General features: G+C 36.0%; 2 protein-coding genes across 2 annotated transcripts; one reads left to right on the forward strand and one right to left on the reverse strand.

The window, feature by feature from the left end:
• Positions 1–2,040: 2,040 nt before the first annotated feature.
• ZPBP (zona pellucida binding protein) lies at positions 2,041–29,705 on the reverse strand (the record flags this gene model as incomplete). The annotated part of the gene is made up of 8 exons (XM_082755380.1): positions 2,041–2,132; positions 7,225–7,402; positions 10,246–10,322; positions 12,958–13,176; positions 15,352–15,501; positions 20,360–20,485; positions 24,771–24,851; positions 29,624–29,705. 8 exons carry the CDS (start codon positions 29,703–29,705, stop codon positions 2,041–2,043), a joined length of 1,005 nt encoding a protein of 334 aa, XP_082611506.1.
• Positions 29,706–31,909: 2,204 nt separating this feature from the next.
• Positions 31,910–59,086, forward strand: SPMIP7 (sperm microtubule inner protein 7; the record flags this gene model as incomplete). The annotated part of the gene is made up of 9 exons (XM_082755314.1): positions 31,910–32,423; positions 38,902–38,984; positions 40,712–40,785; positions 41,443–41,581; positions 42,074–42,141; positions 43,124–43,165; positions 43,707–43,814; positions 55,612–55,719; positions 58,915–59,086. 9 exons carry the CDS (start codon positions 31,910–31,912, stop codon positions 59,036–59,038), a joined length of 1,260 nt encoding a protein of 419 aa, XP_082611440.1. The 3' UTR covers positions 59,039–59,086.
• Positions 59,087–65,168: the final 6,082 nt, after the last annotated feature.

The following is a 65,168-nucleotide window of genomic DNA, read 5'->3' on the forward strand; positions in this document are numbered from 1 at the left end:
AGGACCAAAAGATATCGTTTCTGTGCTCTGCTAAAATGCATAAATGTATGCTTAGTGAAGAAAGTCAAATTTAGTCTATATATTGCCCCAATTAAAAAGCACATCATTTTTGTTATTCTTCCTCAAAGTACAGATACAATTCTATGAATGTCTTTACTTGTTGGAATGGTTGGAGATTGCTCAAAAGCCAACCAGAGCTTTCTGTTTCTGATGTGCAATAGAAAGGTAAATATATAAAAATGTCAAAATGCTGCTTAATTTATATTTCTATTGCCTTAAAAAAGCAGCATTCATTTGAGAAGGTAGTTCTCAAATTAATTTGCTGCCCATGCTGTAGGGAGCTCCATGTGCTTTTATTACTTGTTATGTTGTGGGCTTTTTTTTATGAAAACAAAGTCCATATTTTTGCAAAGACAATACTGCATAACATGCTTTCTCTCTAGCCATTAGTAATTCAAACTAATGCTAACTAATTTAGTGCTGTCGTGATTAGGAAATTATGGAGATAACATACGGATGGATGTGCAGTGCTTCAACCTAATGTAACAACCCTTTCCATTTGTGGTCTGTTTATTTCTAATTACCAAATGAAAATAAGGAATGGGTGGCCTTCAGTCATTCTGTGGATTACAGTTAAATAGAGTTTAATTTCCTAACTAACAGCTGTTTTTTTAACGTGCTCTTTCCCAGCTATTTGTTTTCAAATGGCATTTGATAAAAATAGCTATTTTATATATTCTGCTAGTTATGCTGTTTATACTAATGTTTAAGCATTAAAGTGTCACTGTAGAATCCTATTAATTTTTTTTTTCCATTTTCCAAATGCCTTAGTTGTGTCTGTTTTATATAAAATTTACTGTAGTTCACTCGAACTGGAAAAGCAAATCATAGTCATATTAGTTACTTTAAATGTGTTGGTTTCATTTTTCACGTCCACATCAAAATATACGTGGAGCTTCACACTCTGTCACATAAACAGTTTATTAGTGAGATGCTTTACATCTTCAATATATTTATATTATATCTTTTTAGCATCTTTACATGATATGCTGTATTTAAAAATTATTTCTTAAAAGTAGCACAGAATTTTTTTAGTCCTTTTTTGAGACTACAATACCTGAAGATGTACATATTTAAACCTGTAGTTCATACTTGTTCTTGAAAACACAAATACCTGCAAATCCCATTTTTTAGATGACAAAGAGCTAAAAATGACCTACAGATCTAGCTCATTGTCAGACATAAAGGAAAACAGGTATAAATGGGATTTTTAACAGTTCTGTTACGGAATACCAATTTAAATGAAGCTACTAATGAATGACAATGACAAGAAACACATTGAGTAAACCACTTACTAATTCTTGACAGTCATGTAAAAATAATGAGTGTCATAAAAAGCATCGTGGTATTTTACATTACTGTTTGTTTTCTTCAGGTCAGAGCAAAAGTGTTACGCTCAGAGTGGTGCCCTTAAAGGCAGAACAGACGAATGACCTAAGTAAAAATTTATTTTCTTTGTGGTGAAGTTACTAAGAGGTCACTACTAGCATCAGATGGAAAGAAAGTCTGGGGGATATTTTTGCACTTGGGGCTACACCGCAACTTTCCTGACCTCAGAGTGTGAATGCACACCCTGAGCTGTTTGCTACAATCCTCCTATCCAGACTGAATGAACTGGCAGACAAAGCTACAGCACAGAAATCTTATGCTAGGCTGTGTCAAAAGGAGATGAGGCCTACCAGCAGAGCACTAACCACAAAAAATAGCTCTACCTTTTATATTTTCCTCTTGTGATTTAAATAGTTAATCATCTTTACTGGTATTAACCTGGTAGATAATTACAAAGACCTTAAAATGAAGTAGACCTAAGCGATATGACCAAAAATATTTTAACAATGTGCAGATTTATCATTATTTCCTAAAAACAAGGTGTATCCTATTGATGTAACCAAAACAAACTGTACACATGTAAAAATATTTATTAATATTACCACATTAAAATACATAAGAGCTATTGCAATACTGCCAATCCCTCAACCACTAGCACTTTGTTGCTCCATATTTCAAACTTTTGTCGCAGTGAAGACAGTGAATTCCATTACTAGGATTGTATGATCCTGGGCTGCAGATAACTATACGGACACAAAAAAAAAAAGAAGGAATTTAAATGGCATTAATACAAAATTGTTTACATCTGAAATGTTTAAGATGTATCTTTATCTATTTGAAAAAAATATTTTTCCCCAGCATTCTGCTAGTTGATAAAAGCAGAATTTGAGCTATTTGGCTGCAACTATCTTGAATCATAGGTCAATTTGGCAATGTTAGCCTTTCTTCAGGAAAGATCTTAAATGAACAGCATTAGTATTCAGTATGCAAAGGTATTTAAGACCTTCCTTCCTTTTGCAGAGTCTGTGTTTACCTGGGTATTTGGTTTTGCCTGGCTTAATAATGAATTCTTAGTCACTAATGCACAAACCTTCAGCAGGATTTTCAGTATTTGGTTTACCTTCATTTGTTGAGTCTGGCAGGATTCACTTGATCCTCAGTGGGCTGTTATTATCTTGCCTAGCATTCTTTGCCACTGTTACTGACTGGAGAGGGCTTTAGAGGTCTTACGAAATGTAAGCAAGAAAGGTTCCTTTGCAGATGACATCAACACCTTGCATCTTTAGTACATGAGTACAGGCAGACCAAGATCACTTTACAGCAAAGAGAAAGCTTTACAAGTACATGTAAGCATATTCCTCTGCTTGAGTACCAGAGAAATAACTATATGCTTTTTATTTAAGATTATAGATACACTTCTAGTAAATTCTTTGAAATTTTCAGTTTAATGGGAGCAAGGTAGAATTCTATTACAATTACTATTACTTCTATAATTTCTTAGTACTGTAATCTGCTACCTAGGGAAAAGCATGAAAAGGAGAAAGGAACCCTAGCAAGGAGGCCTGTAACTTACTTAGCCAGCTGATGAAAACTAATTGGTATACTTTCAATCTTTTTCAGTGACAAAAAACTCCTATCAGTATAACCATTGCTTTGAAAGTATGAACATCCAAGCAAAATATTTTATCTTTATAGCATAATTTATATACTTGCCAATTCACACACACTGAAAAACCCATAACATCTTAATTTGTTTTTGTATCCTATAAACTTTCTTTCTCATCTATCTGATAACTAAATATTTAATTAAATTGTCCTGGAATACTGTGGAATATTTCATATAAAAAGGGCTTTAAAAGCAGAAAAACAGTAAAATCAGGATGAAATTTTATGAAAATTTTTAAGGTGTTTGTATTCCCAGTTCTGTTCAAGACGCTTTTGCAAAGGCAGGAGACTAAATTGAATTAGTAGTCAGTAGAAACTTCTCTCTAAGTCATTGCCTCTACAAAATCACTTGTTTGGTACCTGATGAGCAAGGTTTTGATATGTTTCACCACCAGTGTGTTTTGCCAAACAGATTTCTCTAGAGATAGATACATCATCCAGTGACTAATCAGGTTAACATGTTTAATTGACTAAATCAGAATGAGATTTAGACTAGAAAAATGGTATAGAAGGTGAAGCAATATCTTGATTTAATGTCATTTTAATATAAAAGCAAATGGGAAAAAAATGAATGATTACATAATGTTGTATAAAAGAATGTTAGAGTGAAGCATGGGGAAGAAAGTGAAAGCAAGATCTAATACAGGAGATTTGGACTGGTAGATGATGCAGTTAAGTGTTACGGTTATGTTTAGTGCATAAATTCTATGATGGCAGTGTAAAATAAATGATGCATTGTGCACAGAGCACTACGTATGGAGGAACCAGGCCTAGTAAAGCATGACATGAAATTAGGTATTATAAAAATAATAGAGGCTACAGAACAGTGAAACTAAAATCCAGTTATTTTGATGTATCAGAACTTGAGTAGGTTTTTCCTTATGAATCCTACAGAGGATATACATTTTTTATTTTTTTTTTTTTTTATTTCTCCATGTTCATGAGCCTTTGCCATAACATTTCCAATTCTGTCACATCCATATTGAGACCAGGAGACTAGAAACATCTGTTTTCATATTCCAAAATAGAATTAGCATATGAAAGGGTAACACAGTTATCTGAGGTTTTCAATGTATCTGTGGTCGTAAAATATCACTGGTGCTAACCTATGACTGGTAAGTAAGAAAGTATTATAAAATTGTCAGAAAAGGGAAAAAGAATCATTGAAACTATAGAGCAGCTGATCAGACTTAAACATGATAATAATGCGGTAATAAACTGCAGAAAACTATGATTTGAATGAAAATTTAAAAAAAAAAAAAAAAAAGGAGTATTGAATGATGCTTAAAAGGAAAATAAGAGTTGGAGAGGAACTGGTAAAGGGATTACTCATTAGCTTGCTCTTAAGACAAATTCTACTATTTTTTTCACTAAAAAGATTGTCAGAAGTTCTTTGGACCAAATAAAAGCACTGATGATGTAAAAGGCACTAGGAAGAGCTCGTCTGAAATACCCTGTTAAATTCTAGTCATCCCTGTGCAAGAAAATTAAACTTAAAACAGGGCATGGGAGATGGTTTGTCAAATTCAGATTCTTATGAAAGCAGATAGAAAGTGGTTGCCATGTTCCAATTATAAAATAAGGGAAGAAAAAAAAAAATCTGTGTAAGCTAAAGGGCAGTCTCTACATCAGAGCAAATGAATATAAACTTTCCATGAATTTCGATTAAAAGCTGAATCTTCTTAACTACAAAACAAGAGTAACAACAGATATTAAAGCCCCCAAAATGTTCTAAAATAGATCTTAAAATGTTTTAACTGGATTACATGAGCTGGTCCCTGCAACAACACAGGAAATTACTGGATAACCTAAGAAGTTGAACTCTGCTGTTTTTTCATGGAAATGCATTTATCAAAATGTTTCCATGAGTAAGTGCATGTATTAGAAAAAGCTCTCCCACTATGAAAAATAACAGGAAAATATTTTTTTTTCTCTTTTTTTTTGTAACGTATTTAGGGATTGTAGCAAATCACAATTGATTATGAATCCATTTCATATTGCTGAAAAAAAGAGCCAGTCGCAATGAGTAGTACTAGCCGTGTACGTAAGGTACACACTCTCCCATGTTAGCATGTCTTTGGAAAACTACTCATGAAGTCTGGGGTATAGGAAAGAAACGTAGAGAACCTGTAGAGGTCATAATCCAAAATATGACCCAAGAGACTGAACTGAGTTCAATGAAGACAGTGTCAGAAGAAGAAAACAGTCAGTCTTCTAAGGATGTACAAAAGCTGTTGCAAAGATAGAGTTGACAGAATTGTTTCCAGATTCACTGAGACATAACAAGAAGCAGCAGGTATAAACTATATCAAGGGAAATTACAAACATTCCTGAGAGAAAAGCTTTCCAGTAGTGATGATTTTGAGTACTGAGTTGTATGTCCTTTGGAGTCTGTGAAGTCTGTCCTCTGAGGTTTTCAAGATCATGCAGGACACATCTGTCAGGAATAATCGAAGCTGGTATCTTGCTTTGAGGTAGAATGATAGACTGATAGACTAGCAGAGGACCCTTTCATTTATAGTGCCTATGATAGGGTGTTTTGGATTCTGGGAAAGGAAAAGATTAATTTTACCAAGAGGCCAACAAAGGAAAAGAATGTATGTTTGAGCACGCTGGTAGACTGACATCTGCAACTACGTGAAGTAGTATATAGACATGTTTCAGGACTGGCTTTTTCAGATTCTTGGGTACCTCAGATGTGAAATCTTGCCTCTGTATCAGCCAAAGATACGTCTGTTATGATCCCAGCTGAACAGGAATCAGCTTCTTGGGCTAAAATTGGTGTAGAGCTATGTAATATTTCTGTCTAGTGCAGGGAGGTATAAAAAAGGATGTCAGCTAGGAAAACACTATTATTTTTCACTGCTAGTGTTAAATGGCCATCAGAGATAAGACAAAAATTCCGTTTTGAGGAAAAAGAAATATAAATTAGTTTAGTATGGACTAAAGAAAGAATGGACTTAGAAAGACCAAAACAAAACTGCAGTCTGTACATAACAAATCATCCTAAAAAGAAGATATGCTTTTCTAAAATTGAAATCAATGATGCCTTGTACAACAGGACCTTGTATTGCAATAAATGTACAAAATTGATATATATCTTGTATCTTGCCCTTCCATATATATGTATAATTATTATTTTTTTTCTGGAAGAAATGGATTACAAATTTTTCTTTCTCATGGAGACAACAAACTGGAGAAAAACAATAGCACACAGAAGCATTTCCCATATCCTGCAATTTTAGAATTGTCTCCTTCTGTTTTCTAATTTCTTCCATGTTCTTAATATTTCTTTTTAAAGTGTAGTCCGTGCCATAAACTGTCTTTGATATGTAATCCAGTGTTTCTTTCACCATTTTTAGCTCTGGAGGGAATTATTCCTGTCAAAAGCTTGACAACAGATTTATTCTCTACAAGTCTGTCTTCTGATGTTCCTTTGAGACTTCAGTCTCAATATCTGGGAATCATATGAATAACCTTTTGCCAGGGGAAATGTAATCTGGCAAAGCCACTTTTCAGAACTATGATCCTCAGCATCTAGGATAAAGGTTTATCACTTGTTTTAATTTGAGGACTCCTATGAATAAAATCAACAGAATTCAATCAATCCTTCCTTTTCTTTATACCAAATGAATCACAAATATTTACTAATTTATTATTCTTTTATTCTCACTTTATTCTCACCGAGATCTCCACATCTCAGATCTGGAACAAAGCATTTAAGTTTGTTATTACATAAAAGCATTAACTAAGATTCCTGCTTTTATAAATATAAGGAAAAATATAATTGTCTTCTTTGCCTGACCTGAACAGCAGTACTTGAAACATATCTTATAAGATTGCAGATTTTCTATGTTAACTCAAAAAAGAAAAAAGAAAAAGACCACTGGTATCTAGGTCTGAAATTAATTTGATTAATTTTAATTTATGTCAGTCCACAGAAACTGTGAGTCTGTCTTAAAGTCTAAATTAACAAGATTTTACAAATGTTCTACCCAGGTACCAACCTGACCCCGTACTGGCTACCTTGACAGACTTGTCAGGATCACAGCCCAAAACAGTTGGGCAGAACAATTTTATAAAATTACATAGCAAAATATTCTGTTCAATCAGAGCAAAAAGCAATGTAACTGTATTTAATGCTTGTGTGATAATGAATTTGTCACTTACCACAACACTCTGGACAGCCTGGATGTCTTAGAGCATTCATTCCATATCCTGGATAGCAGCGATCAATCCACACCATTTGCAGAGTACCTTCAATGTAGTATATTTCAGGCAACGGTTCAGCAGTCTTCTTCCTAACTTCTACTTCTTGCTTAAAAAATCTCTCTATGAGGTATTTTGCCTAAATTGAAACAAATAATATTTTTTTTCAGAGTTTTTGATGCAAAGAGGCAAGAATAGAAATAAAGACTGAAGAACATGGGTATGATTTAGGATTTAAAGGACATATTACTATGTTACTTTGTTTGTAGCAGGTAGGTGGAATGGTAAGAGAATAATCTGATATTCTTGAATACATTGTTTTTAATTTAGATAAACGTTGATCAATTAATGCAATATCTGTGAAAGTTTTCATGATTGTATAAATACAACTTTTAAAGCTAATCCATGGCAATTTTGCCAGTATTAAACATCTGTAGCTCAGCATCAATTGTTTTGCAGCTTTCCCTCCTACACAGGTACTATTATTTAGGTCCAATTAGATTTCATACTTTCTAACCATATTAGATATCTCTCTTAAATTAAAAAAAAATATAAATAAATAAATCTCCTGCAACAAAGTTAGATAAAGAGATTATTAAACCAATCAAACATAATCATACAAGAATAATGCTGTTACTCAAAAAGATTTGCACAAATAGGATCCTATATAGCATAAATATTTGTTTCAATCAGTGCAGAACCAGCAGCACAGAATTGCAGAAATATTAGGATACAAGAGAACTCTGCTCTGTCTCATCTACTCCAACTCCCTAGCCAAAAGCAATGTGTATTTTTAAGAAATCCTTATTTTCTCTGATTTTTTTTATTCTTTTTTTACTTTCTTATTAGGTGCATGACATTAGAATATCAGAGATTTTAGTTCATAGTATTTAAACTAAAAATGTGAAATTTAAACTGAATAAATGATATAAAATCTGTAACAAAAAAAAGACTGATTAGCAACCTGACAAAGTCTAGGAGTAAGAAATCTCAATACTTTATGTCCAGACAGCGATTCATTTGTATACAGGGATTAATCATATATATAGAAAGCTAAACAGAAAAATGAAAAAAGCGTTATTAGGCTTGCAAAGTTCTGTACACACAGATTACAAAAAAAAAAAAAAAAAAAAAGGCAAAACCAGATTTATTTATACACTCTTATTTTGATCTTCTTGTCTGCATGAAAAAGATTAGCTTTGACCATGATCTTTCCCCACAGATTCATTTTTTTTCTTTCTAGTGGAAAAAGCTGCTTAATGAGGACTGCATATTTTAGCCTCCCTTGCCTCTCCAGTGGAATTCCAAAGGATGATTTTCATGCATGTTTCTTGACAATGGGGAGGAAGAGGGAGATGCTTCAGACCAATGTTCAAATCAACACTATACTGAATAGAGGGAGCACCTATAATTGGCATACTGTGAAGGATTTGCTTAGAAGAAGGCCTCAGAAAAACACTCTTCTAGATTGCCTTGAGCTCTCCTTTATATGTCCCTACAGCACTTTAATCCAGGTTGTAGGTGAATATACCCATGTACCACAAAATTTTCTTCAAAATGTGGGAAAATAAAAAAGCTCTTTTATCCACTCGATCATTTCTTTAAAAACATGACCTATCAGGCCCTAAATCCATAAATAGTAGGGGACTTTATCAGCATGTTTGCATGTTTCTGACATGAAACCTGTGTCAGCTTTCTATGGAAGAGTGTTAGGGAACAGCTAAATATGGAGACAAGACAGGAAAATGACTGACAGTACAAAGATGCAGCAGCCAAATAGTGCCACAAAGGCTCAATGTGACAGCATCATTGTTCATCTCCAGTGTTCCAACAGGTTCCTCACAGCAGTTTCCTAACAACTCATCTCTCCTCTCCAAGATATCTTCAGCAAACATACACCTGGCCCTTCTTGCCAACTCCTTTCTCTTTACTTATCATAGAACCATAGAATGGTTTGGGTTGGAAGGGCCCTTAAAGATCACCCAGTTCCAACTCACTCGCCATGGGCAGGGACACGTCCCACCAGTCCAGGTTGCACAAAGCCACAACCAGCCTGGTCTTCAGCACCTACGGGGATGGGGCATTCATCCCCAGTTTCTCAGGGCATCCTGTTCCAGTATCTCAACTCCCTTTGAGTGAAGAGTTTCTTCCTTATATCTACTCTAAACCTACCCTTTTTTAATTTAAAGCCATTCCCCCTTGTCCTATCACTACACTCCCTGACACAGAGTCCCTCCCCAGCTTTCCTGTAGGCCCCTTCAGGTACTGGAAGACTGCTATGGCGTCTCTCTGGAGCCTTCTCTTCCCCAGGCTGAACAACCCCAACCCCAACTTTCTTAGCCTGTCTTCATAGGAGTGGTGCTTCCTTCCCCTCCTATGGCAGAAGGCATATCTTCCTCCTGTACTTCCCTTTCTCTTTTTCCTTTCTCCATTAAGAACCTCTGAATTAACAGTTGTTAACCTAGTAAGCAAAAGACTGACTTCTGTTTCTCTGCTGGAAGAGACAAAATCGTGAAGAAAAAAAAAAAAATCTTCAAGCAGCTAAAATTTTACCGGATTATTGATAAGATCACTTTGAAATTATGGAAAGGCACTCCATTACAAACAGCATGTTTAGTGTTTATAAGACAGCATATGTTCAAAGATTCCTGATTGTCTTGCTACTTTTCATACTCTTTAACAGACTTGATACAGAGCAATAGTGTGATCTGCCTTAGCCATAAGGGCAACAGGATATTGACAATTTTAACCAAATTTGTATTTTAGTGGATAAATTTAGTGGATAAATTTATGTTTTAGTGGATATAAATTTAATTTATATCCAAATTATATTTAGATATCCAAATTATATTTATATTATATAAAGAAAATTGATTTCTCTATTAAAGTATACTTCATATTTTATGTTGATATTATACTTACTATTAAGCTTATTATTAGCTTATTATGTTAGTTGCCATTTTATTGCTCCATCTACTGTACCTTGTTTAATCTATGAGATGCATCACAAGCACTTTGCTGACATAGTCTGTTGTCTTCTTCTCTGTCTAAGCAAGTAACTGTAACAAAATACAATTTATTTACAGAAGAACAGTCAATGAAATCAAAATTTTTTTATTTACTGGTTTAAGATTCTAGTCATTTCTGATGCAAGAATGTTGAAATTTCTTCCACATTTCAGATGTCTGACTTGCAACATTTTAGAGAAACCACAGTCTTTCCTCTTCCAGACATTATCAATATGTCTACATGTATGTCTAGTTTTTCATATACTTAAATATTTCACAGGAACTGTCATTTATTTGTGAATTGTGATGGTAAGGAAATGTGTAATCCTAGATGCTTCCCAGATTTATAGGTATCTGAATCCTTTCAGAAGAAGTAATCTACTTCTTCCCTAATTACTTAGCTATTATTATGCATTTATGAAGACAAGTTTTGAAACAGTCAGGCAGGAATCCTAACTGTTCAAGCTTCTGACTGTCCAAGCAATTGACTTGAGTTTTCTTTCAAGACCAACTACAGCAATATCTAGTATTTTAAAGATTCCCCCCACTGGTCTCCTCCCCTGCACAAATCTTAGTTCTGTATCTTCACCCCCTCAGCCCTTTCCATCCTCACAGGAAGCCCTATGGGACATTGAACAGAAGGAAAATTTGAAGTATGGACTGAATTAAAACTGTAGTTATATTTTAGTAACCCATTTGCATGGTTCCACATTCCTTGTCAACTGACTACTACTAACGTTACAGTGAAGGCCCAATAAATAGTTTAGAAGCTGCTGGCCTACTCTTCAGAACTCACATTAAATTAATTTGCCATAGTAAGTAGAAAATTATCTGTTAACATGTTAATTTCACTCCTTATATTATAAGCTTTACCTACTTCTGTCACAGAGGTAATTCTGAATGCCAAAAGCTGCTTAGAAATCAAAAAGTGCTAATAGCTCAAGCTAATAACGAATGTGTAGTTTACCACTGGGTTGTATCAAAGTTTAAATCCACCGGAATCTCTAACTGGAGAATTTCTCCTCCTTGATTGTAGAAATGTTTCAAACTATTGCTCAAACATTCTATAAAGCTTGCATATTGTTTAAATCTCACTTATGTCATCTCAATAAATAATTAACCTAAACTAGCTACAGTCTTCACATGTCAGTGCTATTTACTACAAATACAGTCTTCAGACAAACAGCTAACAGTTTCATTACTTTCGTAACTAGTTATATTTAATTTTTGAGAAAATTTAAATTGTAAAATGCAAAGTGGAAAACATGCAATTGGTATTCTTTTTCAGAAAGGTATCTTCTCAAACTGAATGTCTTGATACATAGTGACTAATCTAATTCAATAAATGGAAAGAATGAAAAAATAGCCTTTTTAGAGTTGAAATAATTAGAAAGAGTAAGCTCACAACATTTTTACATATGCGATCTTACATATATGCAGCTCAGCAATGACCAACTGCATCTCTTTAGGTTTTAGAGATCTCTTTTAATAACATAAAGTAAATCAAATGATCTACACTTATATAGGGGCTGCATCACATGTTCTTTCAGACCTCATTCACAGCATAAAGGAGCTGAGACTTTCTTTTCACATGGTTTCAGTGTTCAGAAGGAATATTCTGAAAACACGCCTCTATTAAAAAAAAAGTTTATATTAATATGAAAATGTATTTTTAATACCTGAACTTTATGCAGTGATAAGTAACTAAGAAACTGTAAGGTCATTTATGTATAAAGACACTCAAATATCAGTTATACCATTTTATTATTACGGTATATAAGGACACTCAGTAAGAAGCCTTAAATATTCCAGAATTCAGTGACATCTGCCCTCCTCAGCTCGGTGGGGGGGGGGAGGTGGGGGGGGAGCACTCTGTTGTGGAGTGTAGCAACAGCACAAGAAGCAATTACCACCTCCAGTGGTGAGGCACTGGAGCAGGTTGCCCAGAGAAGCTGTGGATGCCCCATCCCTGGAGGTGTTCAAGGCCAGGCTGGATGGGGCTTTAGGCAACCTGATCTGGTGGGAGGTGCCCCTGCCCACAGTGGGGGCAGGAAAGGGATCTTTCAAATCTTTTTCAACCCAAACCATTCAGTGATTCTGATTCTAAGCCACCTAATTATTTGCTTTGAATAGGAAGGAAACTGAAAATACCAAAGTCAACCCAGTATACATGTATTTGACAACTTAATCTCATCTGGGTCTCCTTTACACTCCTGCTGTTCTTTAAAGAACACTAAATTTTGCACTTGTATTATTGCCACTTAAAGAAGGAAAGGTACTGAGATTCATCTCATTTAACCCCACAGCACATTCATGGAGGGATTTATATACCTATAATAGGTGCCTAGAGGAAGGTCATCTAGGGAGTTATGGAATACACTGTAGCACTTTTCTTCCCATGTTAGTGCGCATTAAGGAACATGATAAAGTTTTATGATAAAAAATAAAAAACATATTGATCTATCCAGAGCCATAAAAAGTTCTGAAGCTCTTATGAAATAATGTAAAGGACACATTTTTGAGTACATAACTATCTTTTTGCTATTGACATCGATTTCACATGCAATACTTTGAACAATCAAAAAACTTTAATTTTAAATACTTACAATGCTTTCGGCATACAAGCAGTAAAGTCCACTAGCTATAAAAAAAATAACCATTATTTAAAAGCAAGGCAGATTTTTACCTGAAAATGTAAAGAACATTTCATTCTGTAGACCTCCTCTCTGCATTTTTACATGATGGCATTCTGACTTAATTAAGATAACCTCACAAGAAAGTTCAGCAACAAGCTTGTTTAGTATCTGAATCAAGGCCTTCTCAAAAGAAATATTATGGAAACTATTGCAGGGGGCTGCGTGATACCGTACTGTCAATTCATAGTAATACTGAGGATCAGAGTAAGCTGCAGGAAAAAAAAAAATACAAAAGATGATGAAGAAAATGTATGAAGTAAGAAGAAAAAAAAAAAAAAGTAATTTATATACTTGAAAATAAAATTATTAATTGAAATCCTTAATTTATAAGCAAAACCTACTTTGAACCCCCACAGATTTTTTAATGATACATAAAATATACTGGGCTACTTAGAAATGCTTGACAGAGTTATACAAATCCACATTCTTAATTATATCCATAGGTAAGTCTTGCTGTTTATTGCTGTATTTTTTTTTTTTTTTACACCAACAGGAAACTACAGTAGAGGCATCGAGAATATGAAAGTTAAGGTTAAGAAGCATATTACAAAATACCCTGTAGTTTGTGGTGCAGTATTTCATCTTATCCTTTATCATCAGTTATAGTAGTGTATCTAACATTACTTAGCTATCACGTAAGTATATTAAAAAGAGTAAAAAATGAACAGAAATTCCTTCTCTATCATTGTAAGTACCTGAACAAGCTACCATACACGTATGAAATTTACTTTTCAGGAAGAATCACTTATTTCAACTTTATTGTGAAGCTAAATGCATACCCGGACATCTTTTACAAATATATCGATGTACCATAAAATGCATATTTTTTTTTCATGGTAACCACTCTATTTACATAAAGCTTAAGACCAACAGAACAAAATGCTAAGTTATTAAATTAAAAACAGGAGTGAAAGAATGAAGAAGAGAGGTCAAGGTGTGGGTAGAATAGAAATAAGAAAGCAGGGAGAGGTGCAAGGAAGAAAGAATGGAGGAAGAGAAAACAAACCAGCCGAAAGAAAAGAGAAAATCACAGGATGGCTTGGATTGGAAGGGATCTTAAAGATCATCTAGTTCCAACCCCAAAGCCATGGGCAGGGACGCCACCCACCATACCAGGTTGCCCAAAGCCCCATCCAACCCGGCCTTGAATACTTCCAGGAATGGGGCATCCACAGCCTCTCTTGACAACCTGTTCCAGTGCCTCATCATCCTCGTCATGAAGAATTCCTTCCTTACATCTAATATGTATCTCCCCTCTTTTAGTTAAAAGTCATTACTCCTTCTCCTATCGTTACACTCCCTGACAAAGAGTCCCTCCCCAGCTTTCCTACAGAACCCCTTCGAATACTAGGATAGCTGCAGAACATGCAATTAAGACAGCTCAGAAGATCCTCCACCTTGCTTTTGAGTCCTCCTTTTCCTTTCCTTTGCTGCTGCATGTTCTAGATCTTTTTGTATTTGTATGAAACTTGAGTTTTGTATGCTAATATTTAGATTGGATCCCTACTGAAAAATGTAAGACTGCATTAAGTAAACTTTTCCATCAAAACTCCTTCAAATAAATTTCTTCCTATCCAATTCTGTCAAGCAAACTAATTGCTAAAAGTCATAGGTATTCTACATTAAGGCTACTGAGGTCAAACTCAAATTAATTTACATTGGAGGTTAATTTAGGTTATTGTGCTCTACCAAGCCTTTAAATGAGCACTGGTATGCATTTCAAATTTAAGATCAGACACCGTTCTGTTTAAGGCCATAGGAACTCTTGCCTACATCTCTACAAGAATAAATTTCTATACTTTAGGGAAGAAAGAGAGAACTAGTAATGAATGACATTGCCTTTATAATAGTTCGCTTTCACTTCATCAAAGACTTTACCTCCTGACAGACAACTATGTAATCAGAACAAGAAAGAATGAGCTATGAATATTATATAATTAAATGATACATACTTTATATTTTAAAAACACAATCGGGTAATAATTAAGGCATTAATCTGGTGTGAAATAAATCCATATGACTGTGCTACAGTTAATCTCCTAAAGAATAATTCAATTTAAAATCATAGTATTTTTACGTTGTTAAGGATTTCTGCCTATTCAATTTGTTGCGTTTCATTATGTTTTATGTTTTTTTTTAAAAAAGAACTGTGTTCATACATTTCTCAGTACACCACTGAGCTTCATCTAAGGCTCTGTAAATGCTGTTAAATGAACTGCCTGGTAGCAAATGCTAATAAAAACAGTTTATCCAAAGAAACTGAATGTATTTACCTCCCCAAGTTAAGTTCCAAGTAAGTACTACTTACTAATAAATAGCAACACATGTTTTAAAATAAAATCTTTTTGAACATAAGAGCACACTTACCGAGGTTGATAACTTACCGTAAATAACATATTTTAATAAGAGTTTTTTATCAGGTTGTGTTGCTGTTAACTTATAATGAAGAGTACAATTGTAAACTCCACTCAGATGAGATTTGAAGTGTCTCAATATTAAAGTTCCAGTTGGTGATATTTGCACACTGCTATTTTCTAGTAAACACAGTAATAAAATAACTTTAGCTGTCATGATGAGAAAATACATAAAGAAACAGTCCAAATGGTTATTTACTCTTAAACTGTATATTAATATGGATTTAGCTGAAGGCATAGGAATCAGAAACTGAAGTTTAGAGGGTGTCAATCAGTTCAGCTTTACACAAATATTCCTTATTGCTAATGTGTTTTTAAGTTTTGGTTCATGAAGCAATCCTAGAAACCTGCTTTTTTTTGACCTACATCTATTATAGTCTCTCCAGTATCCACTTCCAAGAGCAAAAAACTCCCATAATAATAATAATAATAATAATAATAATAATAATAATAATAATAATAATAATAAAAGTGATCAAATAAAGGTGTTTATGTTGTCATTTGTTTGTTTACTTTAGTAATTTTACCTTTATATAGTTAGAGAGTAGTAGCCTCTCAGTCTTCAGTCTCAACCAATCAACTAATTACCAGCTGGCAATGTTTAGCATGCATTAAACTTGAAAGTACATAAGCAGGACAAGAAGTTCAAGTTAAACGAGTAGTGTATGACAGACATTCCAAAAAAAACACATCATATTTGTATGCCAAAATTAGAACTGTGTATGCTTAAGATTGTAAAGTAATCCTTCTGTATGGTAAGATAATTACTGTTATAGTAGCCTAAGTCTTAACACCACTCCTTAGCTCAAGACAGAGAAGAAGTGGAATCCTACTTTAAAGGACATATTATAAACATGGCTCTTATAATTAAGTTTTTTTAAGGAAAAAGAAAATAAATATTTGAGGTCAGACTTTGGGCACTGATGTTGAGTCCTATGTAGTCGTCGTTGTAGGTTACATGATGAGAGCTGATGAGCCCTTTCCTGACTTAAGAGCCCTCAGGTAGTGCCAATACAGATAAGGGTTCCTCAAATAGTAGGATGCAGCCTATCTTGCTGGCAGTTGTCAAAGTAAACCTTGGGATTAGAGCAGATTAGAATAGATTTAAAGGTAAAATACTCACTTTGATAAAATATTTTGATAATGGATTTTTTGTTCTATTTTTGGAGTAAAACAAACAAACTAACTAAAAAGCTATATTTAGTATCCTAAGCAACTTAGACATTTATCTAGTGCATGGAATTAGTGTGGTATGAAAAACGTATTTTTATACTGAAAAAAATCAATGCTAAGGACTTGAGATCTATACTACAGACATCTTAGTTTTTTTGCTTCAGATCAGTCCTAGTCTGGTTTTACAAACTGACCACTCATTATCACTCAAAGCAAACCTTTCCAATTAGCTTCATCCAAAAGGAATACAGTCTGTGCAATCAACAACCAGTCCACAATCCAAACAAAATGTAAGAGGGTAGGGTCAAGCAATTCACTTCAAAGCCACATTTCTATTCAAACTAACATGTTAGTGTGGATGCACACTGATTTTCCTGGGATGAAACATTAAGAAAGGGACTGAGGTGAGAGAAAAAAAAAAAAAAAAAAAAAAAAGCAACCCGGATTGAACTGCATCTTTTTACACACTTGGCAGCAGGCTGTGGGACCACTTTGTTTCTCAAGAACCTATTTAAGCTTTTAATCAACTTAGTTTTGCCACATATATAACTATATTTAAAATAAAATTTAAGCACTGGTAAAAAAAAAAGAGTACTATTAAAAAGACTGGAAGTGCAAATTCTTTGACAAGAAAGGTTTGGGATTCTATATTAGATTTTCACACTAATGGGACACTGTCTTTCATTTGTGGGGGTGATGAAGAGGTTTTTAATCCTCTGATGAATTACTCGGGATGTAGTTGATGTGTCTCTAAACTAGGATAACATTTGCTACTGTAGGCTGAAATAGATAACAGATTAATATGGTCAGAAAACCATCACAGATTTAAGAACTGTAGTTCTAACTATTGGCATGTTCATCTGCCCTGTGTGGACCAAAAGCAACATCACCTGGAGAGCAGGAGCACTTTTAAGATATATCACAGTTTTGCTATATTTAAAAAATCTATTACTAAATTAAAAAGACAACAAGAAGTCCACAAAAGACAAAGTTTGGAAATGCAGTGAAGAGATTTGGTCACAAGTATTTTTTTGAAAATGCGTCAGCAGAAATAGTAAAGACTTCTTAGAAGTCATGGATTTTATTTTAGAATTTTATTGTACCTTGAACAATGGATGCTTCACATAACAGAAAAAAAAATAAATATTAATCATTCATTATTTTAATTGTATGTCTATGTGTAAAGGATCTCCTATTGGATCACAAAATCAAAAGCCTGTGTTGGTTTTGTTTTTGTTGTTTTTGCTTTTGTGTTTTTGTGTGTGTATGTGGGGCGGTGTTTCCTAGTGTTAAAAAAGAAACCGCAGTTAAAATTCCTTGCTTCATGAGATTACCTGGATGAAAACTGCCTACTCAGATGAGTAGTCTAGACAGGACTCAACAGTCTCTCAGGAAGCATGCAGAAGTTATCAAAATATCATGAATATACAGATATGCACATCTGCTAAAAGCATCTTTGTTCTCCTGATTCTCCTTCCTTCCCTCTCCTCAGAACTGCTAGATATATGAACAGTAGGTTTTAGAAAATCTCGTAATTGACAGGCTGAGTGTGGGTATTTAATTTTTAAGTTGCTTTTGAGGTTCTCTGTTTTACAAAACCATAGTATACACTTTTTTTTTTTTTTTTTTTTTGCCTGTCAAAGGACATAGTCGCAGTCTTCCCAAACTTCTTTGAGTACATTAGGTAGCAATGTGTATAAAAAACTGTCCTTTAAGTCCTTTAAGTCCAAATTCCTAGGTTCATTTTCACAAAACTAGAACAAGCTTTCAATGACAATTTGCATTAGCAAATAGTCTAAGAATGAGATGCTTTCTCATCTTTTCTGTTCTATTTAATTGTTCAGGACACCACCAAAAGTGATGTTTTATGCAGTGAAACTTGAGGATGCAGAACATAAGAAGCAATTATTTTTAATCTTTTTCATCCATTTAAAGTGTATTTTGAAATACTCTTATTGTCAGACAGACCAACAGCTGATGTTTAAATACTTCAAAGTACAATTTCCAAATCTTAATAGAGAGGAGTCACTATACTAACTGAAGAAAATGGCTTGTTAATTTTAAAGTTGTAATGATTTTAAATTACACATCATGTAGTATTTAATTTTTCATTACTGTTTCAACAATACATAACTAGACTAGAACTATCTGTGATCAAAGTGACTTGTTCAAAAAATAGAACTGTTTGTTAATGACAACAGAAAGAAAAGAGTGTTTACTGCTGTTTGTGAGTTTTTTATTGTAGTCATGATATTCGATTTATATAGTCAGAAAAACTTTTGGGGCACAAAACACCTTCTTAGGGTGTGTGTCGAGGGCTTGTCTGTCTGAAAAAGGATCTGATTTTTCTACCTATGACTGTTAGCACAATGAAAAATAGGCTCTCTACCTGTAGACTTTATGCTTAAATAATTGCATTTATTTTGAAGTGTTCCAAAAAGCATAATTTTGTTAGTCTTTCCTAAGACTGGATTCACTATTCCACTTTCCTACTGAAAGGATTCTTCTCTGTGAACACACTGAAAAATTATGAAATAAAATATCATGCAATTTTTATGAATCCTAATTTCCTACTATTATGGAGATACATGAAAATACACAAAAAACAAGGATAGAGTTCTGATAGACACCAATATAGACTAACAAGAAAGCAAATAGGATTTGGTAGCACTGCCATTGTAAAAGAGTAAATAGTTCATAACCTAAACAATAAACTAAGATAGGAAATTAAACAGATTTATAAATTCATCGTAATGTACAATATACTTTAAAAATACAAGTATGGAAATAGTACTAAAAAACAAATGAGATATATACGGAAGTAAATAAAAAACATAACTCAAAGCAGGTCATGACCTCTAAGGAATCATTATGTGAGAAAAGTAGTAAATGTACAAGTAGCCCAGCACATTTCATGGAGAGATTAGTAGTTTTCATGCTATAGTAGCAGATTAGGACAATGACTTCATTAGATGCATCAGCAAGAGTATAATCAGCAGTTTAAACTAAGTGATTATTCTCTCCCTACTCAGCACTTATTTGGGCACTACTGAACACTGTATCTTGTTTGGACTCCTCAAGACAAGACAGATACTAACAAAGTGGAGCAAGTCAAGCAGAAAGCCTGGGACATTGTTAAGGAGTTAGAGGACAAGACACAGAGAAAACTGGGATTTTTATCCTAGAGAAGTGTAAGGAGGGAATTGCAGTGCTTCACCACCTAAGGGGAGTTACAAGAAGAATAAACTGTACCTTTTAAGAAGTACATCCCAAAAGGGTAAGTAGTAATGATGACAACTTGCAATACAGGAAATTATGAGTGAAAATAAGAAAAAAATGGAACAAGTTGCACAGAAAGGAAAAAAAAAAAAATCTCCATGGATAGAGGTCAAGGCCATAAGCAACTTCATATCTGAAGGCAGCCTGTCATTGAGCAGGAGGTCGGGCTCAATCTCACAGGCCATGACCCTATTACTCTGTCCTTACAGAACACTCTCAGCTGTCTCTCAAGGCAGCAAAGAATGTCACCCTCAGCATCTGTTGTATCCAGCATGCCCTGCTCTGCCTTGTACTCTTTAGAGAAGGCAACATCTTCTACAGAGATCTGCAGATCTGTTTTATTTTGGTTATCCTGAATTCTTAAAATAGAAAGTTAATGTATCTGATACACATACAAGCACCAAGTATCCTCAGTTAGTTGTTCTCCATTTACATTCCCACCTTTGTAGACAACATGCTTCTTTTAAGGTGAAGAGGAGGAGAAGACAGAGGGTGCAGGGGGCCATGTAAGAACATAAATCCTTACCCGAAGAAAGATAACCACCTGGTCCATTCCACCGGAATATCGGATCAATCAATTCTGAGTTTCTCAAATGATTTGTAACACATAAAATACGTGGACTGTTGTGATCCAGCTTGACATAAACCTTCACTGAAAGAAGTTTATTATCATTAGGATCAGACATTTACCAATGCTGTCCTAACATTGAGCTATACATTTTTAACACAGTAGTTCACAGATGATCTTGAATGGAGTTCTAATTTTGGCACTGATCCTGTTATATCTACATCAAAATAATACATAAAAATAGAGAGCATTTTTTTTCTCTGGACAATAACATTAAGAGAATTCTTTCTAGCTCTAGGTTTATATGGTTGTGTAAACAAGAACCACAGTGCACTGTAACATCCTCCTGAGTGGAGTATGTCTCTTAGTATGCTCTTATATGCATGGGCTTCTGCAGTTTACTGTCTCACTTGGTATCTAACACACACATGAAGAGAGTAGAGATGCACCATGTTAATCTAGAACGCTCAGACTTGGAAGCTCGCTGTTTACTTTCTATTCTCAATTGGCGTTTACCAATGCACTACATACCTAAATATAAATATATATGTTTATATTAAAAAAAAAAAAGAAAGAAAAAAAAAGGTTTTAGTGCTGTACCTCAATAAATGGTGAGGTATTTTTCAATTCAGAGATGATGATTTAAGAAGCAAACTGAGTAAAGTAAGGATGTACTTAGTCTTTTGTCCCAGTAAAGCAGGTGTGCACGTCACATGAGATTTGCAGTGTACACGTGCTTCCAGATCTTTAATTGCTTCTAAAAATGTCAAGATCAGTGTGGTCATAATCACTCCCATAATATACATGATTTCAGTGTACAATTTGTTTTATATCCCTTCCTAATGACATTTTGCAAAGCACTTGTGTTCTTCAGAAGCATGGGATGCTAGATTATGGTATTCTGAAGTTGAACGTATCAGGCTATCCTAAAGCCATTGAAAAGCTACAATTAATATAAAACCACCACCATTATTGCACTGTGGTTTAGAGAATCTGACTAATAAGTGAAACAGAATCAAATAAACAAATTACTATTTATTTTACCACTGACTATTTCAGATTCCCCGCAGGTGGAAAGCAGTTTAGCTAGTTGTTGCAGGAAGGGATTAACATTCAGAATAACAGTTTCCACTTTTTCTTTATGGCAAGTGGCAGCAATGGTACCAGTTTTCTCTCCCCTTCAAGTATGGTCGTTTCCTTTCATTAAAGAACGAAAAGCCACTTATATTCACAACATTAAGCTGCTTAAACAGAATACAGACTTAGATATTAACATTTAATATAGAAAAAATAAATTCAGAATTTTGATAGTCTTAAGAACAGAAGGTATGTCCATCCCAGCTAATAATTCACTTGTTACAGTAGCTTCTGTTGCAGAAAACAGAAGAATATCTTTTTAATTTCCAATAACATATCATGGAAATAAATGTCATTTACAGGTGCAATTTCAGTTTTTAACCCAGAAGCATATAAATTAATATGAACTCTACATATCTATGCAATTGCAGGTGTGCTGACCATTTTTCATTGTAAATCCTTAATACTTTTTCTCAAAATTTACTAACATACTGGTTTTAATAATAGTCCACTGCAGAAAAATTATATAGATTGCATATCTCTCCCACCTTGTATTTTGTTTTTTATTTCCTCATGTTCATTTTGCTTTGTCTTATAGCAATCTACAACATATTTATATATCCATAATAAAAAGTAACAAAATTGCGGTGTCTTTGTTACTGTGACTTGCCAAATGGTAAATTTTTCCCATTTTCCCACCACTGTAAATTTCCATGACACCTTTGTAAACATTTGTTGTAGGAACAATATAGAAGTATGGAATCTGCTAGAGTACAATGACTGATAAAATCTCTACCAGGTATAAATTTACTCTTCTTGCTTTTAAAATAAAATCTTATACATGTAATTAAAGTTCTTTTTTTTTTTTTTTTTTTTTTTTTTCTTAATTCCTCGAATTCTTTCTGTTATAAAAATAGAAATAAATCACTTGAGAAACTGATCCAAAAAAGAACATTTATGCCAGGTATTTCAACAGTTCAGGATTGGAATAGTGTAGCACTGTATTTAAGCACATTTTGGTAGTCAAAACTCAAAGTACTAGATAATGCCAAGCATCTCACAACAACACTGGAGCCAAGTCACATGTACTCACAATGGGTATCAAAGGGAAGGTGTAAACGGTCTTTATTAATACAAAATGGTTTAGAAACAGAGTTGAGAAAAACATTTTAATTGTGCTTCCTAGCTTTCAAATTTCCCTTTTGCAGTCACATTATGCCAAGTTTACAGACCTCAGTCAGAATCAGAAGACAGAAAAACTAGACAAAAAGGATGAAACCTTCAGACCACTCAAAAAAAACTATTTAATATTAATCTTTAAATAATTTCGTAATGGAAGGTACTATCAGAAACCTTTAGAAAGAAATTATTTTCCAGAAATCTTTTACCTTTCAACAAAAACTAATACATCTAAGAAAATGCACCTCCAAAACAATATCAAAATATGTAATTTTTTAAATTCTCCTTGTACAACAAAAGTTTTGGATATTATTTGTGGGTATTCACACTGCTGAACTTGTTTACAAAAACAGATGCAGAACTCTGAGAGCTAGTCAGTGGTACAGGTACAAAGATGTTATCTCACTCAGGTAAGTTTGATTATCCAGTATGTTGCTGCCCAGCTATAGTATATCTCCCTGGTACTAATATATTGTCTTTCATTCTGGTTCAAATAGAAGAAACTTGACTCTTTCTCCATCTGGAATTTATATGCAATAGTGGAAAAAGGGAAAGGAGGAGAGAAGGATGGAGGTAGGAGATGGAGAAGGAGATGGAGAGGGAAACAGAGAGGGAGAGGGAGAGCAGAAGCTAATTTTTCTAGCTCTAAATACATGAAAATTGCTTTGCCTTACAGTAAATTTTATTTTGCTTACCTTTGAAAGGCGTGCTTTCATTTGTTTTTGACATGTTTGTTCCGGATGTGAGAAAGGAATAGAAATTAGGAAAATATTCCAGAAACTATGCAAGTTTCCTAACTGCCAGCAGTATGAGGAAGGAAGCAAGGGAGAAATTAAAGGACTATACTTTCTATAGGTGTAACTCACAGAGAGGAAAATAATTACACAGGTTTTTGAGCTCATCTTAATTTGCATTGAGTGAGTACAAGAATTTTCAAAGTTTTAACCACCAGTTTTAAAATGTATCTCTCAATTTACATTTGAGCGCTATTATCACCAGGCAACTGCCTCCATTAAGGATAGCTTTTTCTCCATCCAGAAGTTCTTTCCTGAATCTGAAGAAATAGACACAGAGGTTTGTTTTTTCAAAAAAGGGGGGAAAAAATGTATTTGTCTAAAGACAATTCAACACTAATTTTTTTATTTTTTATTTTTTTTTGTATTGCTCAGTCTGAAAAAACTACTTGTATTAACTTCTTATGTAATAGTCAAGTTTGGAGGAATGTCCTGCAAAGACCGATGTACATTTTCTAGAATTCAACTTGGTTTTGTCTCAGTTTTGTTCTTCTTTCTTATACAGTAAGAGCCCTGTTGAAAGAACGATATTACTATTCTCATATTCACAGTAGAAACTTTTTTGTTGTTTGTGGTGGTGGTGGTTATTTTTTGTTTTTGTTTTTGTTTTATATATGTATTTTATAGTGACTAGAGCTCATAATTTCTTGGCATGCTACTAGTAAAGCTGTAACTGTAAAACACAGATAGAGAAAACTATGGGGAAGAGTCTTATTAAAATCAGACAATGTGCATTACAGAGACAGCAACACAATAAGCATATGGCACGAGGAACTGCCTCTTTAATGTAATTTTCATATTTTCCAATAATTGTCTAATTTATTAAGAAAAGAAAATGATTATACTATATTCTGGAGTTGGATGGATTTAATTTAATGAACAATTAATTCGTAACACTTCTTCATTTTTATTGTAGAACATTAACATAAGCTTCAAATCTCAGGTTCTGTGTACACAAGAAGTAAAATGAAGTAGGCATGCACAGAATGGAAGAAAGCAGTATTTCAAGGCAAAAGTCTTACAGCCAGGATGAAGAATACAAATAACATTGTTATTTTATAACAATTACAGAAAATAATTATTTACCTTGGTCTCATAAAAATTATAAAATCACTATAATAAAAATATATTTCAATGGTAGCAATATGTGCTTTTATGACCTATTATTAAACATACATGTCAGTTCAAAATTGTAATTAATTAAACCATTTGAAACAATTAAACAACAAGTAATATGATGGAGAAGGGCATTTCTGTGGTAAAAACAAAATTGGTATATTCTAATTGAAATTTGTTATGTTATGTTTAAAGAAAAGTACCTGGAAATATGATGGATCCCACTATTTTTAAGCTATTGCGTCTTGGCCCTGCACTTCTTAAAAATCCCTGTGAGGGTTGAACTGTAAAAAGATGAAACAATAACATTAATACAACACTCAGTTTCTCTCAAAAAGCCAACAGCATACTTCAGGCAATCTAAACCCTTTATTAGACTTGTTCTTCAACAGATTTAGTAACTGTCTAATGTCTTATGCAAGGCCTGTTCCTCACAAAGGCAACAAACAGAAATTACCAAGGTTTGATATACAAAAGCATTCTGAACAATACTTAAGTTTAGGCTTAGCTTTAACCATACTTTTAAGTCTTACACAAGAACTATCATGATTTAAATTAAGGCTGTCCATAATGGGGATAGTGAGGTTAGGTGCTATCCAAAATGGGGATAAAACTTAACTGCATTGTTATCATAGACGCCATCAGGATGTCAATCAATCTGCACACTGACCATTAATGAAGCAATTAGCTTAGGTTTTGATATTATTGTGGTTTTCCTATTTTCCCCATTAAATTAAAATACAAGGGGTTTTATGGCTACCTTAATTTTTATTTCTTCTATTTTAAATAGAGATTTTTCCAAAACTTTCATAATGATTGAAAAGTTTTGCAAGGAACACAAGGCTTCCGAAAGAAAACTGTAAAGAAGGATCTTTCAGTTGCAGTATCAGGTGGATATTCTAGTGCAAGTCATATCTGAGTTTCTTTTACAGATTTTCCAGATACACAGAATTTAAGGCAGCAGAGAGACCAGTGGCTAGCAGACGTCTCAGCATTTTGCGTTCTTTGTCTCCACCTCCCGTTTGTAAAGAACATGGGTTACTGTAAATTAAGGTATGTTTCTGATTTCTAGTTCTTTAGAACTCTGGGAAAGAAAGTAAATAACATAGGACTCTACAGTCTTGAACAAAAAAGATGGCAATAAAATATCAAACGTAATTAGTAGCCACTATTTTACAAAGATGGGCTAAATAGTTATGTGGCACCAAATCAGTGCTTGCTGCTAACTTAGGCTCAAGTCACCAGGCAACAAATAGTTGGGTAAGCTCATTTTAAATTAAGGCACGTATTGATGCACAAGAAAAATGATTTGATTTACCTTGACTTGAGCAATAACAGGAAATTATCAATTCCCCCATCTAGTATTAAGTTGGTAATTGTACTCCTCTACCATACAGTGTTGCTATAGAAAACAGAAGCAAGGCAGGCTCTCTAGCTGGAAGGTAGAGATAATCAAGGTAAGTTAAAAGAACTGTCTATATTCATCCTTTGAGAACAGAAGCAGAATATTCTATTCAAAAAACTTAGGGAGCAGGAAGAAATAAAACCTTGCTGGAGAAAAAAAAAAAACTAAAAAATGAGAGAAGACCAGGAGTAGTCTCACATATGATGGATTACTGCGATTAACAGTTTAATTTATTTCATAATAATTCTTCACTAAGTACCACTTTTCAACTTTTTTTGAGGAGCAAAAATTTTTTAATTAACTTCATTTTCTCTAAAGACCTGCAAGAAAGATTAGAGGGTTTTTTGTTAAAAAACAAAGTGGATTAAAAATTTCTCACCTGAATATTTATACTGTCTTCCTGAATTCTGCTACACTGGCAAAAACTAAACTGAGTTTTCACTAAAATTCAGCTCACAGAAGCACATGATCTGATTCTCCAGGAACAAATATCAGCAGGTGCTTTTATTTCAATAAAAGCATACTGATTTATACCCATTTATAAATCCTACCTGAAACACAGCCTGTTTTTAAATTCTGCCAGTATTAACCATCCACATGATCTCTACATATCTAGAAAAGTTAGGACAAGCACTGCAAACTGACAACGCTTTTTATGGGATGTTTAGGCACTAAGCAGGAGTCAAGTAGTATTTTTTTTTTTTACAATAATAATTTACACCCAAAGATGGAGCTCTTGAACTGCTTATATGAGAAGAACTAGAAAAAGCTGAAGGAATGGAGTTAGTTACCAGAGGAAGATTATGTAAAACTACTGAAATAACTTTTCCAGTATCTTTAATGACATCACATGCTAGATTCTGAAATAGTCAGGTTACCTGCTCTTTTATGTGTATATGTTTCATTTGCACATCAGTCCTTTCACTCAATAAATGTTTCTGTCCACATATGAATCTGAATTCTCAGACATCCTTTCCCTCACTTTCAGATACTTAAAATGCCTTTAAACATTTTTCAAAACGTTTTTCAGGTTAACCTACTTGAATTCCTTTGCTCTTCTCCTAATCACTTTGGTTTAAATGACACTTCCTGCACCAGTCTCTAGCACAAAAGATCTTCTCATTCGCACTCTCTATTTTAAGAGTGCTATGATCAGTTTAAACAGATGCTTATCATAGAAAAGAAGTATTAAGAGGTCATTATGTTCCACAGAAAGAGCAGCAAAAACAATAAAGGACAAAAGAAGTGCATCTACTGCATTTTAAAGACATTAAATGCACAATCAAATCTCTTCAAATTGCAACTGCACTTAACAAGCAGTGGGAAAAGCTAAAGTTTGGGGTTCTGGGGGCTTTTCAAGAGAGAAAAATAAATGTGGCTTCTTAATTAATTCCCATGTAAGTTTTTCAGGCATCCCAATGCACTAGAAATGCATAGCATAACATGTGATCCTTCCTTGCATTGTACGTCTTACAGGTGTGTACAATGAGCAAGCAATGGGTTGCAGATGAAAACAGATGATGAAAAATAGTTATCTATCACTATCTGACACAGGAAAATGGGGCAATTCACCCACAAGTCTGGGGTGATTCAAGCCTCTTCTGACTGAAGAGCCATTCCAAATGACTGGTTATTACTGGAATTCCAGGGTGTATTCTTGTTACTTGGGGATTCATTGGGCAACTTTAAGATCTTCTGGAATTAAATTCAACAGTTTTATTGCTACCTTATGCCACGGAAGTAGGCCAAAGATTCCACAGGGAATTCAATTTAAGTGTAAAATGCTAACCTTTTCTGATGCGTTTAAAATCTCCTTGGCTGGAGTATAAAGTCAATCCAAAGAAATAGGTAGTACCCAAAGCAATAGAGAAATGAAGCTCAAGTATTGCTAAGGGAGAAATAGGAATAAAGCCTATAGGGGGAAAAGTCTCAACACCAGGCGGGAAACAGAGGGTGACTGCACTTGCAGACCCCCAGCCCCTGCCCCAGGGTCATTACAGAGGCTGGTTAGGTTAACAATGACTGCACGAGCACAAATTCATACACCCAGCTCACCCAAAAAGAATGCCGCTCCCCAGCACTGAATTTCACATAAAGTAATTCTGCCGTTCCATAACACATTTTATTCCAAATCTTTTAGTCTTCAAATGAATGCTACGGAAGCAAAATTTGTCATCTTCAAAGTTAATTTATCAGAAAATTCAATTTGGTCTGAAAAGCGCAGGAATTAGAGTTTAAAATGAGACTTAAGGAATTAATTAATCAATTTGCTAATTAATATGAGACTGTATTGCTAGAATGTTCAATTGGCATATTTTTGTTTCATTTATTTAGAAATGAAAATTCTACAACATGATAGTTTAAAAAAAAAAAAAGATTTATTTAAGTTATGGTAATTGCTAAAAGTTTTTTCAAAGCAATTATGTTTTAAGATAATTTTTGTAAAGAGGTTTCTGCACCAAAAGACTGTATAAATAGCAGTGCTACTTACTTAAGTTATTTTTGCTCAATCATGCTAATAGTCAAGTGTTTTCCTATATCCAAGTATTTTAATTACAGCTGGCATTTCCAAGCAGCCTACTGATGGTGTTATGTCGAAATATTACCATTTCTATTACTAGAAATATGAAAGTTATATAGGAAAAACTGATGTTCAGTTTCCAATCTGTCTCAGAATGTTGAAACCTTTTGAAAAAACAAACAAACAAACAAACAAAAAAAAAACACACAGTAATACATAAAGTATACTATGCTTTTGCATTAAGTATATTACATTTTTCAAGTCAGCCTTTATATTTCCCCTCTGACAGTTACACCACTAAAACATTTTATAACTTGGAATACAAAGTTAATTTTTAACTAATTTTAAGTTTCCCTTATTGTGAAGCTAAACAAAGTTAAGTATTCTATTCCTTCAGATGACATAGGCAAGTCAAATGTAATTTAGACATTTTAAGAAACATGCTCCATGTTGTCCTCCAAGACATTAATTACTCACTTATGGAAAAACACACCAGCCCAAACTGCAAGAATTAGCAAATAAAAGAAAAATAGTTGAAAAGGTGTATATTCTTTAAATCAAACTAAACTCAGACTATATTAATAACTCCCCAATGCAACAAAATGGAATGTCTATTTTGGAGTTGATAATGTCTATTATGCTTGTTAAAACCTGGGGCAGAAGAAATAATACAACAGCAGTGTTTCAGAGAGTATATACTGAAATACTGTGAGAAATACTGTGTATGATTTCCCCCCCTTTATTTATTTATTTATTTATTTATTTATTTTCTTCAGAGCAGGACTTTGAGCTTTACCCTTAATCTCATTTATGGAAACGGCCCTATAAAGGCATTAGTGAAACTTGATCATAACTAGATTGGCAAATAAAAAGATCCGGCACGTATGCGTAATACTGTACAAATTAAATAAGCGAATGTAATGCCAGCAGGAAGCCTAAATGAGTTACTACGTTCAGACTTCCAAACCTCATCTGCCTTAGCTGACAGACAGCAGCAGTGTCACACCCGAGCCATCCCGCTGCAGGGCTGTATCAGAGCTTTCGGCACCGAGACGCAGCTCCCTCGGCTCGGTGCCTTGGCTACCAACTATTCACCAGCTTGCCTATGGTGCTGCTAAATTACGCGGTACCTGCGGGGGCCGCCAGCAGCAGGACGAGGAGGAGCCCGAGGCGGAGGTGCCGCCGGGTCCCCGGGCGCCCCTCGCCGCCCATGGCCGCTGCCCCGGTGCCGCTGCCCGGCGGTCGTTAGCGGCCCCCAACGGCCGCGCCCCCGCCGCCCCCCGGCCCTTCCTCCCCGGCGGGGGCTTCCCCGGGGGCTCGTCGAGCTCCGGAGGGGCGAGGGAAGGGAAGGGGGGAGGCTTTCACATCCTCAAAGCCCCGGGAAACATCTGCCGCGGCTGCAGCTCCAGCGCCAACCGCCGGGGAGTGCGGGATGAGTCCCGGGCGGAGCTGGTGTAGGCGGTGTGGTGGGCGTCGGGAGTTATCTGGGAAGGAGGCGAAGGCTGGCAGGGAAATGTCGCTGGGCTGGGAAATATGGCATGTTGGTACTGTGCCAGAGAGGAAATACAGCTGTTCACGTCAAGGACATCAAGAAAAAGACTGTTCCGTAGGAATCTTAAAGTAAGGTAAAAGGCAGGCAGCCAGTACAGCACATCTGCACAAGCATCTCACCACCTCCTCCATGTTCTTTCTTCCATCGCAAATTACTGCTAAAAATTGGCATTAGAAATCATTCAGCCTCCTTAGCTGTCAAATTCGTTTCCCAGGATAATCTGGACAGAATCTCTGTCATCAAAATCCAGAGTAAAGGTTTAATTGCACTTCACTCTGCAACAAAGCAAGAGGTATCCTTGGAATGGCTTCCATCCCGTGCCTTCCCTGGGTCCTGTGTCTTCGCCTCTCCTGCCATCTCTTACTAAACTTTCCAGGAAAAAATGAAGCAGTGGGGAAGCAGGTCAGTTTGCAACCCTGCATGTTAGCTCTAGTGTATAAACTGAATATGTTTTGTACAGAGATAACAGAGTATCAGTAAATACAGACATTAGTATGGTATTTTAAAGGCTTGTTACAGGTAAAAGTCAAATTTTGAAAGTATCATGTCACTAACTGGAATGTACAATTGTTATAGAAAATGGACACAAGTTGGGTCAGACCAAGAGTTCTGGTATTTATTTTTCTTGTAGTTATTTTTGTAGTTTCATAGCCACTGCTGCACATAGAATGATCTTGCATGTGACTTTTTACCCATTTTATTTTATTTTATATGATCAGTATATGAAAGCTGTCATAGTCAAGAAGGAGGCTTTTTTTTTTCCTTTATCAGCAAAAAAAAAAAATCAAAAGAATTTTTTTTACCTTAATTCTGCATTATGGAACACAACTTCTTATTGCTATAAGCCTGTAGTGTAATAAATGTTAGGCCCATTTACAATTTCATGTTAGTCAAGAGCAAGTTAGGAATTCCAGGAAATTATATCCTCGGGACACTAACATAAATGGGAGAATGATCAGACTCTGTGCCCTAATTTATCCTGACAAACCCATAAAATAAAGGCTCCATAGTGTGAAAGGAGCTGTCTAAATAAACATAGTTTGATTTTTCTTAAGTGCCAGACCTTTGCAGAGAGCATAGAATTTATGCAGAGAGGGCCCCTATAAATCAGACTGCTTTATTTTGATTGCTAGATGAAGACTATTGAGCTTGGGATTAGGCAATGAGTGCTGCATTTTCTGACCTGGAACATTAGTGGGTTTGACAAGTGATAGAACAACTGGCAAAACTGCAAGAAATTAAGCTGCATGGAATGTTGTGATGTCCATCTGGCTTACTTATTCTAAGTAATAATTACAAGTTTTCTGTATTTGCATTTACCTGCAGTTGCATTTGATAAATTTTGTGTTAAATCTGTGTTTCAGTGTAATTCATATTTGTTGTCTAGATATGGACAGAACAATTTATTTTAAAACAAATCAATGAAAACACCAGATAATCTGTAACAAAATTGAAAGCACATTAATTTTTCCTCTCCTAGATGAATAAGTAATTGGTGTTGTCATTTCAAGTTACTATCTGTGTCCCTGTGAGGGACGGGGTAGCTGTGGGACAGCTGAGCCACGTTACACACCAGGAGATGTTTCATTGTGAGTCTGTTTCCATTGTTACCGAGCAACAAGACGACTCACTGCTAATTTAGCAGCTCCATTCTTTTTGCGCCTTACTTGATAAATCCCTTTCCAGGAAAGAATTCACTGCTTAAGCCACTGTCTTGCTCTTTGCAGTTGCTTTGCACTGATACGCTGGATGATAACCTCTAGTTTTACTGTGTTTTTTTTTTGGCTAGGACTTGAGAAACTTGGAGAAACAGAAGCAAGTGGAGTCTGTTAAATTTACTGCCACATAAGGGAGATAGAGGAGAATGACCACAGTTTCCCATGGAGCTGAAAGGCAAGCAACTGTCTTTAAGAATTTTGCCGTATCAGCTGAACCACTTCACAGGATAGGTCACCAACAGCACCAAAACTTGTCAAAGAAGACGTGCATGCCTCTTGTGAGAGGTCCTGAGAACAGACATGACTTTCCCAGTTTTGAAGAGAAAGACAGCAATTCCTTCCTCAAATTCCATCCGCACACCCCTCCAGTTGGGCCAAATTACCCCTTATTCCCACACCGAGATGATGTGCCTTTAGTAGATCCCTGCTCAGGTTTTGTGAGTGCAGGAGGGGATGCTGATCTGCAGCCACATGTTGGAAGAGCTATTGAATCCCTGGTGGACTACAGTGATGTGAAACCTCAGCAGCGGGTTCCCATCATGGGAAAGGGGGCCCGGACTGCCCACAGGAGGCACATGATCCTCCAGGAGGAAACCAGCCAGGACAGACGGTGGAACTCCAGAGCTGTGCCAGCTGCTTCGGTCAGGGCACGGCTTGGAGGTAAAGCAGACTGATACTTTTATCTCTTAATCACTAAAAAAAATGGTGATGTTTAACAAATAAATAAAATGAGTTTCTGGACACCATCCCTAAGGTTCTGAAAGAACACCATTATGAAATATATTTGTGCTGGATATTTGAATAGAATGCAGTAACTGCTGTAGAATGCTTGATTCACTGTCCTGGCTGTAGTAAAGAGGTACAAGTCAGCAAATTCTAATGAGTGTTTCCAGAATAAAATAAAACAATAAAATAAAATAAAATAAAATAAAATAAAATAAAATAAAATAAAATAAAATAAAATAAAATAAAATAAAAATATATATCTTTTGAAGCTAAGTAATATTTTAAAGAATGTGTGTAAATTGTGAAGCTATGTACAGTAGCCATGATGAGTTTTAACCTGAAATAACATGTCACTGCAAAGTGTTAGGAAATCCCCTGAATACTTCCGGCATTTCCTGACAAATAGCAGAGCAGAGCATTTAAGACTTTGTTCAATGTCTAGTTGATGGGAGAACAGAAATCCTTTAGGACTTCTTAGACCACCACATCTTGATCAAACTACATATTACCTTCCTACTTTATTTTAATGTCAAGGTGGGTCTGATTATTTCATGTTAATTACAACATCAATGCAGACATTTACTGTGAAACCAAATTGGGTTGATGGTTAATACTCAAAGCCATGGTCTTATGAAAATTCTGGAAAGCATGACTATCTATCCAGGGCTTCTAAAAGCAGACATCAGTAGTAGTAAGCAATGTGTTTGAATTTTTCTGAAGATTTGGCCAATTCCCACAATTTTCACAGAGAAATGCTTATTACAGCTGGAACAAAAGTTTAAGAGAACTCAGACAACATGCTTATGTCTCATAGATGGGGAAGGCATTTCTTAGAACATAATAAATAAATGTAAATAAACTGCTTGGCTCCATTTTACCATACAGAGATAACACACAAACTTCATAGTTAACTGTACTTTGTTCCTATTATTGTCACTATGAAGTCTCTAAATACAAAAAATTCAAGTTTCTTGTTTCTGTCTAAGAAGTCGCTTTAAATCACTTGAAGCCTATTGCAGTCCAGTAACAGAACCCAAAAGCACAGAGGATAAAAAAATAAAACCCCATAATTTTCCTTTTTTTTTTTTTTTTTTTTTTTTTCTTGTTCATATCATTTTTGCTCTGGTTTCTCAGTTTCTGTGATTTCTATTTACTTAACAAATTAGATCTCAGATATCACTCAGAACTGATCAGGTGGTTTTTTTATTCAAGCCTCTGGAAAAGTGAACAGGAAGGAAGGTTTGAGCTATGTGTTTCTAGCTGGTCATTAATTTTTCCATTTCAAAGATCAGACAGACACAGAGGTAGAGATACTGTGGCAGATGTAGAGACACTCATGAAATGAACACAGACAAAATCTGAAACTGAATGTCATCAAATCAGTGATATGGGTTACTATCAAGAAAGTGGTCCAGAATGCAGAGTAGCTTGGGAAAACAGATAGAAACTGCCTGTGACTTTCTGTTGATTTGCCATTGGGTAAAGTTAACCATTAGAGTGAAATATGGACTTCACGGAAGCTGTCTACAAAAGCCAAACTTAACTTGGGTACAAAACCTTGAAACAGATAGAGTCCACCATAAACGTATTAGGAAAAGCTGTACAAGTGTTCTGCCAAAGCTAGTATTCATTTATAAGTTTTCCTCTGATGCTGAGGTATTGACTACAAATGTGTGAATATAGATTAAAAAGTAGATGTGATTTATATTACTATTCCTAATGAGACCGCATAAACACATTCCAGATTTCAGCTATACAATTCAGAGCCCAGCTACCAACCCCCAGGCACGTGATGCTTTGAAAGTTGCTGATCTCTCTTGACACCAGCCCTGAGACATTCCACTTCTAAGTCATTTAGGGAAGTTGCACTGAAAGAGAGATCAGTCAGGCATTTTGCAGGCAAATTGTACAGTCAGTTTCTGCACTGTAAAAAAACAACAACAACAACAACAACAAACAGAAGCAGCCTTTGGGACAGATGAGCTGAGATATATGGAACATCTGCAATATGCAGGAGATTTTCTGTAGTGAGAAAATGTACAGATTTTACTCTGGCAATCAGCACTGTTACTTTGAATTTTCCCACCAGCCTTTTGCATCTACTGAGCAAAGCAAGTTTACAGAGCAGTGAGGCTCTGTAATATCAAAGCATGATGAGAAGCTGGCAAAGAAGGTCATTTTAAGACCTAAGCCAACCAATTAAAGGAAATAGCTTAAGAACCCAGGACCCATCCCTAGAGGCGCTCAAGGCCAGGTTGGATGGGGCTTTGAGCAACCCGGTCTAATGGAAGGTGTCCCTGCCCTTGGTAGGGGGGTTGGAACTGGATAGTCTTTAAGGTCCCTTCCAACACAAGCCATTCCATAATCAAGCAAGCATGCCATTGTTCTTCCCTGGTGTATTTTCCTATCACGATGATTTTTGAACCAGGGATTCCTGACCAGGAGGTGGTGTCCTTGTAGTTAGTAGTCGTGGATTCATAATTTGTCTTCATTGATTTATCCAGTTGCTTTTTGAATCCATAACTTAACTCCCAACCCTCTATTTCCAGATTATGTTAAGCAACTGAGTGCTAAACCCAGATGAGTTGCCTCCAGGTCTCTCTACCAGATATCTCTGTCCACCTTAAAAACTGGCCATTTACCTGTTCCCTCTTTCTCTGATCTAATCTTCATTCTAGTGTTGATTTAAGAGGCTCTGTTCAAGAATTTGATGCAGAACTTGTTGAAATAATTGTGATCACATTAAACTCCTTCCCAATGGCCTTTTACTAGGAAGAGTTCACTTCACAGTGCTTCCACCCCAGAAGCAAGAAGCATTTTCTCCAGAGCACCGATCATCCAAGACTAAGTCACACATTGAGTATGAGGCACATCAGCCTCGCCTACCTTTCATATGATGTTAAAAAATGACTGTAACCAATGTTGGTGCTGCCTTAGTGTGTAATGTAGGTACTTCATAGGTACTTAGGGAGTACCTTTTACCTGCCTGCAGAAGGAAGAAAAGCTAGTCAGAGACTACAACATGATAAGCAAAGAGAAAAAAAAAAAAAAAAAAAAGTGCCATTTGGAAACCATAAAAGTGACAATTCAGAGTAGTCATAACCAACATGCATAGCCCATAATAACTGCAGCACATAAACAAAGTCAACTAAGAATGCAAACTGGCCTGCAAGTAGGCTGAAAAATATAAGTAAGAAGTTCTATTAAATAATTATTCATAACACAGCAAAATGCCTAATAGCATACTGCCTAATAAACTGGTAGGTTATCCCAAAAAAAACTGCATAAAACCCCCAAACAAACTCTTGAGGACTGACTGCCATTGCATAAATGGTAACTTTGGTTTTGCTAAGGATTTGATTACTTACTGTCTCTGCAATCATGTATTTCACTGAACATTTGTTTTTCACATGCCCAATAGCAGAGATGTTTGTTTATTTAACAACTTTGTTCTTTATCTCTTGCTTCTTTTGTCACTCGTCTTTCCAATCTACACTGTTGTTTTTATGCTTACATAAAATCAGTTTTCAGTGAGTGGTTTGAGCCTTTTCTTTCACAGAAGTAAAAGAAAAGAGAAGTGATGTTAATTGGTCATGTTTATTTTTCATACATAAAGAGAGGTAGAATAATTCACCAAAGAATTTAGCAAAAGCATCTGCAACAGTTATCTGCACACCCTTCAGATGGCATTATTGTCTCTTGCTAGACCCTCTGAAGTCATCATTACTACTAATTTTACAATATAAACAGTCAAAAAGTGAACAGTTTTCAATTGACAGTGAAGTGCAATGAAGCTTTTCCTTTAACAAACAAGAAAAAAAATATTATAGTTTTCATGGTTTGTGGGAAATGGCTTAGAAAAGTGAATGAGGATATCTTCAGTTCACTCAGAATCACTCAGAATCCAAACCAGAAAATACCAACATTCTTTATCCATCACTGAATCCTGCTTTGCCAGATTAGAGACTAGTCTAAGTAATAAACTGACACTGGCAACATTATTATGATCTCGGTAGTTAAAAGTGACAAAGCCAAGCCATTGATGGCCCAATTTGGACGACAACAGATCATGCTGTTTTCAATCTAAAAACTAAAAATGTGGACTAAAAATCTAAAATGTGGACTAAGCAAATCACAAGGGGCACAGAAACCTCCTGAAAGTTAACTTAAAGAAAAGAACTATTGTAGTTTTTATGCTAGAGTTTTCCTCTGAAAGCAAAAAGAGAAGTAAATGTCAGACAACTAATCATCTCAGCAGCAGGACGGTGGAATCAAGACAGCTAATTAAAGTATACAGTGCCGAGAGCAGAGATCTGTAGAAATTCATATGTACAATTACCAAAGCAAATGTAAAAGTATCTCCAGATCCTCCTAAGGACAGTATAGCTGAAATGAGTTTTACTAATACAGTGCAAGGAACAACAGTTGCAACCTTTAGCTCTTTAATCAATGAATAAGAGGAAGACTACTTTAATGGAATTACTAAGATATATGCATATATGTGAGCAATCTGTGTACTGTAGAGGGCACTAGTACACACATATTCATGACGTAATTACAAAATTTCAGACATAAAACTTAATGGAAGCATTCCCATATGAGTGCAAGTCATATATTTGCAGATAACATTTAAAGTTTACATCAAGCTGATGCAGTGAAGATGCAGATGCCGTCTTTACTGCAAGCACTTTGCCTATTTAAGAGACTTTTTTCAATTGAATTGTTTTAATTGGAGAGGAATTCAGTTTGAAAGCTCTCTTCACAGTACAAAAATCCATGAATTCTTTCAAGCTTCTCAAAAACAGCAAATTAAATTTATAGCGTACTGTGCAAAAAATCTCTTTCAAAAAGCAGGTTGTATTATTTCACTATCTACATACAGCATTTTGACACTAAATCTAGTGACTTTTGCCTGTGACTGTGATTTTCTTTTATACTTTTAGTAGCTAGTTCTTCAAGAGCTGACTTTTCATTCTGTACAGTGGTTTCCAACTTTTAGACTTTGGACAATCTTCTTCAAAGTATACCTTTATAGGAGAAGTAACTCCATTATCGTTTAGCTTACACTTTCTACATAGAGCTTCATATTTATCAGAATTTTTTAGGGGGGTCTGGAAGTGAAAAGCAGGTTGAAAAGGAAGGCATAAATAAGTGTTCCTCTTAAGGGAGCTGAAACTAGGGCATTATACCATCTTTCTGTTTGACTGTAACTCTTTTGGTTTCCAGCAAGTTTATGCTGGCTTACTAGTCAGTGTATATGTGAATCAACACTATCTGTAGACTATGGCCTCTTGATGAGTAAGCCTGATTTAATGGACCTAGTCAGGGAGAGCTCAGGTTATTGGAATATGAAATTGGGAGGATGATGGAGGGAGAGAAGTATCTTCAGGAAATCATTCACCTACTGCTCGTGGAATAGCTTGTTTATTGCTAACAAGGTTGGCAAAACTATGTAATTGTAGAAATGCAATATGTAATTACTAGTTTGGGTTGCATTAGCAAGCTTTTAGTACAACGGTTGTGAGTTTGGATATTTTTCTCTATACATTTCATGGAACCATAGAACCACCAGGGTTTGAAAAGAGGTCTAACCGTCCCACAAATTTAATTCTGTACTTTTAATTCTGTACATGACGATAGGTGAAGTTGGCCAAACCATAGCAAAGTATGGTGTGGTATTATCTATCTTTTACTTTCAGCTTCCATGTAATTAATTTAATGTACAATCATAGAATCACGTAATATCCTGAATTGGAAGGAATCCACAAGGATCATTGAGTCCAACTCCTGGCTCCACACAGGACCACACCAAAATTAAACCAAACATCTGAGAGCACTGTCCAAACACGTACTGAACTCTGACAGGCCTGGTGCCATGACCACTGCCCTGGGGAGCCTGTCCCAGTGCCCGAACACCCTCTGGGTGCAGAACCTTTCCCTGATGCCCAGCCTGACCCTCCCCTATCCCAGCTCCATGCCATTCCCTCGGGTCCCATTGCTGTCCCCAGAGCACAGAGCTCAGCACCTGCCCCTCTGCTCGTAAGGGAGCTGAAGGCCACCATGAGGCCTCCCCTCAGCCAGCTCTGCTCTGGTCTGAACAAACCTAGGGACCTCAGCTGCTCTTCAAACATCTTACCCTCTAGACCATACACCATCTTTGTAGCCCTCCTTTGAACACTCTCTAATAGTTTTATGTCTTACATGTATTAAGAATGTATAATATGTAAACATGAAAAAACATTTTTGTGGACATTTGTAATTCCTTTCAGAGTACTAATGGGTAGCTGGACATTGGTGCATCTTTTTTTTTTTTTTTTTTTTAATGGGAAATTATTAGAGCTATTTTCATTCAGTTTAAAAAAGTAACGGTTGCTGCAAAGGGATTAACACAACAGGAAGCCCTTTCTTTCAGGTTGGACAACTCCAGTGAAAGTTGTTCCTGCTTTGCCTGGCCAAAACCATATTTTTGCATTTTGTATGGATCCCAATCTCAAGGCAAGTACCTGGTGCTCTTGTTGTAATAAAGGAAAACAGTAAAATCATTTTATTTTTAACTCTGCTTTCCATGTGACGTACTTTTAGCAGTAATTATGGTAGTGTAGTGAAACTGGACTTATTCAATTCTTCATCTAATTAGGGCAAATGAGTGCATGCCTGATCAAATTTTAATGGGAGCCATTGTTCCAACAATACTCATTTTTGTATGTAAATATTCATTTAGACTGTAATGTGGGACTGATATTACTCGTGTCATATGTGTGTAACTAAAGACAGAGTAAGAGCAAAAATATTAGAACATACAAAAGATACCAAAACTACAACTGAAATTATATTATTACTTTAAAAATTAGGCCAGCTCATACTTACTATAAATACGCATATATTTAATACATAAACACTATCTATGAGTGCAGCCCTGAGGAGAAGGACCTGGGGGTGTTGGTGGATGAGAAGCTCAACATGAGCTGGCAATGTGCACTCACTGCCCAGAAAGACAACTGTATCCTGGTCTATATCAGAAGCAGCATGGCCAGCAGCTTGAGGGAGGTGATTCTCCCTCTCTACTCTGCTCTCCTGAGACCCCACCTGGAGCACTGCATTCAGCTCCAGGACCCCCAGCACAGGAAGGACATCAGCCTATTAGAGTGAGACCTGAGAATGGCCACAAGGATAATCAGAAGGCTGGAGCACCTCTCCTGGGGGAGTTGGGTTTGTTTAGTCTTAACAAGAGAAGGCTCTGGGGAGAACTTAGAGCAGCCTTTCAGTACCTAAATGGGGCCTACAGAGAAGCTGGGGAGGGACTCTTTGTCAGGGACTGTAGTGACAGGACAAGAAGGAATGACTTTTAACTAAAAGATGGGAGATATAAGGAAGAAACTCCTCTCCGTGAGGGTGGTGAGGCACGGAACCAGTTGCCCACAAAAGTTGTGGATTCCCCATACTTGGAAGTGTTCAAGGACAGGTTGGATGGGGTTTTGAGCAACCTGGTTTAGTGGGAGGTGTCCGTGCCCACAGCAGGGGGGTTGGAACTGAATGATCTTTGAGGTCCCTTCCAATGAAAACCATTTGATGATTCTGTGATTCTATGATTCTACCTTATTTGGTGCAAGACTCAAAGAAAAAAGTAAATAAAAAGACATCAATCTGTCCATAGCACAAGTCTAATTAAGTCTTTCCTGTACTGAAAATGTAATGGTATCTTTCATCCTTCTACACTGATAAGAGTATTCGTAGCCCTTAAAGTGTTGCACATGCTTAAATAGGTCTCTAAGTTAGACTCCCTCTAATAGCTATGAACGTCATGTGAATATATCAGGCATGTATGAGGGACCAGAAAGTGCATTTGCTATGCCATTTTATAAATAACACAACAAATGGAAAGCTACATTCCTGAGGGGTAGAGAGGCAAGGTCATTCTACTAGTTTTTAAGTTTGCATCCACTTTATTAAATTTTCCTTCCTAAGTAAAAAACTTTATTAAAGTTCCTAAGTAAAAACTTCATTAAAATTTCCTTCCTAAGTAAAACTTTTCAGAAGTAGAGCCTTTCTCCAAATAAATCTCCAGTGCTGGCTGGTGAAGAGTATGAAATGGCATGTTTCACTTTCTTACGTGAAAGAAAATATTAAACTAGGAAAATACAGATACACTCAATTCACTCTTTAAACAAGAAATCATAATATCATATACCATTGCTTTCTGCCATTTCTTTGATTTCTCTTAGGAATTAAACGATCCTTCTGCGGGCTGGAGAGAAGAAAAAGCAAGAGACTATTTCTACAGGTCAAGTACTCAAAAGTGAGACACGGTTTCTTTTAAGAATATTTTTTGTTTGTGCCTTGCTTCATTTTTTTCATGTTCTTTTTGCTTTGATGCACCTTTAGGTAGCAGAGCATATGAGACTACAATTTTTCTATCACTAAGGACTTCTTGTCTTGAAACAGCAATTATTTAGCGTAGGACTCGTCTCATTACCTGTAGTTATCTAAAAGTTTGTATCCAGACTGTGCCATTCATCTCCACTTCCTCTATAGGCAGTGAAGAGAAACTGGAGCTTCCTAAAGGATATTCTGTACATCTGTCTTGAACAACTGCCACAGGCAGGGTGTCTAATCTCTGTTTATACCGCTTAACTGATTTTTCAAGCTTAGACAAATCCTATCATCACCACAAGTGTATTGGAAAATAAACTATTTCTTTCAATTAGTAGATGAGAGTTTTAAAGAAGAGAAACCTGTGAAACTCTGCCATAACTACATGTTCCCTGACAGGCAACATATAATTCCAGTCTTTTTATGTCCCTTTAAAATAGAAATATACTTTCCTTTTTTTTTTTTTTTTTTTTTTTTTTTCCACATCCTTCTTTGTCACAGAATTCTGTATTATCTAGCTACAGATTTCATTCAGTAATGATTATATTGGAGAATTTTTACCTCCTTTTTTATTGTTATCCAGAGCATATGAAGAAGTTCCTTGGGATAAGATGTTACCATCCAAAATCGAGCCTCCAGAATCAACAGTGGAAGTGATGGCTGATCCTGTTTCCCAGTGTTTCACAAAAAGGAGATACAATCCTGAGCCTGAAATAAGCCAAGTCAGTGAACAACTTCTTACCAACTCTTTTTTGGTTTTGCTAATGAAATGTAGCCTATATATTGTATAGGTCATACAAACAAACCTACAGTAATGATTTCAAATAAAAATAGTCCCAAGTGAGAGGTCAACATCATTATTGAGTAATTGCCTCAGATTGTTTCATATGTTTTCCCTTTTTCCCTCTGTAAATTGTCACAGAAGAAGATATTCATACATATTACCCAAAGAGAGGACAAAAGTATTGATGAAAAATTGTTTGACAGGAATGATGCAGTAGCATAAGAAGTCTTAAGTTAGATAGATTATTTGTAATTACTATCTGTAATAATTATTTTTTTTACTAAATTATAATTCAGTCCTGCAATTAGTTCTGCACAGGTCATCCTTTCCCTAACAGTTTATTTCACTGGTGTATTGCTGAATAAGAATCTATTAAGCCAAATTAATTAGGTAATGATGCCTTACAATAAACATCTATTTGTGATTTTAGGTTATTGGAAATCTTTGGGACAGATTTCAGACAAGATCTTTTACCTCTCCACAGAAACCAGTTTGTTTGTAAGTTTCTTTTTGTTTGTGTGTGTGTGAATATCAGTGTCCTCTGAACACTTTGTTTAGGAAGTCTGTGTACAGTTAATTAACTCTTAAGACTACATTCAGCAGCATTCTATAACTTGAGAAGTAAAAAGCAGAACAGAAGAATTCTGTAATGTAAATGAGTGCCATGATTGCATATATCTGATGTTTTCATCGAGACTTGACATTTATGAAAATCCCACAGTAATCATACACATTTACAAACTTGAAGTTTTATCTGCTGTGTAGAATCCCAAACAACCTTAGAGTTTTAAATGAGGCCAATAAAAGACTGATAAGAAATTCAGAAGGGCTTACTCAGGTAGTGAGCCAAGTAGAGATGGGGATGAAAAGCATGGTCAAAGCAAAGTAGGAAAGCTAGAACTTGCCTGATTTCAAGGCCACGGCCAGCAGGTTTGCTTGGCCAAACTCAGTGGACAAGTGCAGTGCTGGGCACTCAGGCATTCAAAGTCAAGCAGGCACCTCTCCAGAGTGGGAAAGAGATAAGAACATACTATCACTGGCTTCTTGGAAGTTGTTCTTTCAAAAGAATATAGATGTGGCCAGTGAGTGCAGCTTGCAGAGACAGAGCAAGAGAGGAATTCAGACGTGAAGTTAAGTTTTCCCATATTCTCAAGAACTGGTTAAAGCATTACAAGTAGAAAAGCAATTCATGTTTAAAGAAAACTTGCATATACGGATGTAGGAAATTGCCTGAAGTCCCAGCATCTGAGGATGAGGGTTAAAAGGCAAAATTCTGCATGCTGAACTGGGTTGTTTAGCATATATGCCAACATAATCATTTACCACAGTCTTTTACCACAATTCAAATGAGCATTGCATCATTCCAAGAGCAAAACTTTGACTTGTCACCACATCTCTTTTGGGACCTCATAAATATTCTGTCAGGATATTCTGCCTGCTGTAAAAAAAAAAGTGATTGATGTATTTTGTCTTTTAACAGTGTAAGCCGAAGCTCTCGAATCTGTCATATCCCTTTGTATACGTGAGTACAATGTCCTCTGGTTCTTTCTACTTCCTATATTTTTGATTTAGCCCAAGCAACAATTGTAGATGATGCAAGAAGCGAGATATAGACTATGGGTTCTATTCTTAAGGTGTTTTCTGGTGCCAAGGGGAGGGTGTGCTGAGTCTCCTCTGCTTGTGGGTGACTCCAGCTTTTTACCTGTAAAGTGTAAAGTAGGATTCATTATGTCCTCTTTGAAAGAATATCCCAGTGTGATCATTGGCATAGCCAAAAGCACAGGGGATGATAGATTTCTATGTTGTTTCTGCTCTTCACAATCCTCTTCCCTACACATATGCACTATGTGCTGTCATTTGTTATGTGCTGCAAATTCAGCAAATGATTGCTTTCATCTTGGGATATGCCAAACACATGGGGCAATTCATCTCCACATTTTTTTCTTGTGGACCATTTTAATAAATAACTAGAAATTTGGAGTATGCAGTATATGGTTCAGCTACCTCTACCATCTGTTTTATGAATAATGTACATGACTTTGATTTCCTTTCTATCCAAACAGTGGCTGTGTTGGTGCAGTAAATTTTGAAGACATTGACAATGCCAATGTAGACTTAATCATGTTTAACCGTGTGCGAACTTCAAAACCTCGCTACACAAGCACTGCACAGTATGTTTCTCTTATTATCATGATTTTGATACTGCATCTTGAGTTCTTGTTACTTAGGAAAGGTAGAGAAAGTATTAAAGGTCTATCCTGGGTCCAAAAGAATTTAAAAACTTGGGAGGAACACTCCTTATAGTTTTGAATAATTTGAATGAGGTTCTGTTAACTCAGGAAGCACAGTGGGTTTTTAGGTTCAAGACTGAGCTTGGAAAGTCCTTTTTAGTAACTGAGTCAATAGTAAATGGCCTACAGTAGTAACTTCTTAGAGTGATTGATGATTGATGATTGATCATTTTCTCTATAAATCTAAGGGACCTATTCAGCCTAGATACAAGAAATTGCCCAAGGCAGCTCTTACAAAATGAGCAGAGTTATCTACTGAAATTGTGGTATAACCAATTTTATACATCTACTTGCATTATGGTAAATTTTAATGCAACCTTTTCCGACTCTATATAAATTTTTCATAGAACATTATAGCCTGATTCTGTACTGCACTGCATTAGTGTTACAGTTTCAAGGAAATCATAATCCTAACACCCAGCATCATGCTTTTTAACCAAAAATGTTGATTAGGTTTTTCTTCCATTTTTTTCAGAAATTCAAAACTTTTTTTTTTTTTTTGGTCTCCCCCCAGCTTTCAGGGAAATATCCTTGTCACAGGAACATAATGGTAGTAGTTAATAAAACTTGTATGTTCACATATCCTTCCATCAGTGCTAGTTTTCTGATATTGAGGCTAGAATTTCAAAATCTGGGAGCTGCAGTGCGGCCCAAGTGACCCTGATACCCATCTAGTACAGCATGGTCATAATGGCCTGACAGTAACTGACTGCCAGATGAAAATCTGTCCTCAGTCTGCATTATCCTGGGAAGTACAGGCTATCTGTGGTAACACCAGTGCAATATACCGTCTTGGTCAAATGAACTCGTCATGATCAGCAGGCTCTGGCCAAGGCTGGGATGGAAATTGGAGTATTCTCTCACTTCTGCTGTTAACCTTGCTAGACTAATTGCACAATTGAGGTTTAAGAATTTGACAGGTGTCTTTCCCTTTTTCTCATTCTAGAAAGGTTGTATGTGAAACTACTCTGAGCATATCTTTTAGATCACACTCCAAAACACCCAACCTGTGTTTCCTGATGATGCTCAGGCAACCAAACACACACATTCCTATAACTGCCCAGCAGCAGGAAAGAGATTTGTGTTACATCTAAGGCTCAAGTGCCAAGGACATGGAAGAGAAAGTTCTGAGCTCAGTGGGTCTGAACCATTATGAACAGAGTTCTTACTTCCAAAAAATCTATGTTTATTTTCAAACTATGGGATATTTTGATACTTCAAACTCCTCTTTTTAATATTTATGAAAAAGAGACTATGGCATTCTTTGATGAGCAGTATGACTTTTGGAATGATAAAAATGTGATTTTTAACTTCAGCCACTAGATGGCCTTCTAGTTTGCAAAAGCTCTCTGAATACCATTAGGAACACCACCTTAGTATTTATTAGTTATATCACAAACTTTGATATTGAAAGGTTTTCACTTTAAGCCTTTCCTAAAGTATTCTTTAGTAGGTTGAGATGGTATGAAACATTTATTTGCAAACTTTTGAGACAGAAAAAATGGTGAAAGTAACAACATAATGGTAAGAGCTAAATATGGTGAAATAAAAGAGGAAAGAGACTGTTCTGTTTACCTTATAAGATTTTCCCTTTGCATAGGCCTTTCCTTTTTTTTTTTTTTTTTTTTTTTTTTTTTTTTGCTTTCAGTGATCTTGCATAGCCCACATTTGTGTGAAAACAACAAAGGAGATATGTCATTGGAGAAAGAAGCTGCAAAAATATTTCCCTCTTGGTTCTGAAGAAAAGGCAGAATGCTGGGCCTTACTCACATATAGTATTGTATGTGCTAAACATCCCAGTTGCTGGGAACTGGCTTGAAAGTGACTGCAATTTCTGAGCTCCATCTGGGTCCGTTCATTTCCATCTCACGGTTTCAAGGAGAATACCTATCATTTTGCATGCTGCCTTACATGCTGCCACACATTTTGGGAAAAGATCATCATCATCCTTCATACAGCCCTACACATTATGGCAGTAGGTTCACAGACAATATAAGGTGTTGAGCATTGTAAGATAGCCAAATTTGACCCATATTACTGCAACCAAACCTATTAATATCAAGCTGTGAATGTACCTAATGCACCCTTCTGATCGTTTTATCTCACCTCCTGCACAAGGCATGGTTTCTCACAGTCTTCGTCTAACTCGCAACTTCTGCTTGAACTAGAACAGAAAATAGTAGAAAATGATTACTGAGAAATGTGCTTTAAAATACAGCACACACAGCACACGCCATAGTGCTGAATAGAGATTTCTGAAGTGAGCAGAGATATTAACCCTTAGTTCTGTCAGATCATGCAGCTGTTGCTGTTGAGCTTTGGAGAATAGAAGCTGATGTGCATGCAGGGCTGCAAACAGACAGACATCTTGGCTGGAGCTATTTTCAGCATATAGTATCATAGTGGATTTATACATTTAAGCAACAGGTTCTGTATTACTATCTCCGGTATTCTCCATGTCATTTTCTTGGTTTTTAGTGAGTAAGGCAATGAGTTTCACTGATTTCTGGCAAGCAGGAGACCAAGAGCCCTGAGACCTTAAAGATTCAGATATCTCAAAGGCGTGAAAAACTCAACTCCACCTGAAAAAAAAATCTATTCCTAAAGAGCTCTTCATAAAATATATTTGTTCAGTATGTCTATGAATGCAAGATATCAAGATTGCTATGATTTAAAGCAGAAGGAAGAAAAAAGTTAGAAAGAAGACATAAAACTGATTCCTGTAATATATATTTCTATTGTTTTGCTTTTTGTGATTTGACAGTAGTTCTGGATGGATATATAAAAGGCTTAAAGGCCACTATATTCCCACTGAAATCTTAGATATATGTTAGATATATGATTTGGATTTAGAAGCATAAGTATGCTTTGTAAATCTGTGAAATGTAAAAATCTCTTTGCAGATAGTCACTTTCGCTCTTTCATGGACTAGCAGTTGCACTTCCTGCCTTTAGCACTTAGGCAACAGCACTCAGGCAGTACTCAGGAGGGAGACACTCTTCTTCCACAGACCATGCAAGAAAGTGGTTGCCAGTCAAATAATTAGCAAAGCTGAAACTTGCTAAGAGTCATCTGTCATGTTATTTTGCACAGACAAACAGGAAGAGTGGTGAACCTGGGCATGTTTTGTATGTTACCCTTGTGCCCACCCTCTCTTCCTTTTGGTAGAACAGGAAACCATCTTCTGTTTTTCTTCTTTTTTTTTTTTTTTTTCTATTTTTTTAAGGAATTAGAAAGAAGATAAAAGTCATGACTTATGCCGCAGTTGAGCCTAAAAGCCCCTAGGATAAGATCAACCATGTTTAAAGGCCCTGCACATATACACAATGCTCCAGATAATACACTGAAGTCCCTACTGTACAATTTGGAACTTTTACAGATGGGAATCTAGGTGAGATTAAGTGGCTTGCCAAATCCCACTGAGAATCTATTGTACAGTTAGGATTTAAACTTCATATATCCAGAGTCCCACACTGTGCCTTTTTTTGTTGTTGTTTGGTTGTGGCTTTTTTTTTTTTTTTTCAAACTCTGATCTTTAAACTGAAATAGGGCTTTGCTTAAATATCATTAGATAAAAATAATTAGCAGAAAATGTTGGCCACATTTCTTAAAAGTTAGGCTGAGATACAAGTGAAGACTTAGGAATTTAAGTTATCTTTTATCCAGCCTTTAATCTCTGTCATTCAGACGCAGAATAGTTGTTGAAGCCTTCATCACATGTAAAAAGCCATGTCATAAGTGTTGTGACTCAGCTGGAAGTGTTAAATTTATGTCTGGATTTATTAATCAAAACTGTTTATGTTCTGGTGGCAGTCTAGGGTGGTCAGTGGGCAAGAGAGCTGTGGAAATACTTTTCTCAGGTCAGGCTCATCATCTTCATACTTAATCAAAGATCCTGGATGGTAATTTATTTCTTCTGATCCTTTTCCAGGCTTTCATTAAAGCCTGTCTTGGGGAAAGAGATTGTTTGCATAATCTCTTGAGGTTTGTTCCAGCTCTGGAATGTAGCATCGTTCTTGATATCTTTGCTTTGTGTATTGACTCCTAAATTTGCATTAGAATGAACTTGTTTGTCTCTTCCATCCTTCTTAATCTTGTAATGTGTGCCTAAAAGCTGCAATTGTTCACAATCACAATTCATAATCATAGAACAGCTTGGGTTGGAAGGGACCTTAAAAATCACCTAGCTACAGCCCCCCTGCCATTGGTATGGATGCCACCCACGAGATCAGGTTGCTCAGGGCCTCATCTAACCTGGCCTTGAACACTTCCAGGTGGTAGGGCATCCACAGCTTCTCTGGGCAACCTGTGCCTGTGCCTCAATACCCTCTGAGTGACAAATTTCCCTCTAACATCTGATCTAAATCTCCCCTCTTTTAATTTGAAACCATTCCTCCTTGTCCTAGCATTATCTGACCAAGTAAAAAGCTGCTCTCCATCTTTTTTATAAGCACCCTTTAAGTATTGAAAAGCTGCAATGGGATCTCCCTGGCGCCTTCTCTTCTCCAGGCTGAACATCCCCAGCTCTCTCAGCCTTTCTCCATAGGAGAGGTGCTCCAGCCCTCTGATTAACCTTGTGGCCCTCCTCTGGACCCTCTCTAACAGCCCCACATCTTTCTTGTGCTGGGGGCCCCAGACCTGGATGCAGGACTCCAAGTGGGGCCTCCCAAGGGCAGAGCAGTGGGGCACAATCACCTCCCTTGACCTCCACATTTCTATAGCAGCACATGGATCCGGCTTCATTACCACATAAATACATAAATAAATAAATAACATACTGGACTGTTTTTCATCTTTATTTCACATTTTTGATAATTTTATTAAATCTCCAGTTCTTATCATTTCTTTGCCAGGGATGTCATACAAACATTTTAAATAAAAATCTGTTAAAAAAAAAAAAAAAAAAAAAAAAAAAAAGGAAATTGTTAAGAAAGAATACTCTAAAAATATCTTTTAAACATATTCCTATATTCCTACTCTAATAAAGTCTTTTTCACCAGTAGATCTCCAAAAATCTCCTATAAAGCATATTATGATCTCATTTTACTTCTCAAAGCTGCATCAACTGATTTACATTGGTAGAGTACAGGAGTCGCAGGCTTAAATCTTGTCTTTTCATGCCATTAACTAGCAAGCTTCCAAAATGAATACTTTTATACTTTCATGTATTTGCATTGAATGCTCCTTGTGTAATTTTTTACAGGCATACTGGCCAATATACTTCCAGAGGCTCAAGTGGCAATTTTTGTTGTTGTATTTTTGAACTTACTAATTTTTTTTGCATAGTTTCTTTTTCTTGCATGTTTTTTATTTCCTACTTTCTCTTCTTGTCTGCCCGCTGTAAACTCTCTCCTTGGATTTGCTTTCTTTTTCTTCAAACCCCTAAAGTATAAATTCCACTGGAATTAATGAGTTGAAGATATTTGTTTAACAAGATTTCCTGATCAGGATGGAATTAAGTATGTGTTCATATACTTTGCAGAACTGAGAACTGAGACCTCTGGTGTTTTATTTTAGGAGACTCTGGAATCTGAAATGATTATTCCTATTTTCCTTGGTCTGTTGTTGTTTCTTACTGATTTGATTAATAATTATTTGCTTATACTATTTATTCATTTGTAGGAAATGAAAAGCACACTTGATTTTGTATGTCACATAGCTAACCAAATACCAGGTAGGGAAGCAACGGAGAGCTAAAGAGCATGTTTTGTGCAGCCAGACAGGCTTTTGAAAATAGCTCAGCAACCACACTTGAAAACCAGAATTCAGAAAGAGCTCACATTTTGGGTGTATGTTGATTGCTAAGCTCCTGTGTAAATCTGGCCACAAACACCACAATGAAACTTTTAGATACTGAGCACTTGAAAAATCTGGCATGTAACTGCTGCTTCAACCCAAGTGTGTATCAATGAAGAGGAGGATAGTCAGAATTCAGAGGAAACACTGTATTTTCAGCTCACTTGGGCAAGTTGCACAGGAGAAGTGACTTTGCAGCACAGCTACATTGACTTTCAGGAAGGCTCAGATGGCTAAATTCTCTGCGCACTTTTGACATCATCTTATTATATAAGTGAAAATAAGCAGTGACCCAATCATTCTTTTTTGTTATTAACAACTACTTTGAAAAAAAAAATCTTTCTTATTCAGAAGTGCATTTTTAAATCAGTAATTTAGAAACCCACACAGAACTGGGTTTACTGCATCATATGGATTCCCAATGTAATCATCTGCTCTTCTCTTTTTCTTAAATATCCTCATCAGTATGTAATTTTGTATAATCCTCCTCCAGTGCATAGTCACCAGCTTTTTCCTTCAGTTGACCTCTTCCCCATTCAACTGCTGAAACAAGGTTATGCTCGATGTGGTATTTTAGTTCTGCAGGTGTTTTAAGGGTCAATGGAAAAAAAGCCTCCCACGCTGGTGATGGGGATTTCCTCTGTAGCATTCATGGGCAGGGCTCTGGTAAGTGCTCAGCCTGACAGACGCAAATAACTCTCCTTCTTGGCATTGTTAGAACTCCCTTACACCCTCTGTGTGTTAGCAGTACTTAGTATAGTAATAGTGCAGTACACATAGTGCATTCCAGCATACACAGCAACAGTTCCTATCGATCATTATATCTGCCTTGTGCTCTTCTCTTTTGTGTGTCTCTTCTATTACAGTACAGCCACTGCTTGATTTCCCACTGTGGTACTTACTGCAACCTCTTGAAATTTGACAAAAGAAGTTAGAATAGAGATTACATTTTCTTGTTCCACATTAAAAGCCTCTGCCTCCAGAGTTAAACAAAAATCTGTCATTTGCATTTTAAAACTTGCTACTCATAATTCATCGGCTCTCATAATACTCAGTAGAGGGCAGTGCTTACACAAGACATGTGCGATCTACCAGAGTGCTGTTTTCTCAGCAGTACTTTTGGCGCATCAGCTGGTTCATGCTTTTAACACTGAGAAAGCAGATTATGCCACTTACTTCTGAAAGATGAAGGCTGAGGAAGCTGAAGTGACTTGGCCAAGGCCATGGAGGTTCTCTATATTGGAGAGAGACTGGGATCTGACCAAAGTCCATTTCTGGGAGCGGTTGTTTGAAATGGGAACTTAATACACTAAGTTTCCAGGCAGATAAAGTCCTAAGTGTTTCAAGTCCTGGTTCTTGCGCAAAGCTGTTCTTTGAAGCTATCCTTTATTCTCAGTTTCCCAAGCACATTGGGCAAAATGCTACTATCACACCAGTGTATCTGTAGTGACTTCAGTCATATTTCTTCAGTGTACAGTCAGCTTCCAACTGACTGTGTGCATGCATCCCTTATCATTTCAAGTTACCACAGAAACCTCACAGGCCACAATTAGCAGGACCCTCTGCTGCCTTGCACCTTGCACAGTCATTTACATGGACTGCCTAAGAGCTTTCCCACAATGTGTCTGTTCTTCAGAAACTGACAGCTTGTCCACCATGTATGTATTTTTAGTGGTTTTCCAATTTGAGTCATTCAGGGGGGTGGCAGGATGGGGCGGGGGGGAGTGGGGGGGAATGCTTAAATATCCTAATTTGACATTTTCCAAATTAGATTTTATTGCTGTCTTGACTTGATTTCTTGTTTCTGAAATATATATATATATTTATACTTAAAAAATGGGCTTGAAACTTTTGAATACAAAATTAAAATGGTCCGAAATTGTAGGAACAAAATGGTCTAGCTCAACCTGGTCCAAAATATTTCTGGGAAACCACCATTTGGGTGTTTTAATCCTTTTAGAAATCCCAAATCCTTTTGTAAATTCCCTATACTGTTTGATAGCTGAGGGAGAAGGGTACGAAATGCAGCCAAGAATGCTCTATTCAAAAATCCTATTGGTCCCATTCTTCACTCTATGTGGATCACCTTGTTTTGACTTCACAAGTTCTCTCAGGTATATTCCTTCCCAACACTGGGTCTGTATGCATTGAATTTCTTGACATAACATCACAGCAGAGGTATTTTTAACGTGGGTTATTCTACTTGGCAAATAGGATCATGGAGAGAAAGAGGAACCATAAATGAGTGACATGTAGATCTTCCTGCCAGGGAATTTGAGGTGGAAACCAGTTGCAAGTCTTACGTATTGTGAGTGAGACTCACCCATTTTGTAATTGCACTGACCAGAAAAACTAATCAATGATTTTATCTGGTGATTTTGTTCTTTAGGATTTATGAAACAATGTTTCTAAGAAAGAGTAGGATGTTAAGAACTCTTTGCTCTTGAGTGCAAGATACAAATCTTCAGGGCTGCTTTCACGAGACAGAAATTTTGCACAACAAATTTTCATGCCTCACTCAGTTGCTCAGGTTGAAGTGCTAGATCCAAGGTTTTCAAGAATTAAAAAATTATTTGAGGCAATTTTGATTTTGCTCCTCTAAAGACAGCTGGATTGAAATTTATGTGGCAAACCTGGGCATCCAAACTTTGTAGATCCTACAACATCTCTTTCAGCTGCTGCTTCATAGCAGTATGGGTCTTCTGTGGGTCCTGTACTGTAGAGGGATATCTCAGATACCCTAAGGCATCTCAAATGCTTCTGTCAGTACAAGCAGGTAACTAAATTAGATCCACAATGTTTTTCCTAAAGACTACTAGGGAATAATCTTCAAAGACATCCAGAGATGGACATACAATACAGAAATACACCAAAGCAGAGGACATCCAGAATCACTACATTTCACTTGAAAAATCTTACAGCTTATTCAGCTGTTAGCATGGTATGTTTCCTACCATTAGGACTAAGAGCTTCTGGGATGATAACAAGGAAGTATATGAACAAGAGAGATGTCATGGTTACAGAAAGAAAGCTTGATGACGACAGCATAACCACAGAGGAGTTTTGTATGTTGCCCGGTGGTAGCCTGGCATTTAGTTGTTTTCTTTAGCAGCAACAATCTGGTTTAGCAGCTCATCAGAGAAGACACACAAGAGCTAGATAGCATGATCCAAAAACAAAAAACCAAAGGGGTATTTTTTTAACCTCAGTTTCTTCTGCTTTATCACATAGATAACCGCAACACATTTTTGCATCTTCTTTGCAGGTTCCCAGGAGAGCAGCTGCTTTACTGTTTCTTACTATCCTGGTAGTTTTCGCTTCTCCCTGCACATCTCCCTTCTCTTTCAGTGCTACATTCTTTCCACATGTTGTGAAGTTGATGATTTCTGTGAAACCTTTCTAACAGACAGTCTATAACAAATCTTTCCCTTTGTTCATCTCTCAGGCTTGAATTTTGGGTCACATTTTGTCATTTGTTATACTTTTCTCTATTCTTCTTGTTTTTCAAGCCTTAAAGGTCAGAAGATTTTATCAATCAAATGCCTCACAGTGCGTAATGTATTTGAATATCTCCACAGTTGTATAGTTATTATGTGAGTTAATTCCTAATAGGCTCATAAAATGTTGCAAGATAATATTGGGGCTTCTTGTTGTGATTTCTTCTCAGCAATGCTCACACAATTTCAAAGAAATCAATGAAATTTCTTTATTACATGTGAGAGATATGTCTTTTTTTTATAATGTATTGCCAGAGTAGTAAAACTATTTTCAGCCTGACTCTCAGAACGATACCACATTTTCAAGTTTGGTTTGGCTGAATGCATGGCCTTATACTCACACACACTCAATGTCCATTGAATACCTCAGTGGGATCCCTGTGTATGGAAATGAATTTTTCTACACAGTGTTACTTCATCTGCACATAACCTGACAATTGTCTACTTTGACATGAAAAGGCAACTTTGTCTGCAAGCCTTTTTGGTTAATTCTGAAAACATGTTTCACTTCTATACCAGATTTCCAGGCCTCTTTTTTGCCACTGTGTGGCTGCTGTCAAGACAGACAGCAGGTCTGTTACTTGCTCAGCCAACTACTTGGGGATTCCCTATAGGGAACAGTTTCCTAAGTTCTACGGAACTGCTGTACTGATACTACAAAGCCATCTTCTATGGAGAGTCACACACTGCAGTGTAATGCAGGGAATGTAGCAGTGTGTGGATATATGGGTTTGTGCAAGGTTACTCCAATAAATAATAATAAAAATAATAATAACAACAACAACAACAACAACAACAACAACAACAACAATAATAATAATAATAATAATAATAATAAAGAACTAGGTTGTCCTTCTGCCAGCTATGGGTGCAGACTACAACATCTACTGCCAATGCTCCTGTGACAAGCGTAGTCCCTTGTAACTGTGGTAGATCAATACAGCATTTTGTCATTACCTCAACTATTCTGGTAAGGATTTTCAAAGACAGGTTTTGTAGTACACAACTCAAAGAAGTATCTGATAAACTTGATCTCCCTCATATGTCCAGTTTTGCATCCTGTGCTGAACTTAGTTGCAGAGAAGCAGATAATCAGCCTTACTGGAACAAATAGCTCTATGCACTTTTTAATTAAATGAACTGTTTATTTTTGCCCACAATACAGCAGAACCAAAAAATATCTAAGGTTATTTACCATTAATGTAGTCAAATGACCCACAAAAAGTAATACAGGTAAGGTTTATATAGTCCCAACTATTTTCCTGATTCAGTAGATGAAACAGCTTGCCATGGGCACTTACCCCCATATGGGGAGGCTGAATGTGTTTATAATTCAGTGGAGTCCTATTTTGAGCTGTCAGTATAGAACAGTACTGATGGTACACGCTGAATAACTGTGCTGTAAAAAAGCTGTCATATTGGGGTATTAGATTGTTTTATTTTTAATCTTCATGGATTATCATTCTGTATTCATATATTTTTATTTATTTATTTATTTATTTGGTATTGGTCCATCTCTGTTTCGTCTTCCATTTTCTAGTAAAATTTTCTGTTGTTATACCTCAAATAAGTAGAATACTTTCCTTAGCCTCTTTAAGAAACTTTCATTTTAGACTTCACATTAAAACTTAGGTTCAGAATTAACAAAAGGGTTTAGTTTTCCAGAATTTTGAACATACTGTCTTAGTCCTCTAGTGCACTCAAGCTAGATTTTAAGTTGATGTGTCTTAGCAATATTAATAACGTTGCACAAACATGTAAATATATTCTAGAGGAAATTTAGAGAACTTTAGACTCATTGGGGAAATCATTTGTGTTTTAGGCCACATGAAATCACACCTGTTGGCCTAAAGCCTACTATCTCAATTCCTTTTTAATGGGGAATGTAAATATCAGCTAAATCTATATCACATTAAAAAAAAATAATAATATTTCCTTGTTTTTTTTGTGAACCACATGACCCCACATTTTCTTTGACATGAAGTGATGAAATGTGGCTTATGATAATGAATGATAGTACAGATACTCCAAGTACTTAAAAAATTTGAAAAAAAAAAAAAAAAAGAAAAAATATGTTGCCATACCTAACACAAGGGTTTGGGACCAATCAATGAGATCAGTATAACGCTGTTTTACTTATCTTGAAGAAGCTATGCCAGTTTATATATTTTAAGGACTTCTCATTATATTATGATGAATTTTCACCCTAAACATCTTTGATAGAGAAACACTAGCTACTTTAAAACTGATCTGTAAGCCATATGCCAAGTCTGTAGTCATTTAATTTACTATTTCTTGCACCCTGCTCTTTAACTTTTTTTTTTTTTTCATTTTTTTTTATTTTTTTCATTTTTTTTTTTCTTTTTTTTTTTTTTTTTCTTTAGCACTCCAAATATCCCTGGATACACTGGCAAGGTTCATTGGTCAGCAACCCACCCGGCAAATTCTAATCTTCCATCAACATCCCCATCAATAATTGCACAAATGCATGGGTAGGTATGAGGTATATTTCTCAGCTTGTTCATAAAGATTACAGGGAAATTCCTAATTGCATTTATTTATTTAAAGAAAAAATAAGTGTTAAGTATGACATTCCCTTGGCTTAAAAAATGCAGAACAGTTGGTGTTGGATCCCACCACATTATTGACGTGGTAATCTGAAAGCACTTTGAGATTTTTTAATTTTTATGAAACTTCATAAAGTATGTATGGGAAAGGTATCTTAACAATAAAGTAAATCATGATTTCTAAACATTTCTACATTGAGATGTATTTGGCTTGCCTATGGTGGCTAAGTCACAGCTTAAGTGACTTTTTTTTTTCTTTTCTTTTTTTATTAATCTGTGTGTTCTGGAAGATAACCATGAATGCCAAAGTAAAAATTCCCAAAATAAAACTGTGTGGTATGGCACTTCCACAATGGTGTCACCAGACTCCCATGAAGTGGGCATATGCTATACAAAAATAGTTGTTAAAAATGGGTGGATTTACTCAGATGGCAGTGAGATACCATCATGCCATGCCCCCACATTTAGGCAGCCCAGGACCCTGTGACTACAAAATCATTGTTCCCTCACATCACTATTGTGACTACTTCATGAACTGAATTAATAATCTTTACTCTTTCTTGGCCTGCTCAAGGCCTGTTAAAACTATGGACCACATTTCTGAAGTATGTAAGTGTCTCCCCTTATTTTAAACAGAGATGGACACTTCAGAACAAGTGAAAAACCCCATTCCTTTGATGAGAACAAAGAGCTCCTAACATAGTCATAGGTCCAAACCAGCTTTTCTCCCAGCTTCAGAATAGCTTAGTAACTATTTATTTCCCCTCCCTCTTTTATGATGTTGTGTTTTCTCTTTAGATTCTGATTTCTTATTTTCCAGAATGATCTAGGACATGGTGACACTGTCCAAGTTTCCATGTATTCCTGATAAATTTATCTTCCATTAAACAGTTTAATTGGCCTTAAGATTCTGTTCACAACACATTTCAATTCTTTTTAACACTGCCAGCAGAAAGTTTCCAGAAAAGGCTTGAGAAACTTTAGGGAGCTGCCTGGCCTTTGAAGAACTCACCTTGTCAACTGTTTCATTGTTGTGCAAAATGCAATGCACTGACTTCCATTTATGCTATCCACCATGCATTCACTTCAGCTCTTTTTCTTTTGTGGTTAGACTTAGAAAATAGACAGTCACCTGTAGTCACAGTCCTTGTTGTCAGGGAATGAAAATACACAACAGTTTTGAGGCTGCATAGCCTAATAAAACTGAACTCAGAGCAGCTCGATGCAAGAGTAACTTGCTTGTAAATGTCAGACAATAAAAAGGCAAAGGCATCTCAGCAAGGATCATTGACAAACTTCAGACAGATACCAGATTTCAAGAGCAACAAGACAGATGCCAGTGTGATCTAAGAATGGAAAACACATCTGTTACTTCATTTTACTTCCTACAGGTGTTACTGTGGGTACAGTTCAAAGTGGATCAATTTTGCTAGTTTTTGGTGGAGAGGAAGAGTAAGGTTCTTGTTCTGTGCTAATGGAGTCTTTCTAGAACCAGGAAAAAATCCTCTGGCTTTTTTGAAGATCACACCCGGAACCTGCAGACCAGCTTTTACCTCGCTCTTTCTGAGCTGAATGGCACCTTCTCCTGAGATTAGTACCCCTGGCTGGAAAATTACAACAGACATTTTTTACTTTCTCTGCAGCTACTTTGGGAGTACGATAGTGTTCACTGACTTAAGGTGGAGGATTATATCACTCTGTGAAACTGCTTTGTAAAAGTATTACAGATGCTGGGAATCTCCCTCTCCCCACCCCAACATTATTTAGTGATGCCTATAAAACAGAGATGCTTAACATTTTACTTTTTCCCTTTGTAAAATAAGTGAGATAAATCTGTTAATTTTAGTGATCACACGTCAAGCTAGACTGTAGTGGAGAGGTGAAGAGAAGAGAGCTTATTCCTGGAACTTGGGGTCAGACTGCAACAATTCACTTCTACATGATTTTCACATGGGGCATCATGCCATTCTTACTGTTTTTTAAAATGGCAACCCCTTATTTTCTCGCTTTAATAATTCTCAAGTCAAATCCGTAATAATATCTTAGAAAGTAGCAAGTGATTGCACGTGGTGGATATTTATACAGCTGCTTAATTTGACATGTCTATAATATATGGTCAGTCTCCTGGAGACAGTAATGGGTATCATAAAGATTTGCTTCTCTACTGCTAACATAGTCTAATAAACATTCCTGTGAAAAGTATCAGTGATATCACTTACAACAGGCAGCATGCAACCACTTCTGTGTTGTATTTCTATTGCAAGGACCTTCCACACTATGTGGAACAAAGTTGTTTATACTTGTTTTAAGCATTCTGAACTCAATGCTGTTGTAGATATAGAACATCAGAAACATGGTTTCTTCAACTTGGAATATTAATGGTATTTTTGTATGTCAAGCTTTATTTCTGTATTGTGTTTTTATTTCTAGGTAATCCCTAGATGAAGTCAGAAAATAAGGTTGCAAAGTTTTTTAGTGCAGTTAAATTCTGACAGCACTGTTTACCTTTTTTCATAGGAAGGAATATTTTATATGCACCACTAGTTGTATGACCATGTCTTGGGTTTGCAGTAGTTAAGATAAGATAGCACTGCATTTCATTTAATTTTAGAGAGAAGGGCTGCACCTTTTCAGCAAGTTGCTTTGGAGTCTTCAAGAGTAATCTTTAGGTCAAAAGAAAAAATCTATTTATTTATTTATTTATTTGTTCATTTATTTATTGGAGACTGAATGAACACATGGTTCTGTGGTCAGTTCTGTGTCAGCCCTACTTCTGATTAGAGGTTTTGCAGCTGAGGAGATACATTATAAAACACTTTAGGTATAAGACTATTTATAGTGCCTCTTCCTGAAAAAAAAATAGAAGAATACAGAAGTCTTGTGTAAATTGTTCCTTCTCAGACTGTCCCCAGAACATTTTCTAAACCCCACCCCAGTACCCTGTGTCACGGTGACTAGGCTTTTAGAACAGGTCCCACCATCTCTGGGGCAAATGGACAAAAGTCTTTATGAAGAATGGAATGAGGGGGGAGAAGAAGGTGTGTTGAGCAATATGAGAATACATTTTAAAGGTCTTTTTTTTTTTTTTTTTTTTTTTTCTCTGTCTTTTTGTAACTATAGGTACATAGCAAAACATGGAAGCTCATCTCAGTATAATCACCAAGGACCTTTTTCACAAATAGTGACCCCAGTTAGTCCTCAGAATTCTTTCAACAAGACTCAACGAGAAACAATTACAGTTTAAAAAGTGTCAGTCCTTTTTACAAGCCTAAGTGAGCCTTAGTGCCAGCTACTGAGGAGAAAGGAAATGTGAAGAGGTGTGGATACTTTGAATACAGAACAAAAATAAAATAGCAAAGAGGTGTGTGTTTGTGGTAGTCCTTATTGCGTTATTCACATATTTATGACTTACTAGTGTTGAGAGTTAAAATATTATTAAAAACAAGGGGGAGTTTAAGTCAAAGGCTTGAAACTTGCTCTCTGTATTGGATTGCCTTGCTAACTAAGGTAGAAAATGATGCTGTAAAGGTTCTCTCAATTGACACATATGTATGTAGAGAGAGACCCATACAAACACATGTATACACATTTATATAAATGCATTATTAACGAAAAATTATTACAGAGGAGCAGCCCCTCTCATCACATGTCCTAAGTGTGCCTTGTAAAGATGCTTAGATGTTACAGAGTGAAATGTTATTTTTTTTTAATAATTAAATACTACTCTGTGTATAGTAGTAAATAAAAGGAGCCAGGTTATGTTCATTGGTCTGGAAGCTAATTAAGACTGTGTGGCCTGCATCCATACTTAAAACTCTCTCATGCTTAAACTGAAAGCAGTTAAATAGGAAAGATGGAGTGCCAGTAGTCAGGCCTGTGTTTTGATACTGTTGTATTTTCCGGTGTTGGTGTAGGTAACATGAGGGAGTTGTACCCCTGAGAAAGAGAAGACCAAGTGCAACTTTGTAGTTGGGGAAGTTCTAATGTGCTCCTGGGGCCAAAATATTCCAAACAGTTTACTGGAATTTGAACAGCCTGGCAGCTTGCTCAGCAGTTTCTGTCTTGAGGTCTCTGGTGAGTTGTATTACCCAAATCATCTATACTGCTAGTCAGTTACCTCTCCTGCTTGCTTTTTCTCCAGAGGGCTTATGAGGGACATATGTGTGCAACAGATTTGTAAGAAATAGCTTTTCCCACAGTTAAGGGCTTTCTGTGAATGGTTATAAAATGTACCTATGGCAAAAGGCCTTTTCAAGAGCAGAACAAAGACTCAGTGGGAATACTGGGAATACTGAAAGGTAGGGAATATAAACCAAGGATCTAGAAGACAGCAAATCCACAGAAAAGAACTAACATCCATCGATAAAAAGGTTAGATCCTCAGCAACAACAGTGGAAATTGAGCACCCAAATACCTGATGTTGCTGTGCAAATCAGAGTCATACGGGATATACAAGCCCCTAGGGAAAGGAAGCTGGCAGCTAAGCAAGGAAAGCACTGACACTAAGGTATACCATTTCTCCTAATAAGACTGCAGCAGATTGTTTATCCAAAAGTAGAGCAAAAAATCTCCAGTTCTTGAAGTGTCTGACCCAACACAGACACTCTGTTACTTCTGGCTGTCTGCATTTTCATTGTGCAGAAGTCACTGATACCAGAATTTTTTAAGGAGAGGCTCTCATCCAATCCAAGTTTCTGCATGCATTAAATTAGAACTTGCTTGTACACATACAAAATCATAGCATATGCACAGGTACAGGAAGGATGCAACCTGCTTTGGCTTTTTGTGCTTGTGTGTTCTAGAGCTACACATGTAATATAAGTCAGTGAGCATTTCAGGTGACAACTTAGTCTTTTCTGCAAATTTGGTTTACTATGTCCTATTAAGTTGTTATGTACCACATAAAAATAATTATTTTTATTTATTTACTTATTTTTTTTACTGGATACAATGGCTATGTTATATGCTTGAGAAGCACTCAAATCTTTCAGAGCCCCAACTCTGCAGCACGAAGAGTGATCTGACTTTGGGTAAGAATCTAGGAACTGTCTTTGTGCAAAGTGACGCAGCATCACAGCTATATCTTGAACAGAAACTTAAATTTCATTCAAACTAACAGATGAAAACTGATTACATTTTAAGCCAGCAGTGGGCCGAGAACATTGACTGCAAAGAGAGATGCCATCGCTTGAGTAAGTTCAGATTGGATGCTATGTATAAAAACATTTTACACATGGCATAATTAAAGAACAATAATCTAAAGATATAGGAGTTATATTTAAAATGGGATGGATTTTCAGCTCGATAGCGCAGCACAGTTTGCTCTGAATTTAAAGATTGGGTAAGAGTCAGAATCTCTACATTTTATGAGTGAAAGATGTGTTAGAACTCCATTACATAAATCAAAATTGTAAAAAAGACACTTCTCCATATCTCCATACTGCTAGATCAAGCTGAGGAAATTCTAAAAAATAAACAGAAGGGAGGAAAAGCATTTTTAAAAGTCAGTATCTAGTTACTTTCTGTTTCTCTGAGGCTTGAACAAAGAGCAACAAGCTCTTGGGCTTAAACAGCACATGGAAGGGAAATGCTTGTATCCAAACTACTAAGTCCCTCACTTCACTTCAAATAAACCAGTTTAAGCCATAAAAAGTATGTTTTCAAACTGTTGTTGTTGTTGTTGTTGCTGTTGTTGTTTTTTTTGTTTGTTTGTTTGTTTGTTTGTTTGTTTTCTCTGAAGAAGCTCTGATGATTTTAAAAAGTATATATTTTCATCCTAATTGTGTAACAGGTATTGAAACAGAAGATCTTACCAAAGTAGCAGTTAAAAAGTTATGTGAAATTTTCAGTATAAGGCCTGTTCCTGCTTCTACTGGCTGTAATGGCATTGCTTCTCTTAGTAAAGATGGTGACTTTTGACATCATGTCAATCCTATGAATAGCACAACTTGATTTAATCTTAACCCTTCTGGATTCACGTGATTCATAGTACCGTGAACTGACTGTTGATATCTTTAAGCTTTATGACTTTTCTAAACTATCCTAAAGAGAAATAAAAATAAAAATTAATTAAAACAACAACAACAACAACAAACATCTAGAATATCCTTACACTTGAGGCTCTGGCATAGGTTATAAAGCATATGAAAGAAAATTGCTATTAAAGAATCTCAAATTTTCCTCCAACTGAAAAACAGAGAACAAATAGTTTAGTTCATGGGACAACTGCTTCACATATTTTAAACACCTTGCTGGATCATAGATGCTATTAATCTATACATGGTCCTCATAAAGCAGACAAATTTCAAGTCACTAAAAATCATTTTTGGATATATTCCTTTCAGTTATAACATCGACACCTAGATGAACAGGAACAGACGTGGCTTCCGCTGTGTAGTAAAACCACTGAAAAACAATGCTGCCGTGAGAGAACTGGTTTCCTGGGTAGAATTTATTTGGTTTTCCTTCTACAGTCTTCTAATGACTTGTAAAGGTATAGTCTTCTAGAGCAGATCGTTTACACCACACAAAAAGCCACTACATCTGCAGCTTGTTTCACAGAAATTCTCTTCACATCAAGCAAGCTTTGAATTGATTTGAAGTCGTTTTGTGTAAAGTAGTTGTTAGCATAGTGACTGCTTTTAATATGATAACTTCAACGTGCACAGTAAATAAACTTGTCAAACTATTCTTTTTCTTTCTAAATATCTCTAATAAAGTCTATATAATGTCTATAAATTTTCTATATGCATATCTATTAAAAACCTTCAAATGCATTTTTGCATTATGGTGAATGGAATAATCACCAAAAAAAAAAAAAACATTTTGACACGGAAAAATAAGCTACATTAAAAAATTATCATAACTCTAACTGAAGTTTATATTCTTTTTAAACTAGATTCTTTTCCCTCTTACTCCTTTCCAGTCAAGGAGCAGAAATACACATTCTGAAAAATTGGTTTCCTTTGGTTTGTTTGTTATTTTATTCCTAATGCTTCTCATCTGCCATCTAGTAAAGGTCATAGAAATATTAATGTACTTCCAAAGCAAGAGGACCAAAAAGCTTAGCTTTCAACATAGCTTAGAGTATGGTGATGCAAATTGCAAAAAATCAGTGGCCTGTATCTTCTCACAGAATTATTTAGTAATGAATATACCAAGTGAAAGAGAAATGTCTGTTGGGTAAACAATACACATAAACAACTTCATGGTAGGAAAATAATATAATATAAAAGGCTGTGGTGATCCTAGCCTGAAATCTTGAAAATGACTGGAGAAAATAAGTACTTACAGAAGAGACAGAAAACAAAATCCTATAATAACTGTAAACTTTGTTTTGTTTCACTGTAGATAGAAGCTTTTTTTTTTTTTAATAAAATACAATTAAAAACATAAAAACATCATGACCGAGTAGAAAATTTGAGCTGCTTTAAGTAATTGTTTAAGAGATTAAGTGGTTTACTTGGAGAAGTTTTGTGGAGCAGAGGAGAAAACAAAGTTCAAGTGAGGTATTCCTCTCTGACTGTGTCTAAAAGCCCCTTGTTGTGGGTCTCAACATCTCTCAGCTTCTTCCATTTTTCTCTCCCCACAGCAATGCCAGGCCCAAGGACCTTGTCATATGCTTTAGGACTGCATTTTCTGCAATGTGAGAGAATATAAAGCAGTGGGTCAAAGTGCATATCAAGGCATTCCAGATGTGATTTTCCCCAAAATGCTGACCTATCCTATCCTGTGAAGCAGGACAGTTGCTTATCAGCTAAAGCACTGCCCACTTGTACTTAGAAAAAATAATTGCTGTTTTTTCAGTAAGGACTGAGGACACTCCTTCCCCTTTGAATACTCCTATTCCTGTTGAATACTGTGACTACTGCTTACCATCTATTGACAATAACAAGTTAAGACTGCATCTCACATCTTCATCGAGTAACAGCAGCCCTGAGGTCAGTCTAAGGAAATGTGTCTCAGCAAAGTCTGAGAAGGAAAATAACCACCCAAATTACCCCTTCATTTATTAAATATGATTTTCATGATTTTTATTGGTGGTTTCTCAGATAAATAGAAATCAGGCCTAAGTGTAGTTGCTTATGGGACCTAACAAATCCATTGCTGCTGCTGTGTGCATATTACTAAGTCTAGTAATGAGTATATGTATTATATTTATGGCATGTCTATATATATAGGCCCTAAAAGTCAAAGGCCTTTAGGCACCCACTTTGCAGTGACCAATGGCCCTCTCTCTGCTAACACTAAAAATATAATAATCAGGTTCTATCTCTAAATAAAAGGCATTGTACACCTCCCTGTTGTCATTCTGCATGAAATAATTCTGCATGTGTAAATGATATGTGAACTCGTTAATTTTGAATTTTGCCATGCATTCCTTCAGCATTCTCTCAATTGGAATACAAAATGAAATTTCCAAGACTTTCTAATAAAGTTCTGAAATACACAAGTAGCAGTAAGAAGAAATTCAATGGAACTATTCACATGAATAAAATTACATTTGTGCTTCTCTAGCCTTTGATGTAGCCTTTGATTCAAGAAATTATCCCTGTATATAGGGATATATATATAGGGATATATATAACAGACAAAGCTGAGCACAAAAACTTCGCTGGTTCTGTTTTAAAACAACATGCACCTTGTTGAATTCTCTGGTTTTAAACCTCTTCATTTATGTCAATGACCACTGAAAAAGCTATAGATCATTTCAGCTCACTTAACACCACTTAAACTAGCTAACCGTTTTGTTGCTGACAGGAAATCTAATAATATGTACATGTGATAGTTATGCACAGATGTGTCTATTAAATCTGGACATTTTGTTCAACAAGAACTTCTGAGTATGGTTCATGTCCAATACATTCTGCACAGAGTGAAAGTAAAGTTCCTGAGTGATAAAATTGTTTGCAGCTTTCTATCATGTTCAGTTCATCAGTCAATTCAGGATAAAAAGCCAACCCAAAATAGGAAAGAAGTCTAGCCTAGTCAACCAGACACAGACCTGAGAGTTAGGGCTTTCCAATTTACCTACATCATGCTCTCAGTTCTTTACACTCATCTTCCCTTCACACACACTCACTTTTTACTATGAGGATTTGTAAAGAACTAATAGAGAAAAAGGGATAGACAAGACCTACGTGATCGAACATTTATTCTCTATTGAAATTAAAATGGAACTGATTTATTTTCTCGCAGGCTACAAATTCCTCCCACTATTTCTCTGTTTTTCTAATTCCAGTGCTAAGCTGTAGGGCTGTTCACATGAAATCTCAAAGAGCTTCATAAGCTTATTTCCATTTTTTTATTTTTTTATTTTTACTGATGGCCTTGTGTGGGACAATTAAATAATTTGGGTAAGCAGTCACCCCAAT

Source organism: Aythya marila, assembly GCF_965140915.1.
Source record: "Aythya marila genome assembly, chromosome: 2".
Lineage (NCBI taxonomy): Eukaryota > Metazoa > Chordata > Aves > Anseriformes > Anatidae > Aythya > Aythya marila.